At 34.1% G+C, this 72,089-nt stretch overlaps 4 protein-coding genes and 1 non-coding gene across 5 annotated transcripts in view; all 5 read left to right on the top strand.

The window, feature by feature from the left end:
* Positions 1–29,643: 29,643 nt before the first annotated feature.
* LOC139896157 (uncharacterized) lies at positions 29,644–37,678 on the top strand. Its single transcript, XM_071878744.1, has 10 exons — positions 29,644–30,014; positions 30,999–31,073; positions 31,187–31,240; positions 31,369–31,447; positions 31,523–31,650; positions 31,944–32,027; positions 32,123–32,206; positions 36,125–36,276; positions 36,386–36,536; positions 37,166–37,678. The coding sequence occupies exons 1-10, from the start codon at positions 29,664–29,666 to the stop codon at positions 37,481–37,483; spliced, it is 1,476 nt and encodes a 491-aa protein (XP_071734845.1). The 5' UTR covers positions 29,644–29,663; the 3' UTR covers positions 37,484–37,678.
* Positions 37,679–50,478: 12,800 nt separating this feature from the next.
* Positions 50,479–62,681, top strand: LOC139896156 (aldehyde dehydrogenase family 3 member F1-like). The gene is made up of 10 exons (XM_071878743.1): positions 50,479–50,694; positions 51,620–51,688; positions 51,786–51,882; positions 52,619–52,825; positions 53,391–53,515; positions 59,907–60,011; positions 60,104–60,276; positions 61,317–61,407; positions 61,519–61,668; positions 62,351–62,681. Exons 1-10 carry the CDS (start codon positions 50,491–50,493, stop codon positions 62,591–62,593), a joined length of 1,464 nt encoding a protein of 487 aa, XP_071734844.1. The 5' UTR covers positions 50,479–50,490; the 3' UTR covers positions 62,594–62,681.
* A 1,519-nt stretch (positions 62,682–64,200) lies between these two features.
* On the top strand, positions 64,201–70,301 carry LOC139896155 (origin of replication complex subunit 1B-like). The gene is made up of 16 exons (XM_071878742.1): positions 64,201–64,952; positions 65,060–65,195; positions 65,291–65,443; positions 65,540–65,680; positions 65,776–65,927; positions 66,019–66,118; positions 66,432–66,554; positions 66,632–66,793; positions 66,876–66,933; positions 67,011–67,189; positions 67,308–67,413; positions 68,040–68,110; positions 68,854–68,949; positions 69,229–69,305; positions 69,472–69,555; positions 70,073–70,301. The coding sequence occupies exons 1-16, from the start codon at positions 64,201–64,203 to the stop codon at positions 70,134–70,136; spliced, it is 2,454 nt and encodes an 817-aa protein (XP_071734843.1). The 3' UTR covers positions 70,137–70,301.
* Positions 65,351–65,428, top strand: LOC139903663 (small nucleolar RNA snoR28). Its single transcript, XR_011778471.1, has one exon. It is a non-coding gene; the product is annotated as a small nucleolar RNA snoR28 (small nucleolar RNA).
* Positions 70,302–71,184: 883 nt separating the features above from the next.
* LOC139900008 (1-acyl-sn-glycerol-3-phosphate acyltransferase PLS1-like) overlaps positions 71,185–72,089 on the top strand; it is a 6,060-nt gene continuing 5,155 nt past the window's right edge. The window contains exon 1 of the mRNA XM_071882822.1: positions 71,185–71,232. Within this exon, the coding sequence (XP_071738923.1) occupies positions 71,185–71,232 (48 nt within the window). The remainder of the gene's footprint in view (positions 71,233–72,089) is intronic.

Below are 72,089 nucleotides of genomic sequence, written 5' to 3'. Positions count from 1 at the left end.
ACTTAAACAAGCTTAACGCTATATTAGTTTTAAATTTATAAAAATACAAATATATATATAAGTGATATTATTATTATAAAAGGGGGTTTTTACAGTTTAATGACCGGTTTGTCGATTTTTAAAACTTTAGTCGCAGTTAAAACCTAATGTAAAATATTAAAAGTAAATATAACTTAATTTAAAGCGTAAAGTAAATAACGATAATGAAATCGCGATAAATAAAAGTGCGATAATTAAAGAGTACGATAATTAAAAGTGCAATTAAATACAATGACAATAAATAAAAGTGCGATAATTAAAAGTGCAATTAAATATGAAATAAAAGAATTATGCTTATTTAAACTTCCATAATCATGATGTTTGACGTGTTGATTTTTAGTTTATTCCCATGGGTTAATTGTTCTTTGTCCTGGATTATTTGATATGTCCATACGGATTTGTCCATAATAGTCCATCAGTCATAAATATAAAGTGCGAAAGTCTTCGTCAAATTATTCTTATTCCCGAAGTCAAATATTCCAACTAATTGGGGATTCGAATTGTAACAAGGTTTTAATACTTTGTTTAATGAATACACGAGGTTATCGACTGCTTGTAAACCAAGGTTTTACTACTTTGTTAACAATTACACCAATTACCCTTGAATGTAATCCACCCCTGTTTCAACAAGTCTACTAACTATTAATCCAGTTCCGTGTCCGATAAAATGAACAATTATTGGTATTTATAGATATCCCGCCCACCGTGCCCAGTCAAGCGTATGTGGTTATATATAAATACGTCAAATTATAAGTCTATATATTAAATTAACGAGGTATCATTTAGTTAATATAAAGACCATTAATAGCCCATAGTCTAATTTCCACAAGTGTCGTTCTTTTGTCCAAACCCCAATTATGGTACAAAACCCAATTACCCAATCTTAATATTTTTAGCCCAACATCATGATTACTTCGGCATTAAATAAGCATAATAATAACTTAGCTACGAGACATTAAATTAAAAATAACATTAACCATAACTTACAGTGATTAAAAATAGCGTAGCGTTACACGGACAGAATTTCAACTTACACCCTTACAACATTCGCTAACATACCCTTATTATTAGAATTTAAAATTAAAATTAAAATTATAATATAAATATAAATATATTTACGTATAGATAGAGAGATGGATATATGATCTTTAAACTGAGCCAAAACACGCGAATTTATAGGACCAGGCCTGGATTTCAGGGCCATGCGATTGCATGGCTTTTGTGCCTCCAGGCCATGCGATCGCATGGGGGTAGGTAGCAGCTCACATATTTTTATTTCTTTGCTTGTCGACGTTTTAATAAATAAATATAATATATAAATAATTATAAGAATTATTTAAATATTATATTATATTTATGTGCATAGTTGACTTGTAATTTTTAGTCCGTTGCGTCGAGCGTTGAGAGTTGACTTTGGTCCCGGTTCCAGATTTTCGAACGTCCTTGCGTATAATTTAATATCTTGTACTTTGCATTTCGCTTCTTGTACTCTTGTAATTTTGAGACGTTTCTTATCAATAATTGGAACCACTTTGATTGTACTTTGTACTTTTGAGCTTTTTGGTCGTTTGCATCTTCAATTCGTCGAATCTGTCTTTTGTCTTTACTTTTTATTATTTAAACGAATATCACTTGTAAATAGAACAATTGCAACTAAAAGCTTGTCTATCTTGAGGGATAATGCTATGAAATATATGTTCGTTTTTAGCATTATCAAATATTCCCACACTTGAGCGTTGCTTGTCCTCAAGCAATATAGTCTTGAAATAAAAATACGAGAATCACTTCTTTATTCTTCACACTTTGTACATCAGTGATTTCTATACGGCGGTATAAACAATGGTAGTAACGTTGTGGTTTACAATCCCACATGACTATGAAAATTTAGATCCATTAAGGAAATTGGATCTTTATGAAAACATTTGATCTTTTGAAAATTAAATCTAGCTTTTACCCTAGATAAGTTTTCCAGAATAACCCTTCACCGGTGTTTGCAAATTGTTTTTGTGGGTTTGGTGGGTTTCAGATTTGAAAATTTTAGCTCAAAACTCGTGGTTTTGTGTCACGCACTTGCTAACCTTGTATTAGGAAAGCAACACGTCCAGTATACTTGTTCCGTATATTACCTTTTGGTAAACTACCGTCCGGTTGTAAAGGAAAGCGTTGAACAAGCAACTGTTAAGGTAATGTCCCCTGACATGCTTTTAATTATGGTCTATAACGTGTCGGATGCAATTACTATCCTTGGTAGGAGCAATAGTAAAGCTCACCCTTATAATTTTTTGGTCTGGCACAAGGTCCTGTCTTTGACCATGCTATGCAACCACCGTTCTTACGGTTGACACCCGATTTGGTTCAGGTGACCTAATGAATTCCAGGTAAATTCCTAGAATTTTACGTTCAATGGTAATGAACGCATTAAAAATGAGTTTTCAGAAAACAAATCGGTTTGTAATTTGGATCAAACTATTTTCTCGTTCAAGCTCGAGTTTAGATATCATCGAATTCCATGAGTTTGTAATTATCAATCTTTAAGGTCAATCTCTAGGATTGAGTAATATCAGGCTTAAAAGCTGATTTTTGATCTTTAAGGAGATTATCCTTTCTGGAGATCTGGTTCATTAGTCTTATCCAGCTAATTTGCACGGCGTTCTCCCCATTTTACAAGACAGATCCTCTCATGGTTAGGATAAGTCTAACCACTTGGCGACCCTGTTTGATGCTGAGGTCCGTGGATTTCCTGCTGATTTTAGAGATGACTTTTCTAGATTTTTCGTCAATCTACAGCTGGTCTGGACGACAACTTCATGACCTAAATCAAGAAGCGCGTTTATTTTTCGGAAGACTTTACTTCCGTTTAATGATGGAATTGATTCATCGTGTAGATCCATCTTTTCTTTCAAATATATTACAGTAAATTGGGTAAAACTGTTTAGATTAGTCCAAAGCAAAATTATCTTCAGTTATTTGTACAAAAATATGTGATATATGTTTTAAATAACTTGGTAAATTTTCCCACACTTGGCTTTTATTTTCCTTTTTATTGTCCTCTATTCCATTTTAAATGAATTCTAACATTTTGGTTTGTTTCTCAATTTATGTCCTTTCCGAGGTAACAATAATTTCGGTGTTAACACCTAGTTTTATTGTTCATAAATATGTATAAACATGATTTTGAGTTCATTTAATTGAAAATTTTGAAAATTTTTACTAGAATTGGGTAGTCAGTATATAAGACTAGGGCTGTTCTTTATTATCAGAGAGCACTAGATTCTAATACAACTACTGCGTTACTAGTATTTTTAATGGTAACCAAGTGTTTAAATCAAAAATTTTTAAAATTCCGAAAGAATTTAACCCCTTCCCACACTTAAGATCTTGCAATGCCCTCATTTGCAAGAAATCAGTAACAATTTAAATTATTGAGGGTGATTAGCGTAGAAAAATGATTAAATTTTACCAAAGTTTTCAAACATATTGGCGTTTGTTTGTTGAATGATAAATGGTGTACATCATTTGTTCATTCCGTCTTGTTGTTACATCACATTTTTTTTTCGTTTTGTCGTCAAAAGTACTAGCTTTTGCTGAACTTAATGTCAGTCTTTGAAAATGCGTTATTTTACCTTGTTTTGTACAATTGACAATATACATACATACAAATATAAACATGCATGGTAATTTGAAATGGGACTTAAAATCCCACTTTCAAATTAAATATGAAATATTAATACAACATAATAAAAATATTAAACATTACAATAAAAGTATCATAATATAATGTGTTTAAACATAAATAAACAGAAATAATAAAAAAAATAACAATCATAAAAATTACCAACAGGAACTATATCAATCATGGATAGGGGTTCCAGTTCATGTCATCGTCCGGGTTCCATGGTTGGTGATAGGTGTACTGGTATGCCTGGTTAGGGTCGTAGAGAGTATAAGGCGGTCTCATCTCGGGCTAGTGTGGAGGATAGTAAGCTGGTCGGGTCGGGATGTAGGGCTCCTGAGGTGACATCTGGCTCATAATCTGGCTGATGATAGTCCCATCTATCATGCTGTTGTTACCTGAAATGCTCGTAATCATTCCGGGCTTGCCACTGCTCCATCCGACGAAATCTCTCCGCGTTTGTCATGTCTACCTCATCTACACGCTGGTAGACATCAGTTATAGCCTCCCGAATGACATCCCTAATGTCATCCGCTTCCTCCATCTCCTCATCTGAGCCTCTCTCTACCTGAGGTTGACTACCTACATAGGGTATTGCCTGGTTGCGTCTACTCTTTAATACCTTAGCACCCGCATAAACCTTCAATCCTAAAAGCTCTACCTGTTCCCTACATTCCATAAGTGGACCCCCTTGGTCCTTATCTACACCTAAATACTCTCCAATGAGAGTAACAAAAATACCTCCTCCAATTATCCCCCCTTCCTGTATTCCTTCAACCATCTTAGATAAATAAAAACCAACACAGTAGGGGATATTAACAAAGCCTCTTGGGTCTCGAATACACTTTAGGTAAAATAAATCATGTAAGGTCAATTTTTCCTTGTTGTGACCTCTCTGTGTAATCGATTTAGCCAAAAATCTATGAATTATACGAAGCTCAGCTTTGTTAATATGTAAGTAGGTATGTGTTCCTCCCCGCCCAAAAACATTATAGTCCGACATACGCCTCCAGACGGCGTTCGCGTCAAAATTCCTATCTACCCTTTCACCACGATAAATCAAATTCATACAATCGGGTAGTAGCAATTCAGTGGGCGTATATATCTGTAATGCCCTAGCCATGTCCAGCATGGACATCCTGTACATCCTACCGCCAAGTATAAACCTAAGAAAACTTCTATTATCTAATCTATTTACATCTACATTTAACGCTATAGTACTCATAAGTTCTACACACCATTCCTTATATACAGGTCTACGAATGGTGAATAATCGTTCCCAATCTGTAAAAGAAGAACTGCCATACCTTTGTATCAAATGCTCCCTAACACGGTCAGCAAGTTGGACCCTTTCCAAAGGATCCCAATCAATTACCCTAGGCACCTCCACATCTTTCGTTATTAATTTGAATTTATTACTTTGATATGCCGGGTAATCTCTCCATCGTCTATCGAATCTCAGATTAGGATGCAATGTGTGTTCAGGAATCGTTGGGTATTCTACAGGCGGATGCATCAGAAATACTATGAATTCAGTAACAAACTGTAGTGGATCATAATAAGGTACATGTTAATCAGGCTGTTGTTGTGGTTCCTGTTGTGGTTCTTGTTCGGGTTCATATTGCATCTCTGGTTTAGGTTCTGGAGCTGGTCGTCTAGATGATGACGATGATGAACCTCCAGTATCGGCTCTCTGCAAAACACATTAAACACAAAATTTGTGCATCCAAATATGCATTAGTGTTAGCAAAATAACAATTTAAAACAATCACAATAACATGTTAAATCAAACTTAAACTTATATGCATTTTCATAATTTTTACAATTCTATACTTTTTCAAATAAGCACATATGAAAATGTAGACAAAGTTCATAAGCATTTAACTCAAATAACATGTCAAAATAGTCATTACTAACAATTAAACAAGTCTCAAATGGCAATTATATCAAATTAATCAAGTTCATGAATTTTGCACCTAAAAAGTCCACTTTAATCTCCAAAAATCATGTTTAGAATCAATGTTTGGATCATTTAACTACCTAAACATGTTACACTACTCAATTTAGCAATAATTCATGATAAAAATCGGCCATAACCTGTTTATATCAAAAAGCCCCAAATTGCTCAAGAACACAAACCCTAGATTTCCAAAAATTTTGAAGTTTTTGGCTTCAAATCATGTTAAATAGCATCATTCTAGGTTATACATGCATAAAATACTAACAATTTAACTCTAATTACACTAGAAATTAACAAAATTGCATTAGGTAAAATATTGGTAATTATCACAAAAACTAGAGAATTTAAAAGTTTAGGGGTGTAATTTTTACCTTTCTTGATAAACTTCTGAACAATTTCATGATTAGAGTGAGAAATTTGACGAATTATGGTGAAAAATGGTGAATTTTAGAGAGGATTTGAGTGTGTTTTCGTGTATATGTGTGTGTTTTGTGTGAAGAACAGACTCGCTGAGCTTTTTCTATCTGGCCTGTTTTCCAGCTCCATGCGATCGCATGGAGTTGGAGTTCAAAACCCATGCGATCGCATGGGGGTCCGGGTACATTACCATTGGCTTTTTTTTTTTTTTTTTTGATATAAAACCTTATAACTTATAAAACATATAATTAATAAAAAATTTTAAAAATTTGTTTCTTTTTAGGATGAGGGCGTTTCGGATCGTTGTCCTAGTCCGTCCCTCGACAAAATTTTAAAATTTGTCAATTTAAAGCGCGGTTTTAAAAGCAAAGATTTTTGGGTTTTTTAATGTTTTTGGCATACTTTAGTTTAATAAGATTAAAAATAATGATAATAAAAGTTCTCGTCCCTCCCTCGGGTAAAGCAATTTCGGTTCAACGACCTAGTCTTCAACTTACGACGAATTTTAAAAATCATGTTTTTAACTTAACGAAATAAAGTAAATTTTTGTTTTTAAATTCACACCAAACTTAAATTTAAAATGCATAAAATTAAAAATTCATATTAAAAATTCACACCAAACTTAAATTTATATTTTTGTTTTTATACATACAAACTTATAAAAAATATTAATTTTTCAAATATTTACAATTTTAAATATATTAATAATTTTTTTTAAAATAACATTTACAATATTAATTTAATTTTTAAATATTAATTTTAAAATAATGGTAAAAATAAAATTAAAAATCTTTTTGGTCTTTTATCCCACTTTAATCAATCAAATATTATCAAAAATATACGCCACTCTTTTCGGTAAAGTAATTTCGGCTATATTACCTAGTTTTACTCCTGACGAATTTCTGAAATATTTTGGGTTGATTGATTAAAGATATTTATACCTTAAGAATAAACGGTAAATTTCGCAGTGATGTAATAAATTTTTGTATGATATCGATAATTTCGGTCACGCATACCTAATTTTATCGAATACCAATTTAATACTTTATAGCGAACAAATTAGCGTTTATAATCAAAAGGTTAAAAATAAAAATAAAAATAAAAACTGTACATACTTACCTGTGAGATAGTATTCTTAGTGATATGCTTTAGCCCACTCATAAGATAGTCGGACTAATTGATTTTCCATAGCTACATAGGCTTAACCTCGAGCATTCAACGTTTTTTCTTCTAAACATATGAACGGTCCATCTCTGCATAAAGTAACAAATTCAGTATTGGAATATGTCTGATTCATCGAACATTTTCCTTCGTGTGACCATTTTCCGCATTTGTGACATCTTTCAAGGTGTCGAGCTCTTCTTTTCACTGCGGATTTTGATTTTCCTTTACCAAATTGTAACTTATTATTTTTGTTCCTGGATTCTTTTCTTACTCCGTCCAATTTGCCTCTGATTAATGATACTATTTCACTTGGAAGGGTGTCATTATTACGTTTAGTGATCAAAGCGTGTAGCATTAGACCATGGTTTAGTTCACAGGAAGTCTTCATCTCGTAAAACCTAAAAAAATAAAAATTCAGAATGGGGGGAGAAGACTAGTTCTTTAGGGTCTGCTAGGGAAAGATCATTCAGATTCCATTTTCGAGAACTACACGAAAACAGAACATCTAACTCTAACAGAAATACATATTATCCTTTAAAGACTTGATTCTCCCCATACTTAGTTAGCTGTGGTGTTAAAATTGTGATTAACTTCGTTGTCAACTTCCATTGGACTATCTATGTAATGTTTAACTCTGTGACCATTAACCTTAAATTCAATCCCATTTGAATTTATTAATTCTACTGTTCCGTACGGGAAAACTCTTTTGACTATGAATGGTCCAGACCATCTTGATTTCAATTTTTCAGGAAATAGCTTGAATCGTGAATTGAAAAGAAGAACTCTGTCTCCTTCTTTAAATTCTTTTGAACTTCTGAATACACCAGGTTATCGACTGCATGTAAACCAAGGTTTTACTACTTTGTTAACAATTACACCAATTACCCTTGAATGTAATCCACCCCTGTTTCAACAAGTTTACTAACTATTAATCCAGTTCCGTGTCCGGTAAAATGAACAATTATTGGTATTTATAGATATCCCGCCCACCGTGCCCAGTCAAGCGTATGTGGTTATATATAAATACGTCAAATTATAAGTCTATATATTAAATTAACGAGGTATCATTTAGTTAATATAAAGCCCATTAATAGCCCATAGTCTAATTTCCACAAGTGTCGTTCTTTTGTCCAAACCCCAATTATGGTACAAAACCCAATTACCCAATCTTAATATTTTTAGCCCAACATCATGATTACTTCGGCATTAAATAAGCATAATAATAACTTAGCTACGAGACATTAAATTAAAAATAACATTAACCATAACTTACAGTGATTAAAAATAGCGTAGCATTACACGGACAGAATTTTGACTTACACCCTTACAACATTCGCTAACATACCCTTATTATTAGAATTTAAAATTAAAATTAAAATTATAATATAAATATAAATATATTTACGTATAGATAGAGAGATGGATATATGATCTTTAAACTGAGCCAAAACACGCGAATTTATAGGACCAGGCCTGGATTTCAGGGCCATGCGATCGCATGGCTTTTGTGCCTCCAGGCCATGCGATCGCATGGGGGTAGGTAGCAGCTCACATATTTTTGTTTCTTTGCTTGTCGACGTTTTAATAAATAAATATAATATATAAATAATTATAAGAATTATTTAAATATTATATTATATTTATGTGCATAGTTGACTTGTAATTTTTAATCCGTTGCGTCGAGCGTTGAGAGTTAACTTTGGTCCCGGTTCTGGATTTTCGAACGTCCTTGCGTATAATTTAATATCTTGTACTTTGCGTTTCGCTTCTTGTACTCTTGTAATTTTGAGACGTTTCTTATCAATAATTGGAACCACTTTGATTGTACTTTGTACTTTTGAGCTTTTTGGTCGTTTGCGTCTTCAATTCGTCGAATCTGTCTTTTATCTTTACCTTTTATTATTTAAACGAATATCACTTGTAAATAGAACAATTGCAACTAAAAACTTGTATTTCTTGAGGGATAATGCTATGAAATATATGTTCGTTTTTAGCATTATCAGCATAAAATAAGTTTAAGTGTCATCATCATCATCATTCATCATCGTAAAAGCTAAGTAAGTTTAACAAGTATAGAGGTCGAAACAATAGGCTGACTTTGATCAGCTGCTACGGCCTCTACGTAAATCGAAAAGACGCGAAATCAGTGGCTATGGATCCGTATGGGAGTCCTCTAGTTGATGACCAATTTCCAGAACCAAACTCGTCTTCGTTTGACCGTGGTGACGGTTTAAGTGCGAGTAGGTCAGAAATTTCAGCACAACGTTAATAGGGTGTAGTGACTTTCGGAAGGCCATAAATCCTAAACCGTAACTCGGATTAAGATGAGGTCTAAACGGAAAATCATCTAATCGAACCGAACTAACTGAAAATTAACTTTCCAGTAGCCCAGATGGTCTGATTAGATCCCGAAAACAGTAAGCAATGTGCTCCGGTGGGGTTCTTAGTGCTTGATGCTCATCACGGCTCTTATCCTTGATGCTTGTAGCTTCAAGTGTACAACTCGTTGATGGGTTAGCATCACCTTTGAAATGTCCCATTCTTATTGATTAAAAACGTTCCATATTAATTGATTTCGTTGCGAGGTTTTGACCTCTATATGAGACGTTTTTCAAAGACTGCATTCATTTTAAAACAAACCATAACCTTTATTTCATCAATAAAGGTTTAAAAAGCTTTACGTAGATTATCAAATAATGATAATCTAAAATATCCTATTTACACACGACCATTACATAATGGTTTACAATACAAATATGTTACAACAAAATAAGTTTCTTGAATGCAGTTTTTACACAATATCATACAAGCATGGACTCCAAATCTCATCCTTATTTAAGTATGCGACAGCGGAAGCTCTTAATAATCACCTGAGAATAAACATGCTTAAAACGTCAACAAAAATGTTGGTGAGTTATAGGTTTAACCTATATATATCAAATCATAATAATAGACCACAAGATTTCATATTTCAATACACATCCCATACATAGAGATAAAAATCATTCATATGGTGAACACCTGGTAACCGACATTAACAAGATGCATATATAAGAATATCCCCATCATTCCGGGACACCCTTCGGATATGATATAAATTTCGAAGTACTAAAGCATCCGGTACTTTGGATGGGGCTTGTTGGGCCCGATAGATCTATCTTTAGGATTCGCGTCAATTAGGGTGTATGTTCCCTAATTCTTAGATTACCAGACTTAATAAAAAGGGGCATATTCAATTTCGATAATTCAACCATAGAATGTAGTTTCACGTACTTGTGTCTATTTTGTAAATCATTTATAAAACCTGCATGCATTCTCATCCCAAAAATATTAGATTTTAAAAGTGGGACTATAACTCACTTTCACAGATTTTTACTTCGTCGGGAAGTAAGACTTGGCTACTGGTTGATTCACGAACCTATAACAATATATACATATATATCAAAGTATGTTCAAAATATATTTACAACACTTTTAATATATTTTGATGTTTTAAGTTTATTAAGTCAGCTGTCCTCGTTAGTAACCTACAACTAGTTGTCCACAGTTATATGTACAGAAATAAATCGATAAATATTATCTTGAATCAATCCACGACCCAGTGTATACGTATCTCAGTATTGATCACAACTCAAACTATATATATCTTGGAATCAACCTCAACCCTGTATAGCTAACTCCAACATTCACATATAGAGTGTCTATGGTTGTTCCGAAATATATATAGATGTGTCGACATGATAGGTCGAAACATTGTATACGTGTCTATGGTATCTTAAGATTACATAATATACAATACAAGTTGATTAAGTTATGGTTGGAATAGATTTGTTACCAATTTTCACGTAGCTAAAATGAGAAAAATTATCCAATCTTGTTTTACCCATAACTTCTTCATTTTAAATCCGTTTTGAGTGAATCAAATTGCTATGGTTTCATATTGAACTCTATTTTATGAATCTAAACAGAAAAAGTATAGGTTTATAGTCGGAAAAATAAGTTACAAGTCATTTTTGTAAAGGTAGTCATTTCAGTCGAAAGAACGACGTCTAGATGACCATTTTAGAAAACATACTTCCACTTTGAGTTTAACCATAATTTTTGGATATAGTTTCATGTTCATAATAAAAATCATTTTCTCAGAATAACAACTTTTAAATCAAAGTTTATCATAGTTTTTAATTAACTAACCCAAAACAGCTCGCGGTGTTACTACGACGGCGTAAATCCGGTTTTACGGTGTTTTTCGTGTTTTCAAGTTTTAAATCATTAAGTTAGCATATCATATAGATATAGAACATGTGTTTAGTTGATTTTAAAAGTCAAGTTAGAAGGATTAACTTTTGTTTGCGAACAAGTTTAGAATTAACTAAACTATGTTCTAGTGATTACAAGTTTAAACCTTCGAATAAGATAGCTTTATATGTATGAATTGAATGATGTTATGAACATCATTACTACCTTAAGTTCCTTGAATAAACCTACTGGAAAAGAGAAAAATGGATCTAGCTTCAACGGATCCTTGGATGGCTCGAAGTTCTTGAAGCAGAATCATGACACGAAAACAAGTTCAAGTAAGATCATCACTTGAAATAAGATTGTTATAGTTATAGAAATTGAACCAAAGTTTGAATATGATTATTACCTTGTATTAGAATGATAACCTACTGTAAGAAACAAAGATTTCTTGAGGTTGGATGATCACCTTACAAGATTGGAAGTGAGCTAGCAAACTTGAAAGTATTCTTGATTTTATGTAACTAGAACTTGTAGAATATATGAAGAACACTTAGAACTTGAAGATAGAACTTGAGAGAGATCAATTAGATGAATAAAATTGAAGAATGAAAGTGTTTGTAGGTGTTTTTGGTCGTTGGTCTATGGATTAGATATAAAGGATATGTAATTTTGTTTTCATGTAAATAAGTCATGAATGATTACTCATATTTTTGTAATTTTATGAGATATTTCATGCTAGTTGCCAAATGATGGTTCCTACATGTGTTAGGTGACTCACATGGGACGCTAAGAGCTGATCATTGGAGTGTATATACCAATAGTACATACATCTAAAAGCTGTGTACTGTACGAGTACGAATACGGGTGCATACGAGTAGAATTGTTGATGAAACTGAACGAGGATGTAATTGTAAGCATTTTTGTTAAGTAGAAGTATTTTGATAAGTGTATTGAAGTCTTTCAAAAGTGTATAAATACATATTAAAACACTACATGTATATACATTTTAACTGAGTCGTTAAGTCATCGTTAGTCGTTACATGTAAATGTTGTTTTGAACACTGTTGCAAAACACCCCGTCTCGAGCCGTCTCGACACCCGTCTCGACGGTTTGGTGACTAGTCCGTCCCGTCTCGTAGAAAACCGTCTAATATGACAGTCAACGATCAAAATTCGGGTTAAAGTGGAAAAAAAATCGAGTCAAAGTCGGTCAACATTCAGAAAAGGGAGAAAATCGATAAAATCGGTAAAATATATCGTATTTTAGTTTGAATTTTTTGTATTAAATTAACGATGATAGCAATTATCGGTATAAATTAATTAATTAAAGTTTTTAGCTTTAAAATATGTATACATATAAGCATTTTTATACTTATATATTTAAAAGTCAACTTTGGTCAACGTCCGTCTCGACCCCCGTCTCGACCCCGTCTCGAACGTCTCGACCTTTTTAGGACCCGACCGTCTCGACCCCGTCTCACGTATTTTGCAACCTTGATTTTGAAACCTTTAGGTTAACGATCTTGTTAAATGTTGTTAACCCAATGTTTATAATATCAAAAGAGATTTTAAATTATTATATTATCATGATATTATGATGTACGAATATCTCTTAATATGATATATATACATTAAATGTCGTTACAACGATAATCGTTACATATATGTCTCGTTTCAAAATCATTAAGTTAGTAGTCTTGTTTTTACATATGTAGTTCATTGTTAATATACTTAATGATATGTTTACTTATCATAATATCATGTTAACTATATATATAACCATATATATGTCATCATATAGTTTTTACAAGTTTTAACGTTCGTGAATCACCGGTCAACTTGGGTGGTCAATTGTCTATATGAAACCTATTTCAATTAATCAAGTCTTAACAAGTTTGATTGCTTAACATGTTGGAAACATTTAATCATGTAAATATCAATCTCAATTAACATATATAAACATGGAAAAGTTCGGGTCACTACAGTACCTACCCGTTAAATAAATTTCGTCCCGAAATTTTAAGCTGTTGAAGGTGTTGACGAATCTTCTGGAAATAGATGCGGGTATTTCTTCTTCATCTGATCTTCACGCTCCCAGGTGAACTCGGGTCCTCTACGAGCATTCCATCGAACCTTAACAATTGGTATCTTGTTTTGCTTAAGTCTTTTAACCTCACGATCCATTATTTCGACGGGTTCTTCGATGAATTGAAGTTTTTCGTTGATTTGGATTTCATCTAACGGAATAGTGAGATCTTCTTTAGCAAAACATTTCTTCAAATTCGAGACGTGGAAAGTGTTATGTACAGCCACGAGTTGTTGAGGTAACTCAAGTCGGTAAGCTACTGGTCCAACACGATCAATAATCTTGAATGGTCCAATATAGCTTGGATTTAATTTCCCTCGTTTACTAAATCGAACAATGCCTTTCCAAGGTGCAACTTTAAGCATGACCATCTCTCCAATTTCAAATTCTATATCTTTTCTTTTAATGTCAGCGTAGCTCTTTTGTCGACTTTGGGCGGTTTTCAACCGTTGTTGAATTTGGATGATCTTCTCGGTAGTTTCTTGTATAATCTCCGGACCCGTAATCTGTCTATCCCCCACTTCACTCCAACAAATCGGAGACCTGCACTTTCTACCATAAAGTGCTTCAAACGGCGCCATCTCAATGCTTGAATGGTAGCTGTTGTTGTAGGAAAATTCTGCTAACGATAGATGTCGATCCCAACTGTTTCCGAAATCAATAACACATGCTCGTAGCATGTCTTCAAGCGTTTATATCGTCCTTTCGCTCTACCCATCATTTTGTGGATGATAGGCAGTACTCATGTCTAGACGAGTTCCTAATGCTTGCTGTAATGTCTGCCAGAATCTTGAAATAAATCTGCCATCCCTATCAGAGATAATAGAGATTGGTATTCCATGTCTGGAGATGACTTCCTTCAAATACAGTCGTGCTAACTTCTCCATCTTGTCATCTTCTCTTATTGGCAGGAAGTGTGCTGATTTGGTGAGACGATCAACTATTACCCAAATAGTATCAAAACCACTTGCAGTCCTTGGCAATTTAGTGATGAAATCCATGGTAATGTTTTCCCATTTCCATTCCGGGATTTCGGGTTGTTGAAGTAGACCTGATGGTTTCTGATGCTCAGCTTTAACCTTAGAACACGTCAAACATTCTCCTACGTATTTAGCAACATCGGCTTTCATACCCGGCCACCAAAAATGTTTCTTGAGATCCTTGTACATCTTCCCCGTTCCAGGATGTATTGAGTATCTGGTTTTATGAGCTTCTCTAAGTACCATTTCTCTCATATCTCCAAATTTTGGTACCCAAATCCTTTCAGCCCTATACTGGGTTCCGTCTTCCCGAATATTAAGATGCTTCTCCGATCCTTTGGGTATTTCATCCTTTAAATTTCCCTCTTTTAAAACTCCTTGTTGCGCCTCCTTTATTTGAGTAGTAAGGTTATTATGAATCATTATATTCATAGATTTTACTCGAATGGGTTCTCTGTCCTTCCTGCTCAAGGCATCGGCTACCACATTTGCCTTCCCCGGGTGGTAACGAATCTCAAAGTCGTAATCATTCAATAATTCAATCCACCTACGCTGCCTCATATTCAGTTGTTTCTGATTAAATATGTGTTGAAGACTTTTGTGGTCGGTATATATAATACTTTTAACCCCATATAAGTAGTGCCTCCAAGTCTTTAATGCAAAAACAACCGCGCCTAATTCCAAATCATGCGTCGTATAATTTTGTTCGTGAATCTTCAATTGTCTAGACGCATAAGCAATCACCTTCGTTCGTTGCATTAATACACAACCGAGACCTTGCTTTGATGCGTCACAATAAATCACAAAATCATCATTCCCTTCAGGCAATGACAATATAGGTGCCGTAGTTAGCTTTTTCTTCAATAACTGAAACACTTTCTCTTGTTCATCATTCCATTCAAATTTCTTCCCTTTATGCGTTAATGCAGTCAAGGGTTTTGCTATTCTGGAAAAGTCTTGGATGAACCTTCTGTAGTAACCAGCTAGTCCTAAAAACTGGCGTATGTGTTTCGGAGTTTTCGGGGTTTCCCACTTTTCAACAGTTTCTATCTTTGCCGGATCCACCTTAATACCTTCTTTGTTCACTATGTGACCGAGGAATTGAACTTCTTCCAACCAAAATGCACACTTTGAAAACTTAGCGTACAATTCTTCCTTCCTCAATACTTCTAACACCTTTCTCAAATGTTCACCGTGTTCTTGGTCATTCTTTGAGTAAATAAGTATGTCATCAATGAAAACAATGACAAACTTGTCAAGGTATGGTCCACACACTCGGTTCATAAGGTCCATGAACACAGCTGGTGCATTAGTTAAACCAAACGGCATGACCATAAACTCGTAATGACCGTAACGTGTTCTAAAAGCAGTCTTTGGAATATCATCTTCTTTCACCCGCATTTGATGATACCCGAAACGTAAGTCAATCTTTGAATAAACAGACGAGCCTTGTAGTTGATCAAATAAGTCGTCGATTCTCGGCAGTGGGTAGCGATTCTTGATGGTAAGTTTGTTCAACTCTCGGTAGTCGATACACAACCTGAATGTACCATCTTTCTTCTTGACAAACAAAACCGGAGCTCCCCACGGTGATGTGATTGGTCGAATGTAACCACGCTCTAAAAGTTCTTGTAATTGGCTTTGCAGTTCTTTCATCTCGCTGGGTGCGAGTCTGTAAGGAGCACGAGCTATTGGTGCAGCTCCTGGTACAAGATCTATTTGAAATTCAACGGATCGATGTGGGGGTAATCCCGGTAATTCTTTCGGAAATACATCGGGAAATTCTTTTGCGACGGGAACATCATTGATGCTCTTTTCTTCAATTTGTACTTTCTCGACGTGTGCTAGAATAGCATAGCAACCTTTTCTTATTAGTTTTTGTGCCTTCAAATTACTAATAAGATGTAGCTTCGTGTTGCCCTTTTCTCCGTACACCATTAAGGGTTTTCCTTTTTCTCGTATAATGCGAATTGCATTTTTGTAACAAACGATCTCTGCTTTCACTTCTTTCAACCAGTCCATACCGATTATCACATCAAAACTCCCTAACTCTACTGGTATCAAATCAATCTTAAATGTTTCGCTAACCAGTTTAATTTCTCGATTCCGACATATATTATCTGCTGAAATTAATTTACCATTTACTAATTCGAGTAAAAATTTACTATCCAAAGGCGTCAATGGACAACTTAATTTAGCACAAAAACCTCTACTCATATAGCTTCTATCCGCACCCGAATCAAATAAAACGTAAGCAGATTTATTGTCAATAAGAAACGTACCCGTAACAAGCTCCGGGTCTTCCTGTGCCTCTGCCGCATTAATATTGAAAACTCTTCCGCGGCCTTGTCCATTCGTGTTCTTCTGGTTCGGGCAATTTCTAATAATGTGGCCCGGTTTTCCACATTTATAACAAACTACATTGGCATAACTTGCTCCGACACTACTTGCTCCGCCATTACTCGTTCCGACACCATTTGTTCCTTTCGTTCTATTAACCCCTGGTCCGTAGACCTCACACTTCGCCGCGCTATGATCATTTCTTTTACACTTGTTGCAAAATTTGGTGCAGAACCCCGAGTGATACTTTTCACACCTTTGGCATAGCTGCTTCTGATTGTTGTTGTTGTTGCGGTTATTATTGTTGTTGGGATAATTGTTGTAGTTGTTGTTGTTGTTGTTATTGTTGTTGTTGTTGTTGTTGGGCCGTTTATTGTAGTTGCGATTGGTGTTGCGATTGTTGGGATAATTGTTGCGATTATTGTTGTAATTGCTGTTGTTGTTGTATTGGTGATTCTTATCACCGTTTTCCTCCCACTTTCTTTTGACTTGCTTCACATTGGCCTCTTCAGCAGTCTGTTCTTTAATTCTTTCTTCAATCTGGTTCACTAGTTTGTGAGCCATTCTACATGCCTGTTGTATGGAGGCGGGCTCGTGTGAACTTATATCTTCTTGGATTCTTTCCGGTAATCCTTTCACAAACGCGTCGATCTTCTCTTCCTCATCTTCGAATGCTCCCGGACACAATAGGCACAATTCTGTGAATCGTCTTTTGTACGTGGTAATATCAAATCCTTGGGTTCGTAACCCTCTAAGTTCTGTCTTGAGCTTATTGACCTCGGTTCTAGGACGCTACTTCTCGTTCATCAAGTGCTTGAATGATGACCATAGTAGTGCGTACGCATCGTCTTGTCCCACTTGCTCTAGATAGGTATTCCACCATGTTAACGCAGAACCTGTAAAGGTATGCGTAGCGTACTTCACTTTGTCCTCTTCAGTACACTTACTTATGGCAAATACCGATTCGACCTTCTCGGTCCACCGTTTCAATCCGATCAGTCCTTCGGTTCCATCAAATTCCAAAGGTTTGCAGGCAGTGAATTCTTTGTAGGTGCATCCTACACGATTTCCTGTACTGCTAGATCCAAGGTTATTGTTGGTATGTAGCGCAGCCTGTACTGCGGCTATGTTTGAAGCTAGAAAAGTACGGAATTCCTCTTCATTCATATTCACGGTGTGTCGAGTAGTCGGTGCCATTTCCTTCAAAATAGTCAAATGGAACAAGTTAATCATACAGAATATTAAGAGTAGTTAATAGTATTTCGTAGCATAATATGAACTCATTTATAAAAGCTTTTTCTTCATATTAGCGTTTTATAAGTTTAAATTCGGGTAGTACCTACCCGTTAAGTTCATACTTAGTAGCTAATATACAATTCAACTACTACAATTCTATATGAAAAACTGATTATAATAATATTTCGCGTTCAAACTTTTACACAATATTTTACAAACTTACAATACCGCTTATTTTACATATAGCATGAAATATAGCACACAATAAATTTGATACAAGATGGTTGTGAAGATAATTCTAGCTAGTACACAAGTCGTTCAGCAAAGGCAATAAAGACACGTAATTCATACGTCCAGAAACAAGTCATGCATTCTGGTTTTACTAGGATTACTTCCCATCCTTGGTCTTGTGGAACATAACCGTTATAGCCGTTGATAAGACAGCGTGTTGTAACGTCGTCAAAGGGACGAGGGTTACGTAATGTCCAACAGTCCCGTAACAATCTAAAAACCTCATTTCTTACCCCAATTACCGACTCCGTCACTTGTGGAAACATTTTGTTTAATAGTTGTAGCCCGATGTTCTTATTCTCACTTTGGTGAGAAGCGAACATTACTAATCCGTAAGCATAACATGCTTCTTTATGTTGCATGTTAGCCGCTTTTTCTAAATCACGAAGTCCAATGTTCGGATATATTGAGTCAAAATAATTTCTTAACCCATTGCGTAAAATAGCATTTGGGTTCCCCGCAATATATGCGTCAAAGTAAACACATCGTAACTTATGGATTTCCCAATGTGATATCCCCCATCTTTCGAACGAAAGCCTTTTATAAACCAAGGCATTCTTGGAACGTTCTTCGAATGTCTTACAAACTGATCTCGCCTTAAATAGTTGTGCCGAAGAATTCTGACCGACTCTAGATAAGATTTCATCAATCATGTCTCCGGATAGGTCTCTTAAAATATTGGGTTGTCTATCCATTTTGTGTTTTTATACTGTAAAATAGACAAGAGTTAGATTAAAAAAAATACTTATTAATACAAGCAATTTTTACATATATCATAAAGCATAAGCACACTATATTACATATATTACACCACACGAATACAACTATCTTATTCCGACTCGCTTGTTTCTTCTTCTTCGGTTTTGGTTCGTTTTGCCAAGTTTCTAGGGATATATGATGTTCCCCTAATACGAGCCGTCGTTTTCCACATTGGTTTAGAAAAACCTGGTGGTTTAGAGGTTCCCGGGTCATTGTTACAACTTAAGGACTTCGCGGGTTGACGATACATATAAAGTTCATCGGGGTTGGAATTAGATTTCTCTATTTTTATGCCCTTTCCCTTATTATTTTCTTTTACCTTTTTAAATTCAGTTGGGGTAATTTCTATAACATCATCGGAATTCTCGTCGGAATCCGATTCATCGGAGAACTGGTAATCCTCCCAATATTTTGCTTCCTTGGCGGAAACACCATTGACCATAATTAACCTTGGTCGGTTGGTTGAGGATTTTCTTTTACTTAACCGTTTTATTATTTCCCCCACCGGTTCTATTTCTTCATCCGGTTCCGATTCTTCTTCCGGTTCCGATTCTTCTTCCGGTTCCGACTCTTCTTCCGGTTCCTCTTCGGGAACTTGTGAATCAGTCCACGAATCATTCCAATTTACATTTGACTCTTCATTATTATTAGGTGAGTCAATGGGACTTATTCTAGAGGTAGACATCTATCACATAATATCAAACGCGTTAAGATATTAACATATCACATAATATTCACATGTTAAAAAATATATAGTTTCCAACAAAATTTGTTAAGCAATCATTTTTCAAGTAAACACGGTCGAAGTCCAGACTCGCTAATGCATCCTAACAAACTCGATAAGACACACTAATGCAAAATTCTGGTTCTCTAAGACCAACGCTCGGATACCAACTGAAATGTCCCGTTCTTATTGATTAAAAACGTTCCATATTAATTGATTTCGTTGCGAGGTTTTGACCTCTATATGAGACGTTTTTCAAAGACTGCATTCATTTTAAAACAAACCATAACCTTTATTTCATCAATAAAGGTTTAAAAAGCTTTACGTAGATTATCAAATAATGATAATCTAAAATATCCTGTTTACACACGACCATTACATAATGGTTTACAATACAAATATGTTACAACAAAATAAGTTTCTTGAATGCAGTTTTTACACAATATCATACAAGCATGGACTCCAAATCTCGTCCTTATTTAAGTATGCGACAGCGGAAGCTCTTAATAATCACCTGAGAATAAACATGCTTAAAACGTCAACAAAAATGTTGGTGAGTTATAGGTTTAACCTATATATATCAAATCATAATAATAGACCACAAGATTTCATATTTCAATACACATCCCATACATAGAGATAAAAATCATTCATATGGTGAACACCTGGTAACCGACATTAACAAGATGCATATATAAGAATATCCCCATCATTCCGGGACACCCTTCGGATATGATATAAATTTCGAAGTACTAAAGCATCCGGTACTTTGGATGGGGCTTGTTGGGCCCGATAGATCTATCTTTAGGATTCGCGTCAATTAGGGTGTATGTTCCCTAATTCTTAGATAACCAGACTTAATAAAAAGGGGCATATTCGATTTCGATAATTCAACCATAGAATGTAGTTTCACGTACTTGTGTCTATTTTGTAAATCATTTATAAAACCTGCATGCATTCTCATCCTAAAAATATTATATTTTAAAAGTGGGACTATAACTCACTTTCACAGATTTGTACTTCGTCGGGAAGTAAGACTTGGTCACTGGTTGATTCACGAACCTATAACAATATATACATATATATCAAAGTATGTTCAAAATATATTTACAACACTTTTAATATATTTTGATGTTTTAAGTTTATTAAGTCAGCTGTCCTCGTTAGTAACCTACAACTAGTTGTCCACAGTTATATGTACAGAAATAAATCGATAAATATTATCTTGAATCAATCCACGACCCAGTGTATACGTATCTCAGTATTGATCACAACTCAAACTATATATATTTTGGAATCAACCTCAACCCTGTATAGCTAACTCCAACATTCACATATAGAGTGTCTATGGTTGTTTCGAAATATATATAGATGTGTCGACATGATAGGTCGAAACATTGTATACGTGTCTATGGTATCTCAAGATTACATAATATACAATACAAGTTGATTAAGTTATGGTTGGAATAGATTTGTTACCAATTTTCACGTAGCTAAAATGAGAAAAATTATCCAATCTTGTTTTACCCATAACTTCTTCATTTTAAATCCGTTTTGAGTGAATCAAATTGCTATGGTTTCATATTGAACTATATTTTATGAATCTAAACAGAAAAAGTATAGGTTTATAGTCGGAAAAATAAGTTACAAGTCATTTTTGTAAAGGTAGTCATTTCAGTCGAAAGAACGACGTCTAGATGACCATTTTAGAAAACATACTTCCACTTTGAGTTTAACCATAATTTTTGGATATAGTTTCATGTTCATAATAAAAATCATTTTCTCAGAATAACAACTTTTAAATCAAAGTTTATCATAGTTTTTAATTAACTAACCCAAAACAGCCCGCGGTGTTACTACGACGGCGTAAATCCAGTTTTACGGTGTTTTTCGTGTTTTCAGGTTTTAAATCATTAAGTTAGCATATCATATAGATATAGAACATGTGTTTAGTTGATTTTAAAAGTCAAGTTAGAAGGATTAACTTTTGTTTGCGAACAAGTTTAGAATTAACTAAACTATGTTCTAGTGATTACAAGTTTAAACCTTCGAATAAGATAGCTTTATATGTATGAATCGAATGATGTTATGAACATCATTACTACCTTAAGTTCCTTGGATAAACCTACTGGAAAAGAGAAAAATGGATATAGCTTCAACGGATCCTTGGATGGCTCGAAGTTCTTGAAGCAGAATCATGACACGAAATCAAGTTCAAGTAAGATCATCACTTGAAATAAGATTGTTATAGTTATAGAAATTGAACCAAAGTTTGAATATGATTATTACCTTGTATTAGAATGATAACCTACTGTAAGAAACAAAGATTTCTTGATGTTGGATGATCACCTTACAAGATTGGAAGTGAGCTAGCAAACTTGAAAGTATTCTTGATTTTATGTAACTAGAACTTGTAGAATATATGAAGAACACTTAGAACTTGAAGATAGAACTTGAGAGAGATCAATTAGATGAATAAAATTGAAGAATGAAAGTGTTTTTAGGTGTTTTTGGTCATTGGTGTATGGATTAGATATAAAGGATATGTAATTTTGTTTTCATGTAAATAAGTCATGAATGATTACTCATAATTTTGTAATTTTATGAGATATTTCATGCTAGTTGCCAAATGATGGTTCCTACATGTGTTAGGTGACTCACATGGGCTGCTAAGAGCTGATAATTGGAGTGTATATACCAATAGTACATACATCTAAAAGCTGTGTATTGTACGAGTACGAATACGGGTGCATACGAGTAGAATTGTTGATAAAACTGAACGAGGATGTAATTGTAAGCATTTTTGTTAAGTAGAAGTATTTTGATAAGTGTATTGAAGTCTTTCAAAAGTGTATAAATACATATTAAAACACTACATGTATATACATTTTAACTGAGTCGTTAAGTCATCGTTAGTCGTTACATGTAAATGTTGTTTTGAAACCTTTAGGTTAACGATCTTGTTAAATGTTGTTAACCCAATGTTTATAATATCAAAAGATATTTTAAATTATTATATTATCATGATATTATGATGTACGAATATCTCTTAATATGATATATATATACATTAAATGTCGTTACAACGATAATCGTTACATATATGTCTCGTTTCAAAATCATTAAGTTAGTAGTCTTGTTTTTACATATGTAGTTCATTGTTAATATACTTAATGATATGTTTACTTATCATAATATCATGTTAACTATATATATAACCATATATATGTCATCATATAGTTTTTACAAGTTTTAACGTTCGTGAATCACCGGTCAACTTGGGTGGTCAATTGTCTATATGAAACCTATTTCAATTAATCAAGTCTTAACAAGTTTGATTGCTTAACATGTTGGAAACATTTAATCATGTAAATATCAATCTCAATTAATATATATAAACATGGAAAAGTTCGGGTCACTACAACCTTGACCAAGATTATACCATCAACACACAATATGTTAAGACCAAGTAAGAACACAACTCATTTAAGAGTCTTAGATGGATGATGAACCAAGGTTACATCATATCCTTAGTCTTAACACAATTACAAGTTACATTTACAACTAAAGCTACAAACTTTACTTCAATCAAGCAAGTATGAACATAATCTAAGTCAAATAAAGTGATGGAACCCTAAGCTAGAGAGCTTGGATCCTTTTCACTCAAGTTATAAGGTCACAAAGCTAGAAAGCTTGAACCTTTAGTGTTCTTGAAGACCTTGAAGCATAAAGCTTAGATCTTTAAATTATATGAAGACCATAAACACAAGTTTTAATCTTTATAACAAAATAATGAGATCATAAGTTAGGAAACTTAGATCTAACAAAAGATATGAAGATTCAAGCTAGAAAGCTTGCATCTTGGTTGTTCTTAAAGATCTTGAAGCATAAAGCTTGGATCTTTAAGTTACATGAAGATTACAAACACAAGTTTGAATCTTTATAACAAAATAACAAGATTAAAGTTAAAAGATTTAGATCTACAAAGTAGGTGAAGATTTAAAGCTAGAAAGCTTGAATCTTCCATGTTCTTGAAGGATTCAAATCCATGTTTGAATCTACAAGATGTAATCAAGATCAAAGCTAAAAAGCTTGATCCTTTAAATGATGATGATGATTCGTGAATGATGAAGGGAAGAAGAAGAAGAAAATCAAAAAATTACAAGTTTTAGAGTGAGAAAGACTAGAGAGGAAATAAGAGAGTAAGTGTGTGTGAAATACAAATGAGAGCAAGGATAAAATAGATGGAATAAGGCTTGTATTTATAGGTGAATGATGTGATACATGGGGTATCAAAACCGTAGGAACATATGGGGGACAAGGGGGACAAACTTTTGATTTTTGGTTAATGGTTGTTTAAAGTTGGTGCTTATGTTAGGATCCTATGCAACATTAAGGATAATACTTGACAAAAATGCTAGCATGTTCCCTCTAATAAATGGGCATTTGTCTTACATATTAATGGGTCACTAGTTACTTATAATTGGGCTAATTAAATGGTCCACTAACTAGTGTAGGGTGGGCTAAAGTCCAACAAGGTAAAAAGTCCAACAAGACTAACTAGTAAGCATAAGTAAATTACTAAGCGTAATTAAGCATCCAAAACCCAAGTAATTGTTATTATAAAATAACAATTAATATTTTGTAGTCATAATATTTCGATTACGACAAAAGTTAAATGTGTACGCCGTTTGTTCGAAACGTCAAGTGACACTAACGGTCATAAAGGCATCTGGTAGTCAAGTTAAGTATCCTACGTACTTAAAGGCACGTTTTAACATATAAATGAAAGTAAACCACGTGTATTAAGATTTCAGAGTATAAGATAGCACAGTACGCATAAATACGCAGTTTCGCAAAAACACAAGGCACAAAAGCAAGTCAAAAAAGTCGGGTCGTTACACGTTGTTAAACAGTTTATGATGAATCACGAATTAAATACATATATTACTGATAAAAGGTATATGATATGAATGTTTTTGGAAAGCTGGTGAAAAATCAATAACTTTTCATTTAGATATCGAATAGTTTCGATGAACGAATTAAAAGATATGATCAACTGAATTATGATTGACGTCAATTGAAATTGCTTTTGAATCTGCAATTAAGATTTAAACAACTTGTTTACGAGATTGATAAAATGGATTTTTAAATATTACCAGCCGAGTAAATGAATTCGTATATAAAGCACGTCTCGTTTTGTTGAACTATTGTCAAAATTGACTTTTTGAAAAGACTTTGGATAACTTTTGTATGTCGATCTCGAGCATTAGGATTGTGATACACTATGACCAGACCTAGCTTGATAGACATTTATTGACCAACATATGTTCTCTAGGTTGAGATTTATGGTTAATTTTGCAATCCGAGTTTCAGTCACATTTTGGTGAACGACTTTATATGCTGCTAAGGTGAGTTTCATTTGCACCCTTTTTAATTGCTTTTGCAATCTATATTTTTGGGCTGAGAATACATGCACTTTATTTTAAACGCAATGGATACAAGTACATACTAAATTCTACATCGAGTTTAAACCGAAAATCCCTTAGCTTTGGTAACTAGTAACTGCCGGTTATAAGAACTGGTGGGCGCGAGTAGTTATATATGGATCCATAGGGCTTGACATCCTCGTCTGTTCCAGGTATAGAAACCCTAGCTTGAACTATAAAAGAGACGTATGCTATTTGAGTTTAGTACACGTTGGATTGCGTGTATTGTACATGTTGGTTGCATGTATGTTAAAACAAGGGTACTTATTATATATACGTTATGTTTAGTTACCAGGGTGCTCAATCTTGTAGAATATTTTGATAAACGTTTCTGGATGAAACAACTGAAATCTTGTGATCCACCTTTATGTACAGATTATGCAAAACATTAAAACTATGAACTCACCAACCTTTGTGTTGACACTTGTTAGCATGTTTATTCTCAGGTTCCCTAGAAGTCTTCCACTGTTTTCTTATATGTTAGACAAGCTATGTGCATGGAGTCTTACATGACATATTTTTCAAGGAAACGTTGCATTCACCAAATCATCACCATGTATCTTATTTTGACTGCATTGTCAACGGAACTACTATTGTAAACTATTATTTACGGTGATTGTCTATATGTAGAAATCATCAGATGTCGAAAACCTTTGATTTAAATATTCATTTATGGTGTGCCTTTTCAAAAGAATGCAATGTTTACAACACGTATCATATAGAGGTCAAATACCTCGCAATGAAATCGATGAATGACGTGTTCTTCCATATAGATTTGGAGCGATCGTCACAAGAAGGCCCTTTAAATAGACTAGGAATTTGCCAAAATACGGCTGGCAGGCCGTATGGCAGCCCGTTTGGTGGCCCGTATTTGGCAGACCGTTTTCATGGCAAGCCGTTTGGCAGCCCGTTTGGTGAGCCGTATTTGGCAGGCCGTTTACATACTGGCAGACCGTTTGGCAGGCCGTTTTTGGTGCCTGGTCAGTCTGATTCACTGGATCGTAACTTGATTTCTTGTCTTTCACCGTTTTCGCTCTAGAATCTTCGTTTTAGCTCTGTTTTGCTTGATTCTTTTTGCATCGCCTTTGTAATTACTTGATCTACAAAATCAACCGAAAAAGCGATAATTTTGCCGACAAAGTTTTAATCTTTATTGTTTTGGGGCTCAATTTAGGGGGTAAAAACGTGACTTTTTGCCCGATATCAATCTCTCAAATTCTAATTTCATACTTATAATACGTTCTTCGTGTAAAGATCTTAAATTTAGATCAAATTATGAACACTAAATCTCGAATATGATCTATATAACAACAATTCAAATTTTCGGATTGAAAAGTGATTGAATTCAATTCGATAGATGAACACTACAAATTTATAAACCCTAATTGCAAATAAATTAAACACTGGAAGACATTGTTAATTGGAAATTGAATCATTTAAAACTGAGTAGGTATACAATATATGCTAAATTAAAAATAAGCCTATCATGTGATCAACAGATGCCAATACTTAACGAATCCAATTAACATGAGTTAGAAATTAGACTAACGATGAGCATTCTGAAAACTACATAAACTACCGGTATAACTTTTAAAAGATACAGATGAGCAGGGAGCATTTTGGGTAAATGATAGGGATCAACGGTATATTAACTCTATAGTTTTTATTAGTATAAAAATGGTAAAAGATTTCAATGTTAGTCTAACTTAATTACATGGTTAAGATATGCCCAAAAGACACATAATCATAACTTAACACTACCACTTTGCCTTTAAGACAAAAAAGAAATTTGTTATATGAAACTGTATAAAAAAAACATTAAATGTCACTAAACAATATAAAAAATATTCTGCCATTTGAATTATGTGACTTTTAAAATGACCAATTGACTGCTGTAATGTGCTATACAAATGTATTAGCAAAGTGTTAAAAAACAAATTAAGGTGTGGTATGAATAAACTAGTAAATTGCAATCAAAGTACTTTTATACCTGGGAGATCAATCCATGACAATATATTAGTAGCTCAAGAGGTGTTAAAAGGTTACAACAGTTCAAGGGGCCCCAAAAGATGTGCTCTAAAAATTGATCTTCAGAAAGCATATGACACAATTGATTGGGTGTTTCTAGAAGATATTCTAAAAGTTTTAGTTTTCATGAGAAGATGGTTAAATGGATTATGACTTGTGTGACTACTACATCCTTTTATATCTGCATTAATGGTGAAACTCAAGGTTATTTTAAAGGTGGAAGAGGTCTTAGACAAGGTGATCCTATCTCTCCTTATCTCTTCACTTTAGTCATGGAAGTTTTTAAATTGATTATGCAGAAGAATATTAGTGATAACAGTGGGTTTAAGTACCATTACAAATGCAAGAGGATGCAATTGTCTCACATTTGCTTTGCTGATGATCTACTAGTGATGTGCCATGGCAGTGAGCATTCTATAATGCTCATTAAGAAGGCTTTGAATGATTTTGGCCTTGTCTCAGGGTTAATGCCTAATATTAGTAAAATTACAATATTTTTTGGAAGTGTTTCTGCAGATATTAAAAGAAAAATTGTACAGATTTTGCCTTTTGATGTTGGGCAGTTACCCATGAAATATTTGGGTTTACTTCTTCTTGTCAAAAGATTAGGGATTAAGGTATGTAAAAGCCTTGTTGACAAAGTAAAAGCAAAGGTTAATAATTAGAAAAAGGAGGAAGTTATCTTATGGTGGAAGACTTCAATTAGTTGCTCCTGTGTTAAGTTCCATGCAAGTATACTGGGCCTCTATTTACGGTCTGCCTGGTGGTGCTATTGAGGAGATTGAAAGGGCTCCAAAAGGTTTCTTATGGTGTCAAACTGAAAACTCAAAGGGTAAAGCCAAGATTGCTTGGAAATATGTCTGTGCTCCAAAAGATCAAGGTGGTTTGGGTTTGAAACCACTTAAACAATGGAATGAAACCTTGTTGGTTAAATAGATATGGAGAATTTTAACTCAAAAAGATTCTATATGGGGTAAATGGGTTAATGTGGTGAAGATGAATGGTATTAGTTTATGGAATGTCCAATTTAGCTACAATGATAGGGGATGGAAAAAACTTTCAGAGTTAAGAGATAAGATAAAATCTCATGTGCACATTAATAATAATAATATTCATTGAATTACAAATGAGGGCAAAAAGGTGGCTTTTTCAACCCATCAAGTCTGGAATGATCTCAGAATTAATAGAAGTAAAGTGGAATGACACCATGTAATTTGGTTTAGATATTTTGATCCTAAACAGGCATTCATTCTATAGTTGGCAGTTGAATACACAAGATAGAATGCAAATTTAGATGCCCCAAAAAGTGTTTATCTACCCTCAATGTGAAAAAGTTAAAGACTCGGTAAACCATTTGTTCTTCAATTGTGATTATAGCTTAAAAATATGGAAGGAAATGAAGCAAAAGTTAATCTTTAGAGGTTTGACTAATAGTTTGACCGATGTTATAAGGGGTATTTCACTGTACCCTTACACAAACAACAGATGAAATATTATCAATCGGATAATGGTTGCAACTTGTGTATATTTTATTTGAAAAGAAAGAAATAGAAGATTATTTGTACAGATGAAAAGACCAGAGGGTGAAATTTGTAAAAATATTCATTCGCATATCCAATTCAAATTGTTGACGTTTAAAGTCAAAGATTCTGCTGCAGTGATGAAGGCTGCAGATATATGGAAGTTGAAATGGAGAAATATGAGATTTAGTTTAGATTGAATTTGTACAAGTTTTGATGTATTTGACCAGTTTTTGGGCTGTTGATGACCTTGTATTGTTTGTGTTTTTGATTTTTGAGCCTGGGCAGATCCAACCCAATGTATGTTTTTGAAAAAGTAATATAATTTTTTGTAGCAAAAAAATTATTTGAGGTATATTAGGCCATAAAAAACAACTTAGTTTTATACCCTACATTTTGTTATATAATGAGCAATCGGTTTTATAACATCAACGACAAATACTTAACTTCCAAAATGATCAAAGATTATAGAAACATTGTTAGAATTCTGCAGACTACCCTTTTCATGATCATTCATGGCTTTTGTAAAATTATCTAAAATCCTCCAACATCCTTTTATACGGAGTTTATAAAAACTGCATATAAATCAAATTTAGGGCATAAACGATAATAATACCAAAACTATAAGGACTGAAAATAAAAATACTTCAAACACGAATTAAACGGTATCCCTGACGCCGTAATCCACCACGGAGAAAAAACTCAAGTCAGCTCAAGGATGCTCAGAACAACAATGGCTGCTCTGTTTCACCCTACCACAAAATTACACTCTTACTCCCTACACATACCCCTACAATTCATAATTCGACAAACTTACCCTAGAATTATCAAACCAATTTTATCAATCAAAACACCTCGTTCATTTTCATCAACAGCAACTCCCCTAACTTCAAACGAACCGGTTTTTCATCTGGACCGGAAATATCTATCATGCTCGATACCTAACAGCAATCGACCGCTCAAATTGGCGGTTCTGCTTAGCGGAGGCGTTGATAGCAGCGTCGCACTTCGTCTTCTTCATGCTGCTGGACACTCCTGCACTGCTTTTTATCTCAAAATCTGGTTCCAAGTACGTTTAATATATTCACATAGGTTATTTATTTTTGATTGCTTATTAGTTATTAGTCTGTGTATATACGGTTAAGTTTATATAGATATATTTAACAGTACCTAGTTTTGAATGTATGCCCTAGTTCTGTTGTTTAGGGTTAAAGTTATAGAGAGTAGACCGTGGTTAAAACATATGTAAGCAGTGGCGGTACCAGGATTTTTTTTCACCGGGGGCAAAAAAAATTTAAAACCGTAGCAATTTTTTTGGACAAAATATGGAGGTTTTGTGACAAAAATGAAGGTTTTTAGGCAAATTACGGAGTTTTTGGGGCAAAATTTGAAAGTTTATGGGCAAAATTTGAAGGTTTTGGGGTAAAATTTGGAGATTTTTGGGCAAAATTTGAAGGTTTTGGGACAAAATATGTAAGTTTTGGGGCAAAAAAAAAAATCCACTGGGGCCAAAGTTGAAAAATCCAAAATTTTTACACTGAAAATTGCAAATCCACTAGGGGCGGCTGCCCCCGCTTGTCCCTTCTAAAATACGCCCCTGTATGTAAGCAAATGAACAAAATTACTATGATCAAATCACAGAGGCGTCCCGTCGATTTCAATTTTTAATATGGGCCCTGTTCAATTATTAAAAAATAGGCCTTTAGTATACAAAAGCAGTCATAACAATATTGTTCATAAGTACTGAATAGGCCTAGTAGATAGTGTATAATGACCCATTACCCAAAACTCTAACAAATAATGCTAAGTACAAAAATCAGTCATGACAATATTGTTCATAAGTACTATAAATTGTTTGATTATAGGCCCCTTCGGATTATGGGCCCTGTGCAAGCGCACATGTTAAACACCCTCAAATCCGCCCCTGTCAAATCAAAATCTGCCTCTATTGACATTTTTCTTTACTATTTTAATTTATTTTGTTACTTCATTTTAGCACCTCGATATTTATAGTTGAATAACTTGGATTGTTCTGATACTAGTTTATTCGTAGGAAGATTTTGAAAACTTCTGGTCTGAGTGCCCGTGGGAAGAGGATTTGAAGTATGCAAAAGCTGTTTGCAATCAGGTTGACTAATCGATCCGTTACACAAATATGTTATTATCGTTTTCTTTATTTCCCCCAAGTTTGATTACTAGTATAGATATATAAATCAACAGTCTGTTACGTATGTGGTTCAGGTTGATGTACCACTTGAAGTTGTACATTTGACTAATGAATACTGGGATAAAGTAGTAAGTAAAAATATTTTCTTGGATAATATTTTGGTTATCATTACTAAGTAAATATACTTTTTCCAAAAGATACATAAACTTTTTGCTGTAATGAAACACTCAAAGGAACTTATCGCATCATGTTGCAGGTATCTTACATCATTGATGAGTATAAATGTGGTCGTACGCCTAACCCTGATGTTCTATGCAATACAAGAATCAAATTTGGTTTGTGATTTCGGTAGTCATGCTACTTGATTTCCTTCTTGTTGGAATTTGTACTTAATTTGACTTTATTTGTAGGTGCATTCATGGAAGCCATTAGTAACAAGGATTTTGACTTTGTTGCTTCTGGACATTATGCAAAGGTTGTTCATCCCGTTACAGATGAAGCCAATGAGCTTTCATTTCTCGAACTCTCACATGATATGGTATAGACATGCTTCTTATTTGCCTTTTGGTTTGCCTTACTTCACATTTCACTTGTTGTCTATTCACATACACTAAAAATGGCAAAATGAGCAGGTCATATGCAGTAACTTTAGTGCGAGCCAAAATGCAGTAACTTATTTCTTACCAAAATAGTCTAGTTTTTTAGTATAGCCATGTAGAGATAATGTAGAATCTGCAACCTCAAGGAACTAGGCTCGAAGTATGTGGTTTTTGTTTCTTTTGTGTGTAGGTTTTGATTTACTCATCCACAACATAACCTATGATATTTCAGGTCAAGGATCAGACCTACTTTCTTTCATATCTCTCGCAGGCTCAGCTTAAAAGACTTGTGCTTCCCCTTGGATGTATTCCAAAGGTAATTGATATGCGAGTGTACACGACATGAATGTGTATAGGTTATGTTGTGATGATTTTATTATCCTAATAATCTATCTCTTATGAACTCATCAGGATGAAGTCCGCCTGCTTGCCAGAAAGTTTGATTTGCCTAACCAGGATAGAAGGGATTCACAAGGGATATGTTTCCTTGGAAAGGTATTTCTGGCTAACAAAGAACCTGATATTTTATCAAGATTTATACTGTTACTGATTTTCTTTTAGATATAATAACTTGTTTTAACCCGTGAATACACGCGGTTTACAAAGATCAATTTATAAAAATATTGTGTACAGTGTACATTGGTGAATTCACGGAATTAAAAGCTAATTGATAATTATAAATCGTACGAGTTTTAATATGGTGGTCCGGTGGTGGTCCGATGGTCGGGTGGTGGTTCGGTTGTCTGGTGGTCCGGCAGTGCTCCGGTCATACGGTGGCTGTCCGATGGTAGTTCGGTGGTCCGGTAGTGTTCTGGTTGTCCGGTAGTGGTCCGGTGGCCCGGTGGCGGGTGTGGGTGGTGGTGGTGGTGGTGGTAGGTGGTGGCGATGAGTGGTGGTGATAGGTGGTGGTTGTGAAGTAATTGAGTTTGTTAAAAGTTAATGGTTGAGATTCAAATAAACAAATCAATGGTTGATATGAGGAGAGAGACACATCATCACCAAATCAATGGTTTAAATTTGTAGTTTTTTTTTTGGGGGGGCGAAAAGCGAATACTATAGAACGAGTTGTTTTCTCGGAAAGAAAAACGAACTATACAAAGATAAAAGCAATAAGTGATTTGGCTCAAACGATCGCAACTAAACCTAAACAAACCAACCGAATGAGCAAAAGTGCAAAACTAACTAGAAATGACCTGAGATGCTAACTACCAAAACACAACAAAAAAGTTCGTAACATTAAGAAACACAACCAACAAACACGAGCCCTACTAGACAACCAACCGAACCGTCAACCGGATCCGAATTACTCGGCCACGGATTTACCATTTCGAGATTTGGAACCCGACTTGGAAGACGAACCGTCTGCCTTCTTCGATTTGACCGCATTAGCTGTTCGTATTACCACATAGTCCACTAGAAGAATTAGAACTTGAGCAGATTTTAAATGATGTCCTTTTTTTGGCTATACGTACATTTTCACATTCCTCAAGGTTGACCTAGAGTTCCGCCACCAAACTTTTGTACTGAATATTGGATTCCCAGACCAATCAAAAATTCATTTTTTTAATCCTTTTTTGTTCTTTCTTTTCTATAACCTACCTTAGGTCTTCCTTGTAGAGTTCATCTTCGAAGTCTTTTTTCCTTCCAATACTAAGAACCTTGTTATATACAAGACGTGACCCGCACGTGTACAGCTAGTCACAGGACACGTGAGGTGCACGAGTAGCAGTTAGTTTGTTAGCAGCTCATTTGAGAATTAGTTACAGTTGTTGTATCGATTGTAGATAGATAAAAGGAGGAAACATAGTTAGAATAGTCAAGCAGTTCAGATCTGTAATTCTTTACTCTTTTTCTGTAACAAACTTGTAATAAAAAACTCCATTGTTGCGCTGCTCGAGCTTGTTTCTTTGCTATAGCTTCAGTACGTAACACGTGATTCCTCTATTCAAGTTATCAATTCAGGAAACACATATCAAACCTTTCGTCTGAGAAACCTCAACACTTCTCCCCTGTCATGTATCTCTCCATCTTTTTCGAAATTGGATGCAGTTACTAATTCATGATTTGGCATGTACAAAATGAAAACTTCATTCTCGATTCTACGAGAATTTGTATGAAAGCCTTTTATTTGCTTGTTTTCAATGAAAGTTTGATTTTCCCAGAAATAGGAATCGGTGTTATTAAAGGATTTCCTACGATTATTTCTAGTACTAGTATGGAACCTTCTTCAAAAAGGTCTAATGGGTAAGCTACATAAGCAGTTTAATTTATTATTATTTTATTATTATTATTATCATTTTATCATTTTATTTATCATTATATTATATTTAAGGGTTGAGCTTTGAATAGGAAAGAGAGTTTCGCCGATCCGTCACCAATGAGAATGCCCTTAGAAGGAGGGATCTGCCTCGCTAAATCTTCAAAAAAGCCAAGCTTACCCTCTCCGCCTGTTTGTTCGACAACCGGTTCGTCACGAAAAAAGTTTTGCATCGCATCACCATAATCTACATCATCTTCGTTATCCCGCATTCTAATAGAAACACCTTGACCCTTCTTGACCTTTTCATTGAGCAATCGACGATCCGTCACCAATTAGAATGCCCTTAGAAGGAGGAGGGATCAAACCCTGCCTCGCTAAATCTTCAAAAAAGCCAAGCTTACCCTTTCCGCCTATTTGTTCGAAAACCGGTTTGTTACGGAAAAAGTTTTGCTTCGCATCACCATAATCTACATCATCTTCGTTATCCCGCAATCTAAGAGAAACGCCTTGACCCTCTATTTGGCGAAGAAGACTTAACCATGGGGACCCGATGCTTCTTGTTGTGAATGACCCATTCCCTACAAAAACCCTTACAAGCATCGTTCGAACAAGCACAACAAATGTGGGCTGAACTCTTACCAACGAAAACCTTAGGCATTGAAGTATTGTCACGGGAAACATTTAATTTCACAACTAAAGAGTTAGATGAGACTGGACCCAAAACCATAGCCTCGATCTCGTTCAACTTTCTCTTTTTATTACCGAAGCCTTGAGCTGCTAGAGCTGCATCTATTTCCATGAAATGGGCACTATATGCAACTGACTTTGAACGAACAGATCCACCAGCAGCAGCATCTATAGCCTGAACGGTCTCAACCGAATGTGACACATTTATAACCCGATCAATAACACCAGCAACATCATTTGACTATGAATCAGCCTTTTGCCCATAACAAGTGACACTCTCCAACACCACGTCTTCGACCATAACATATCTGAATTAGCCACAACCACTTCTTCAAGAGCAGCATCTTCAACCCCATTCGATAGCCCCCTTAAACTTGCATCCGGTTGTGTTAACAGCTCCCGATTGTGATAAAAGATCCAATCCGATGAAAACACGTCATATAATGATGACATAATTACCACTTTCTTTTTTTATATGACGAGACGAGATAACGAGACTAAGCTTTGGTTGTCTCAACAACAACAACAATACTCAATCACGCGCCTGCGAGGTATGGGGGAGGTAAGATATAGACAATCCTTCCTCTACCCTAGAATAGAAGAGAAGCCGTTTCTTTAATCACAAGTTGAGAAAAGGAATTCTCCACCCACAGGAAAGGAAATTCATCCCCCCTCTACTCCAGGGTAGAGAGATTGCCAAAAAAACAAAGAAAATTAATAATAAAATATAAAAATAAAAGAGAGGCGCCATGAAAAATGGTAGAATCAAATTTTCATGGGTTTTAAAGTCGGTCTGAAAATCAAATTTTCAGCTTTGGTTGTCTCGCGTCTCAATATTACAAGATGATGATACGTGGTCCAAGCATGAGTTAAATTTATTAGGTGACCAGAACATGTGCTATCACGTGAATGACCCAAACAAATTTATTATTATTATTATTATTTTTAATAATACCATTTACATTTTTAATCCATTCTTTGCTGGTTCTTGATGGTACTAATCTCAGGACAAAAGATGTTTTTCTATTCTGTATTATGTATGCTGATCTTACTTTCTATGTCAAAAACTGCCATTTTTAACAGATTCTTCCATAGTTTGTCCATCATAATATCATTTACGAGGGAAATATGGTCAAATAAGCTCCTTTTCTTGCTAGTAAATGGGATCTGGGGTAAATTATAATGGTTGGAGTATAACATACAGTGGCAAGATACAGAACATTTATAATATAATGGCTTAAACTTATTAACAAATTTTTATTCGGTACAAAAGGAGCTAAACAAATAATTTCGCAACTAAGGCGCCTTTTTCAATACTCAATAGCAACACTACTTGACCTCATTATTTCATTATTCTCTTTAACTAGGAAAGGCGTTATGCCGGAAACACTGCTATCCATCCATGTATATGTTGTATTAAGTGGTGATTTATATAGACTTTTCATTAAAGTGATTTATTTATGCAGATTAAATTCAGTGACTTTGTGGGAAGACATATTGGTGAAAAAGAGGGTATAATATTGGAAGCTGAAACAGGGGATTTTTTAGGATCCCATAGAGGTTTTTGGTTTTACACTATTGGTCAACGTCAAGGTTTGAAACTTGCTGGAGGCCCATGGTAAATGTCTAAACTATCATTGTCCGTACGCATAAATATATATAAATCCGGGTCGTAAATATTCATATCTTGAACGCTGATATTTTGTCTTTGTATCATATATGTGCAGGTATGTTGTTGAGAAAGATGTAAAAAATAATGTAGTCTTTGTATCAAGAAATTACTTTTCAGTCGACAAAAGAAGGCGCTCATTCCGTGTTGGATCCTTTAGATGGATCAGTGGATCTCCTCTTGATGACTTCAACCAATTGAAATGCAAGGTAACTCTAAAATGTCGTTAATTAATTTCGAATTCGTTCAAAATTTTTATTTTTTGGAAGTTTTAGATTTGACTTCAAGAGTACAATATGTTTATCATCCCTTGGAATCTACGATTACACACATACACACACTCACAGAGAATCACGTGTTGTTTGTTCTTAAGATAATTTTGTCTTAAAAGTCTATATATGCCAAATAGTGAAGACGGTTTGTTTTTATGTCTACTTAATCATGTATGTAGCACTTGGAAGCATATTTCTATGTTTGCGAGTTTAAAGACAGAGGTAGAAAAAGTAGAAGGTTTTCCCTGTTCGGGTTACCCGGGAGGGCGAATAATCCGACCACATACTCTGATGTACGCAGCTCAGTAGGATTATTCTCTGGCTGTTTTCAACCCATCTCTGGCCACCACTAAATATTCGCCCTATACGGGATTCGAACCTGAGACCTCTTGCAAGGAACTCAGGGCCTCAACCACTTGGCTATCTAGTGATGGTTTACAGACAGAATAAGACATTATCTTATGTCTCCAGAATAAACAGTCTGCAGTAAAAACGTCTGTGGACGCGCAGACAGATCTGCAGACTGAAAAAAAACAACACCTTACTAACATTTATAAGTTTGATAGGTTCGACATGGACCTGATTTCTACAATTGCACTTTGCATATGGAACTTGCTGAAAATGGAACCGAACACATCGGCACTGTTCAGTTACCTGAAGATGACCAGGGTCTAGCCGCCGGTCAATTTGCAGCATTTTATAAAGAAAAAGTTTGTGTTGGGTCAGGTGTGATCTTGGAATCCTGGGACGATTCTGGGTTTCCTGTTTGTGACAGGGCTCGTGAAAATGCTAAATTGGAAGATAAATCTAAGCTTGGTAAACCTGTCAAGATCAAGGCAAAACCCGATGATTGTTTGAAGAATCCAATTGTAAAGACGATGTGAGGTTAGTTGAGATCTAATTTATATGCAATAAGTTACAACCTATTTATGAAAAGGCGATACTCGTAGTTTTGGTGTATATTTGTAAGCTGCAAGTGTTTGTAAATGGATAAACAGATTTTGTAGTTCTTAAGTTTAGGCTGTAGTTCATATACCAGATGCTGTCACTCGATACAGTCTCTCAAGTTCGATAGTTTCTTATAACCAATTTATTGTAGTTTATAAAGTCTCAAGTTTTAGGTTTCCCCATATTATTACTTATCATGTGTTATCCCTTTTTTCCATGACAATTCATTAACAAATTTCATGAAGAATCATATGATACTTTTACCAAAGGCGTACAGACCCACTACGCCCGAGCCAGGTCGGGTTTTACTACAATTACTTGAAATGCGCTTGGATAATATCCTTTTTTGGTCGATTGTACCACAGTTTGATAGTAATTATGTTGTAGGTACTTTTGCCTAAGCGGGTAGTCGCCCTGTAAATCGCCAGTTTGAGAAAAAAAGGTTGAATGCACGTGTTAATAAAAATAAAAATAAAAAACAAGTTCTTAAATTTGTTGAAGGGGTCTGCTGATGTTAGGTATTTATGCCTAAAAACAAATTTCATGTTTAATCCTTTAGACCCATCTTGTAAAAATGGTTTAGTGTCTGGGGCATAGAATCTTCCATAATTTACATTTTCACAGTGATTGTAGGGTCAATTTGTTGAAGTAACAATCTAGAAGGTGGCATGGCAAAGTCAATTTGATCACAACTATCATATTGTTGTCAAGTTGATTACAACTTTCATATAGTTGTCAATTTGATTACAACTACCATATAGTTGTCAAGTTGTTTACAATTAGCAGTTGTCAATTTACATACTACTTCTTCCATTTGTAAGTAGTATAAATAGAGCATCACACATACATGTATAACGCCCCGTCCTAATCCATCTGGACGAATACATTACATTTGCTTACATCGCGAGGTACTTGACCTCTATATGATACATCTTACAAACATTTCATTCGTTTTTTAAAAAGACAAACTTTCATTACATCGAAAGTTGATGACATGCATACCATTTCATAATATATCCAACTATAATTAACTTAATAATAATCTTAATGAACTCAATGACTTGAATGCAACGTCTTTCGAAATATGTCATGAATGACTCCAATTAAGATCTCTAAAATGAGCTAATGCACAGCGGAAGATCTCTTTAATACTTGAGAATAAACATGCTTTAAAGTGTCAACCAAAAGGTTGGTGAGTTCATTAGTTTATTATAAACGATCATTTTCATCATTTTAATAGACCACAAGATTTTCATTTCTCATAAATACACATCTATTATCAGGCATTTCGCAAACTGCATAGAGATAAAAATCATTCATATGGATTGAACACCTAGTAACCGACCTTAACAAGATGCATATAGAATATCCCCATCATTCCGGGACACCCATCGGACATGATAAAATCGAAGTACTAAAGCATTCCAAATTCCAGAATGGGGCTTGTTGGGCCCAATAGATCTATCTTTAGGATTCGCATCAATTAGGGGTGCACTAATTCTCAAAATTAGTGATGTTCCCTAATTCTTAGATTACCAGGCTAAAAGGGGCATATTCGGTTTAATAATCCAGCCATAGAATGTAGTTTCGATTACTTGTGTCTATTTCGTAAAACATTTATAAAAGCAGCGCATGTATTCTCAGTCCCAAAAATAGATATTGCAAAAGCATTTAAAAGGGAGTAATGAAACTCACTGTATTGTATTTTGTAGTAAAAATACATATGACGTCATTGAACAAGTGCAAAGTTGGCCTTGGATTCACGAACCTATATCATTTGTGTATTTATTAATATACATAGTTGTAATTGAACAATATATATAATTATTAGTTATATACTTTTTATATTAATAATATATATGTTTCATATACTTATTTTGTTATATAAAATATTACTTTTCGTTATGTTATATGTATTAAATATATTTTTATATATGTATATATCATTTGTTTGTTAAAAAAATGGTAATTTTAGTAATATTACGATAAAAATAGTAATAATCATAATACTTAATATTACTAAATAAGGTATTATTGTTAATAATTATATTAATGATAATAATAATAATAGTTTTAATAGTAAAGATAATCTTATTATAAATAATAATTTTAATGCAAATGTTAATTTTAATACTTTAATAATAAGAATGATAATAATAATAATAGTAATAATAATAACTATGATATCTATAAAAAAATACTTTTACTAATAATGATATTAATAATGATAATAATAATAATAATAATAATAATAATAATAATAATAATAATAATAATAATAATAATAATAATAATAATAATAATAATAATAATAATAATAATAATAATAATAATAATAATAATGATGATGATGATACTTGAGTTATATACATATATTTATATTTTTATCTTTGTCACTTATAACTTAATTATAATTTTTAGTCATTTTTAATATAATATTCGTTTTCATAAAATTATCTTTTACTATACTTATTTTTATTTCATATAATAGATTTGGTTATACTTTTATTAAATTTACCTTCATATAGCCACAAAGATATATCCCTAATACTTCAATATTTAATTCATAAACATAATCATAGTCAAAATAATAATGTTTAAGGATAATACTAGTAATTCTAAAAATAATAGCAATAATCATAATAATAACAGCAACAACAACAATAATAGTAGTAGTAGTAGTAGTAGTAATAATAATAATAATAATAATAATAATAATAATAATAATAATAATAATAATAATAATAATAATTATTATTATTATTATTATTATTATTATTATTATTATTATTATTATTATCTTTATACCTCATATGTATACGAATGGCGGCTCCCCAAAAACAGATCGAGGTAATAAACAAAAAAAAAATGCAGAGGGAAAAAGTATCATCCCTAATCATTGATCAGCAATCATCATCATCATCATCCACAGATTAATCAAACGGCAAATCATCGATGCATAGCGGTCAATCGATTGTCATCATCCCCATTCAACTTCATCATCGGCCTTCTTCCTCATCGTTAATCGTCCTCCTTCTTTAGTCGATTAAGTAATCGATTCACCAATTGATCAGGTAAGAAATCAATTCATTGAAATTCCCTCAATTTCCTTAATCCCTCTAATTTTCTGTATTCTTATTTGATAGATCAAGAGTAGTAATTGAAGATATTTTTGGTGGGTTTGATGATGGGAATAAAAAAATTGATGAGAGTGGGTAGTGTTCGAATGGTTTTAATTGATCTCAGCTAGCAACAATTCAGGTAACAGTTACAAGTCTATCATGTTTGTGTTGATAGTGGTTTATATAATATTGCAACTGAGTTTCGGTTTTTAAGACACGAAGCAACGATAGCATCTGCTCATGATGAGTTGGTATTGTTAATCTTCAAATAGCAGCAACAACAACGAGTGATCGAGTATTGTGGAGTTTAGGGTGGCTATTTGGGTGGTTTACGATGGTGGTTTCAATCAGAAAAAAATGAAGGCGGTTTGTAGATTTTGAAAAATTTCAATCGAATAAGAATAGTTTGCAGTGGTAGCTTTGGTTGTCCGATGGTGGTGATTTGGTGGTGATCATGGCGATGGTTGTCCAACAAAACAGAGTTGAAGGTGGTTTGTTGTATCGGCTGTAAACAGAAAACAGAAACTGTAGGCTGCAGCAGTAAAAAGAAACGAAGACAGACTTGTGATGGTTTTAAGATACTCACCTTTTGATCTGTTTTATTTTCTTACTTTGACAGGTTGCTCGTCTTTGTTAAAGTAGATACAACACAAGTCGATTAAGAAGGAAATTGTTCTTCAATGGTGATGATTGTGATTTTAAAGTGGTGATGATATGGTGGTGAAAACAGCCATACAGGACTGTTGTAGCAGCAGTAGTAAGTAGTGTTGGTGATGGGTGCAGTGGTGGTGATTATAGAGTTGAAGAAAGAGATTGAAGGGAATTGAGGTGGTTGTGTTTGATTAGAAAAGAATCAGAAAGAGAACTGCAGCTGTAGCAGTTTATGGTGGCGGTTTTGGTTCGGATTTAATTGAAGTAGAACACACACGCATCAGCAGAAAAAAATATATCATGTATGATGGTGATTGTGGGTGTTGTTTGGCTTGACTGAACAAAAAAACAATGAGCTTAGCAGCGGCCTTTAATGGAGTAAGTGGTGGTTTACTGAAGAAGATAAGGTGGGTTGTGTTTGATATTTGCTGAGCTTGAGGTATATATATTTATATACATCATTCAAATTTTATTCTGATAATTTAGTTTACAATTTATTTGATAGTAGTTGTTACTTTGATGAAGGTTTGTGTGGCTTTTGGTTTTGTTATGGTTCGAAAATAGGGACAAAAGGAACGGCAGGTAACAGCGAAGCAGGATTACAGAAAAGTATAGTTGCAGGTGTTCTTTTTTTTTTTATGACGATTATTGATGGGTGATGATTGAAGTAAAACAGGAGATAAATAGGACGAGGATGATGGCTTGGGTGATGATCGTGGGTAATTGCAAACTGAAACAGAAATATAGAAATAGATGCAATAAAGATACAGGTGATTTGTGGCTTTGGTGAGTGTCAAGGTTGTTGAAAGTCTTTGGTTTCTATCTTCATTTATGTGTTTATATGAATATCTATCTATGTATGTATATAGAGCAGCTAAAGTAAGCACAAACACAGTAAAGTATTCTCTAATAATATATGATGATGCGTTTACATATATGTGTCAAAGTAATCTCTAATAATTTAGACATGTTTGTATGCTTGTGTTTGGAAAGCACAATAGAATAGGAGATGGTGATGAGGTAGCACAAGTGGTTCATAATAGATACAGTTTACTTGTATATATAAGATTCGATGGTGAGTGAGAACAAAAGCAACAATTAGTAATCTAATTCATATATCACTTGTGTAGTAAGCATTCACTAATCAAATGAAAACAAGTGGGTTTATTTATTATGTTTAAATTTTTGATGTAGAATCAATCGAGTACAGTAAGCATTCACTAATCTCAATACAACTTCGGATGAAAAGAAATAAAGTAAGATTCAGTTGTATATTATTTTCAAACATAGTATTTGAAACAATAATTACAATATAATAATAATTAATAAATTAAACGTGTGATAATATTAGCCATCGTTACTATTTCATTCACGGACTGAAATTTGTGCTCCGTTGATCATTAGTGACAGATAAAGATTTTCCTAAAAATCCTATAAATAAATATTTATTCTAACCATTATTTTAAACAGTTATTAATTGTTTAAAATTATTAAATAGAAATTAAATCAACTATCCGCGCTCGATCTCAGGTAAAAATATAAAAAGTGTTAAAATTTAACAATTAGCTTCTAGATATATTTTTAATAAGCCTAAAATTTATATAACTCATTTTCAGATCACCGTTTATTTTAGAATATTATAAGTTTGAATTTAACTTGTTTAATATCAATTGAAACATCAAACGGGTATTACAATCATTTAATATTTATTTTTAATATACTTTATTTATATATAGAGATATATTTTAAATAATAATTGTTATAATATCCTATTTTATTTTACTTTACATTAATAAATTTTTAGTAACAACAACATACAATATTTAAAATTATATTTTCAATTATTATATATATATATATATATATATATATATATATATATATATATATATATATATATACATCTATCAAGTTACAATTAATTGTTCGTGAATCGTCGGAACTAGTCGAAGGTCAAATGATTTCATAAAATAGTTCAAAAATTTTGAATTTCAATTTAATAGACTTTGCTTATCATGTCGAAACCATATAAAGATTAAGTTTAAATTTGGTCAAAAAATTTCGGGTCGTCACAACATGCTCATTTATATTTCCCAAAATCACAAGTGTTCTTGTATACTAAAAGAGTTAATAGAGAGTTTGTGAGTGTTAATCTCCTAATTACAAGAGATATAAAGATTGGTGTTTATCCTTGTAACTAGAGAGAATTGTAATTCCTATTATTCTTATTAGTGAAACGTTTCTTTCCTTGCCCGTGGTTTTTACCTTATTGGGGTTTTTCACGTTAATTCTTTGTGTCCATTTATTGTCATTATTTCAATTGTTACTAGCGGTTTGCTATGATTCGGTGTCACTTTTCTTAACACAATTTTGCTGCCCCCCAAAAGGCAATATGATGTGTGTTCCAGTCAATTTATTAGACGCATATGTTTTATTTAAGTAAACTTATACACCATATATGGATATTCATAATAATACATTTTTGTTCACCACTTGACTCGAATCTACAACCTGAAAGAGTCACTTTCATACGCACTAGACCAAAAGCCTTTTGTTATTAGAGGCACATATTAGACATGCATTTAGATGCATGTATTGAATTCTACAATATATAGTATTGAAATTGAAATGGACGTCAGACATATATTGCAAAAAAGCATCTACTCTAGCTATTCAGTTTATTTCTTTTCTCCCTGTATTATTTAATGATCAATGTGACATGTGTTCCAATCAATTTAAGACACACATTCACATGCATTTTACCCGATGTTTAAACTTTGAAGTAAAACACTTTAAAAAGTGGCTAATAAAAGATGAGGCTGTACCATTAAATCAAACAATTGAGTTTCAAAGTAACAACACAACGTTATTAAACATATGTATCAACATTTTTAATGGAAAGGTGACATAGTCACATGCTATGGTTAACTTCCCCCAACGTGATGTTCTTTAAGAATAGTGCGTCTCATCAATCTTCCAAATCAATACATGGCGTTCGGTTGTCACATACAAATTATGAAAGGCATGGGTCATACATGGCTAGTAATGTATTTGAATATAAGATTGTAGTTTGGGTTGGTTTTGTATTCATGTAGCTAACAACGCTCGTGTTAGTGAGCGTTTGCTCTTTGTTTAACGTTAGTGATTGTGTAATGCTTTCGAGCCTTGTGCAGTGTATTATTGTTTGTCTTTCAATAATTCGGCACACCCAAAGTAATAGTTTGCATTAGATTCTTTTTTGAAACAAAAGTCGCCTTTATTGACTTTCAATATTGAATTCCAGATTCCGTGACTATTTATTTATTTAGTTATTTATTTATGTAGTTAAAAGGAAGGTTTCATTGTTCAAGTTAGTAGAAAGGGTATTTTTTTTTCATTATGTTATTGTTGTATGTGTCTTAAATGAGTTGCGAAGTATTTTACATGATCCTGCCTTTTTCTGATCACTTAAAAATAAGACTTTATGTGTGGATGTGAGGACGTCAATCACAAAATTATTTATCTAATTGCTTTTGTTCAAAAATAGTTCATATTTGTTATACGCCTCCATCTTATTTCTGAATTTTTCATTTGTTGTATTTCAGGATGGAGAATATCTTATGGATTAAAGCTTACTGATCTGGAGTTTATACAACTAATCGGAAAGAGTTATTTTATGACATCCGTAAAAGATTAAATATAGGGTGTAGGATGTTTTTGTGAGATTTTGTTTGTTTTTGCTGGTGAGATCCTGTTTGTATTCTGTTTTGTTTGTAGGTTTTCAACGAGTTTGGAACTTCTTGACATTATTGTTGGAAAATTACGGTCTCACTAATTTCCACCACCCAGCTCAACAATAATAGTAAAGAAATAAAAACAATACACAACACAAGATTTAACGTGGAAACTCCAAAACAGGAGAAAAACCACCGGCCCCCCAAAGAGAGAAATACACTATATCACAAATTGTTACAATGATATAGACGACTCTCTTAAGCCAACTACACTCTCCAAAATATTTAACTAATACAACTCTCAAACAAGGGTAAGAAAGAAAGAAATAATCAAATACTTAAAGTGTATTGATTGGTGCGATTTGGAATGAAGACTTAGCCCCTCTTATATAACCAAGTCACTCACCCCTCACATCTTCCTCCCACCAATGTGGGATAAACATATCTTCTACTAGCCAAAATAAACCAACAAATCTCCACCTTTTGGATAGAAGAAGATAACCATGCTTCCACATTGCAAGGATAACCGATGTAGACGCTTCCTCGACGACAACTTCAAGATCCTCATCTTCATGCCGTTGACATTATCTCCCAAGAGACAAAACTTGCATCTTCATCGAACATTGTCTAAACCGACAATCATTGTCATCACAGACAATCATAACTCTTAACAAGAATTATCATACTCCACCATTAAGAGTATAGCACTTAGAATATCACATTCCAAGCATTTCACCTCGGCACATGTTGTTGAACAACCAGCTGAAACTTTATGGTGCAACTTCCTGTTTGGCTTTCCCTGGAAGTTTCATCAGCTACAACATCAGTTTCCACCACACAACCTGCATCAACGCCAAACCAATGCCCATGTGTAATTGTGGAACCGCTAACGAACATCCCTTTCCACGGTGGCGCGGACACACCATGAGGATGACGTGACTTCAGAGGAATTCGTCACTCTCCGTAACAACGGAGACAATGTTAGCGTCTTTGGAGCCATTTGCCGGATTAGCTCCACCGGGACAATTAACCCTTACATGTCCGGTCTTCCCGCACTTCCAGCATGTCAGATTCTTTCTAGAGTTTCTCTTCTGCCTATCCGAACACAACACTATCGTATCTCCTGATGACGAGACCCCGTTACCTTCCAGTCTTTTCTCCTCGGATAGGAGCTTGCTAGTAACGTCTTCAAACTTCAGAGTTTTCTTCCCATACATCAAAATAGGTTTCATGTGTTCATAAGACGATGATAAAGATAATATCAACCTCAAAGCTTTATCTTCATCATCTGTTTTAACTCCAATAGCCTCCAGTTCTGAAACAATACCGTTAAGAATACTTAGATGATCTGAAATCTTTGAACCCCCATCCATACGCAGAGTATGAAATTGTTCTTTAAGACACAATCGATTTGAGATGCCCTTGCCCTGGTACAACTGCTCTAGTTTAACCCAAAGCTCCTTTGCCGTTGATAACCCGTGCACATTTGCAAGCACGTTCTTTGCAAGACACAAACGAATCGCACTTGTTGCCCTCAAATCCATATCATCCCATTCTTCTTCATCGAACTCACTGCTAGAATCACTGCCAGGAACAAGGATGGGTTTACCCTTCAAAGCCTTGTGTAAACCGGACTGAATCAACACATCCTTGACTTGAACCTGCCATAAGCCAAAATTGATCATCCCATCAAATTTCTCTACATCAAACCTCATTGGACTGAACTTCGACATCGTATCCGTATCCTATAGACATCACTTTCTCTGATTTTGCTCACGTTTCGAATAGCCAAAAGATGTAGCAGGTAGCCAGGACCCTTTAAATCGGAAATCCACAACTAGGCCACTAACAAATCCAACTATTACTACGAATCAGAAAAAATATTGTCTAACCAGATACCCTATACGATCAATAGAACTCGTTTCTGATGTGGACGATCCACTCCCGTGGCAACCACAGAGCATACTCCGACTCCTATAACCGAGACCCCCGTCAAACCTGACGCTCTGATACCAGTTGTTGGGAAATTACGGTCTCACTAATTCCCACCACCCAGCCCAACAATAATAGTAAAGAAATAAAAACAATACACAACACAAGATTTAACGTGGAAACTCCAAAACAGGAGAAAAACCACCGACCCCCCAAAGAGAGAAATACACTATATCACAAATTGTTACAATGATATAGACGACTCTCTTAAGCCAACTACACTCTCCAAATATTTAACTAATACAACTCTCAAACAAGGGTAAGAAAGAAAGAAATAATCAAATACTTAAAGTGTATTGATTGGTGCGATTTGGAATGAATACTTAGCCCCTCTTATATAACCAAGTCACTCACCCTTCACATCTTCCTCCCACCAATGTGGGATAAACATATCTTCTACTAGCCAAAATAAACCAACAATTATGGGGTTGTCTACTTGATTACCGTAACTATGAGATTCGTTGCATTTTTTTTCTTTGTTGTTTTCACTGTGCTTTTGTTGTACAAAATTCTATACATTTTATCCTATATTTAATCATTATGGTCAGATGGTGATTACAAGTGAAAAGCTACCATAAATGTATCTTTTTTTTTTTTTTTTTTTTCCATTGCTTACATTCCACTTTTAGAAGAATAGCTTTGCATTTAGTTTTATTATAGTTTTTTACCTGCAGATTTTCAAGGCTAATCCTAATAAGCCTAAAAAAAAAGTTATATTAGCGAAGAACCATGAGAAATTGGTGAAATTATTCAACAAGCTTGCTAAAAAATGTACATCAGCTAATTATAGGTAACGGGTTTAAATCTGTATGTCATGTACATTAGCTAATTGTTGGTAACGGGTTTAAATGTGTATGTGTATGTCGTGTACTGTCAAAATGGGTGGAATCAACTTAGGTTGACCCAAAATATGTTTTTTTGGATAATTAGTAAGCCTCATATTGAGCATTCACCATCTCTTTAAGTGTGTAACAAACCAAACCACATTCTAAATAAAGTAAAGACACAAACACGAATAAAACAATTACATTGAAACAAGATACACTTGTGCAACCGATATAACGACAACCAACCATTGTTTCAGTAATAACCAAGTATCTTCTAGTTTTTTCGAATTATATATATATATATATATATGGAGTAGGATCAAGAGGGAAGTAACCATTCGGGGGAAGCGGGGGGAAGCAAAATTTTTTTTCCTTTTTTTTTTTTAAAAAACTTTGTTCACGAACATTATAGATGAGATGAAAATATGAACATTTAGTAGAGACACTTTGTGATAAATGTTTTTATTTTGGCGGGAAAACGCTCGAAGAAGTAATATATAACAATTATCGTGTTTTTCGAGCATATGTTGAGGTTTTAGCTATTGGGGTTTAGATATTAGGGTTTAGATATTAGGGTTTATAGGGTTTAGATATTAGGGTTTAGAAATTTAGGGTATAGGGTTTAGATGTAGGGTTTAAATTTAGGATTTAGATTGAGTTTTTAACACGAACGGTTTAGAGTTTAGGGTTTAGGGTTTGGTGTTTTGGGTTTATTCCATAAACCCAAAACACCAAACCCTAAACCCTAAACTCTAAATCGGGCTAAATTTTACTTCACAAAACATGAAAAAAAGACGTTCATATTCTTCACGAACAATATTATCTTGAATGTTATTTTTGTCTATCGTTTTCCCGCCTAAATAATGACATTCATCACGAAGTGTCTCTTCTAAATGTTCATATTTTCGTGTGATCTTTGATGCCGGAAAAAAAAATTCAAAAAAAACGAATTTTTTTTTTTTTGCTTCCCCCCGATTGGTTACTTCCCCATTGATCCTGCTCATATATATATATATATATATATATATATATATATATATATATATATATATATATATATAGTGGTAGGATCAAGAGGGAAGTAACCAATCGGGGGGAAGCCAATTTTTTTTTTTTTTTCGTTTTTTGAAAAAACTTTGTTCACTAACATTATAGATTGGATGAAAATATGAACATTTAATAAAGACACTTTGTGATAAATGTTTTTATTTTTGCGGAAAAACGTTAGAAGAAGTAATATATAACAATTATCGTGTTTTTCGAGCGTATGTTGAGGTTTTAGATATTAGGGTTTATAGGGTTTAGATATTAGGGTTTAGAAATTTAGGGTTTAGGGTTTAGATTTAGGATTTAGATTGAGTTTTTAACACGAACGGTTTAGAGTTTAGGGTTTAGGGTTTGGTGTTTTGGTGTTTTGGGTTTGGTGTTTTGGGTTTTATATTCTTCACGAACAATATTATCTTGAATGTTATTTTTGTCGATCGTTTTTCCGCCAAAATAATAACATTCATCGCGAAGTGTCTTTTCTAAATGTTCATATTTTCATCCAATCTATAATGTTCGTGAACAAAGTTTTTTCAAAAAACGTTGCTTCCCCCCGATTGGTTACTTCCCATTGATCCTGCCATATATATATATATATATATATATATATATATATATATATATATATATATATATATATATATATATAGTTGCAAAATAATATATTTAGTTCAATAATATATACTGTATAAACTACGTGTTATATTTGCTATTGTGACTAATTGTTTTACTTTTTGTGATACATTTATATTCAGATATTTGTTGTCATTTATCCAAATTTATCATTACTTGTTTGCTTTGTGTTATATTGCAATTGTTATTTTTTGTGATACATAGGAGTATCAACTTTATTTTATTTGTTTATAACTTGCTTACTTTATTAGAGCACCGAGAGTGATGACCCATGTCACTTGACATGTCAGGCGTGACTTGCTGAGTCAGAAAAAGTGGAGAGTGGGGAGTGGTGACCTAGGTCACTTGGAGTGTGTCATTTATTAAAATAATATTATTTCTCAACTGCACTCCTCATTTCCTTTAAAAAACAAAAAAAAAACAGTATTACATGTGACACCTAGGCGACTGACGGAGGTGCGACGGGCTTGTTTCGTCGCTAAAAAAATCCCGTGAATTCGCGGGTGTTAAGCTAATTACAATAAAATAAAGGTAAAAATGATACATTTATATCTTGAATGAATTAATTTAAAATAAAGGTATAATAATCAAATCGATTAAAAACTTTTTAATATGTAAAATGATATTTCATACGACATTTCTATATTATGTAGTACATTCTAAAAGTATACATTAATTTTGAAACGGAATAAAAACATTACTACTAAATGTCTACATGCAATATGTTTCTTTTTCTTTTTTACCATCTGCGGTGCATCAAAGCTTTACTTGAATATGGTGGGTGAGTGTATTTATGAAACGTATTTATGGACTATTATAAACATACATAGTAGGGTACTATTCCTATTCCTACATTATTATCATAGCTAGGTCACCACAACAAAATATCTGTAGGGCTAAAAACATTATGAATACCAGTTTTCATTTTGAAATTTTGGAATAATTAAACATACACACAATCATGGAACCAAGTAGTGTGGGTGATTATGAAGAAGAATTGAAGGGGTTGAGAGAGGTTTTCAATAGTGGGAAAACAAGGGAATTATCATGGAGGAAGGCGCAATTAAAAGGGATACTGTTGCTCCTTAAGGAGAGAGAACATGATATCTTCAAGGCTCTCAATCAAGATCTGGGAAAACATCATGTTGAAGCCTATAGAGATGAGGTAATCAAGCATTTGATATATACTCAGTTTTTTCTTTTTTTTTTTTTTAGACTACTCATAAAATAAGAATATGTTAACTATGCAGTCTAATGAGTTATCCTATAAACATTTTCGAGTAACAATACCAAGCATCTACATGTAAGATACAACTAAAGTTTCACGAGTCAGATATAAGAAACGAGTTCGGTATGTGCATTTTCCATACATAAGAGGGTAATTCCTCACAAAAGAAATTAAGTTGATTTTAAGCTAGAAAACTTATTTACTCCGTACTAATTATGTTGCCTTGATAAGATTTTAACTGGCTTGTGTCTATATAATCATAAAACTGTAAGTATTCTATTCCTCCTCGAATCGACATCACATAAAGTGAATTTATTTTATTCCAACTCGTTAACAAAAAACTTCTAATAAGATTTCTTCATCTTTTCTCTTTTCTCTTTAGAACCTTATTTTATTTCTCTTCTTCATATCTAATTTATTTCAAGATAGTTTACTTGTGGGAGTTGTGAAATCTTTATTCACAAGAGGTCACAAACTCAAACCGTACACTTTTAACATATTTTGAGGACATCAGATAAATAGTCGGAAACGTTCACAAATTTACTCGTAAATCTAAATTAAAATGCTCTTTATTCCCAAATAACACAAACAGAGAAAACTTTATTCATCTTCTCTTCTTTCATCTTCCTGATACGCTTCAAAACTAGTCCTTAATTGGTGCCTTATTAAAAGAACTTTTTTTTTTTTTTTTTTTTTTTAATTTAAAGGTGGTAACAATAAAATTAATCCTTTGATCTATTAATGGTCTTTCTTGGTCATTAATTAATAACATGACAACATGTATTAACTTTTTTATTGCTTAAACCTAATATTATTTGTTTGTGTTATATTAAAAAGTGTTTTGAGTTTGAAATAATTGCAGATTGGAACTGTGGCCAAGTCTGCAACTCATGCACTCGGAAACTTAAAGAAATGGACATCTAGCAAAAGGGTAAATTATTTTCACCAATACTTTCATTTTTCCAAAAGCTCTCTTTAAGTTGTAAAATTATGTTCTGAGGGTAAAATAGTAAATTTAATGGTGACAGGCTAAGTTGCCGCTAGCCACATTCCCAAGCTCAGCGAAATTGGTTCATGAACCGCTTGGTGTTGTACTCATCGTATCATCTTGGAACTTTCCATTTGGTACCTCTAACTTTTTTATATTTTACATAATTAACCCCTGCTCGACATACCTACCTACCTTTGTATTGTAAGGACCAAATTTTGAGATACTTGGAATTTAATACGTACCCTTATTGTTTATCAACTTAATTTAATTAATACGCTTCCCCACACGACATAAATTCTCCTTTCGACTAAACTTTATGTAAGGATCGCATAGCCCAAACACAATATCCTGCAATATAAGCCCAAGAGTCCATCCTTATTCTAAAACCAATTGGTGATAGAATGACTTTTCCTTAAACTTATATACATACATTTATTTTGTCCCATGACCGATGTGGGACTTTGGTTTGCAACCTAACACTTTATTGTCTCGTAAAGCTTGGACTATGTTGTTTTATTTTGTTTTTCAAGTTCAGAAATCAATTATTTGTAGGGTACATATATTATATCTACTATATGTTTCGACAAATATAAAAACAATATGGTTATCGTTTTAATTATATAAACTCTAATCACTATATATAATTGCCAGTGTAAGCATACATACATAAAAATAATATTGAAACCATCAAATTCATGGATGCGTGTTACTCTAATTAAAATAAGTAAAATATAAAAATATATGAATATATATCTCATGACTCGTACTATACTACACGTGCTTTAAATTTCTATTTCAAGATCCATAGTTTTGATGCTTAATTTGTTTTCATGTTAATCTCATCCATCTATTCAAAATTGAATACCATAGGGTTATCGTTTGAACCAATTATTGGGGCAATAGCAGCAGGAAACGTACTAATCCTTAAACCTTCCGAGCTAGCTCCAACATGTTCCTTGGTTCTTGCTAATACTATCCGTGATTACCTTGATAACTCCGCTATTAAGGTCATTGAAGGCGGGCCCTACGTCGGCGAAAAGCTTCTTCAACATAAGTTCGACAAGATTTTCTACACAGGTTCATACTTTGATTACTCACGCAACGAGTCAACGGCCTTTTATATATGAAAAACGCATAATTAACTTCTACATTCACTCAACATAAAATATGAAATCACACCATTTCAATTTCATTGTAAGCACACATTTTGGAGTGACCAAGAAAAAGTTGAAGATAGTCACGAAATATGATTATTGTAGTAGGTGTATCAATAAAAAAAAGATTTTATTTGATAATGAATAACTAACTTTATTAGTTTTTATAGTGAAAACCATATCTTAACAACATTTATAAAACATAACATATACGGAGTGTATTATAATCTGTATATATTATATATTATATATTACTATACTATACACATGTAATGTATATGTGTCAATTCAACACATATACGTATTTATTGTTCATATGATGAAAGTCGTACGTATCTTATGTTACGTCGTTTTCACAACAACCCAAAACCATGTATTTATGTATTTAATTTTTTTATTCAAGGATATAAATAAATATAATTCGTATGTATGTGCGTATGAGAACCTACTTAGATTGACACGCATTATTTTGGATGAATCATTGATAGGTGGGCCAAAAGTGGGCCAGATGGTTATGACAGCAGCTGCTAAAAACCTAACTCCTGTCACTTTGGAGTTGGGTGGCAAATGTCCTGCTGTTGTTGATTTCATCTCCAGTTCTTGGGATAAAAAGGTAAGAGTAATTCATTTTATAATACAGTATTATTTTAAGATATGCTCCTCAAATATATGTTAGTCCTTCTCATTCTTCTGTTATTGTTATGTTATTATTACCGTTAGTGTTAGTGTTATTATTAATTATTATTATATTATGATTATTAATTAGTATTAGTATTATGATCATGTACATAGTTTGATATACACATTAACGATCGCTTAAGACTTATGAAGGCTAGGTTATAATCATATATCAATCGATAATATAATATGAGAAAATTACTGACATCGATCAGACACGATTTTCATTTCTAGACGGCCTCACTGCCGGACATGGATAAAAAGTCAACGGTTACCGCTGGAATTCGAAATGGACCGACACTACAAACAGGGTGTTTAAATTTTCGAAAAACAAGCATATGTTTTAATCAGCTTCAAACATTATACCCACTTCAATTTATAAAACCTTAGCTTGTGCATCTGGTTTGTCATTTACATATGTGTTGTGGCGACGAATTCAGGATCAAAATTCATTAGCGTTTTACAAAACCAATTATATTGTACTTTAGGGGTGGTATACCTTCAAAAACTATAAATTCTAAAAAGAATATGTTAAATTAGTGGCGTCTTATCAAATTTGAGATATACATTGTAAATTCCAAACTAAAGGTGTTTCGGGACCTGCCTGTGACTACATAGATACACCCCTCTGACTGTGCATGAACACTACATAAATAAAATTCGGAAGAAAGAATGTATGGACAATGAACAAGTTGGCTTGTTGTCCATAATCCACAAGGATGACACAAAGTTTTACCTTGTCTTCAAAAACACACCAAATATCAAGGAATAGTTTGATTAGGCAAATCCATAATGTTAAGTTCCTGTGATTCTGTGAACATTACATCTTCTAGACAAATTAACACAATCATTCAATAAAATCAAATCGATTTACAACCGTTTAGTTTGAATGGCAAAGGAAAACTAAAAGGATGATGTTAATCAGTTAGATAGAAGTTGACACATTTTCCAAAATTCTAGAGTTTACCGATGATCCGTTCTGAATTTCAGTGATAACCACCGACTTTTTGTAAGGATATTAGGACCCAAAACAAAGCAAGTGATTCAACAAGATCACTCACCGATAGTAATTCTACAAGATTACTAACTCACTTAATGAACGAAAGATTATAAATGCAAGAAATGTAAATCGACACAAGAGATAACGTGGTTATATGCAATCGTTGTGATTGCTTTAGTCCACGGACCAACTAGAGAATGTATTTACTGAATATTTGTGGTGTGTTTACAATGAGTTACAAGAGGGTCTATTTATAGAATGATTTAAGGAGTAAGCTAAAAAACAATTCCTTGAAGCTTCATGTGAGTTTCCTGACAGCTTCATGGAAGCTACATGTGAGTTTCCTGACAGCTTCGTGGAAGCTACATGTGAATTTCCCCACAACTTCGTAGAAGCTACATGTGAGTTTTCTAACAACTTCGTGGAAGCTTCGTGTGAGTTTCCTGGAATCTTCCCTCTAATTGTTTAAAGTTCTCCATATCTCCACCAATCTCCCACTTGGAGACTTTGAACAAACCCAACCTTCGTCAACCCAAAATATCAACGATCTAACCAAGAACGTTAAACCACCATTATACCGCCAAACTCCATTTGGGACACGCACACTCAACACATACTTCGGATGAGCAGACTTTCGATACAAGGTCTTCAACATTACTTGTTAGAATATTAACTCTCTAATTCTCTAGTTGGGGTCTTCTCTCATCAATTCATTAGAAGACCAATTGAGGTAATGCAAAACCTCAATTTCTCTGTCGTAACAACCTTAGTAAACATATCAGCAGGATTCTTCGTACCAAGGATTTTCTCCAATAATAAAGTACCATCATTTATATGTTGTCGAATAAAATGATACCTTATCTTGATGTGTTTCGTACGACTATGAAACACCGGATTCTTTCCAAGATGAACCGCACTTTGATTATCACAATTCAAGACGCAATAGTCTTGTCTTTTACCCAACTCACCTAAGAAGTTTTTCAACCAAACAAGCTCTTTAGAAGCTTCTGCAATAGCCATATATTCGGCTTCGGAGGTTGATAAAGCAACACTCTTTTGTAGTCGAGACATCCAACTAACTGCCATCTTCCCTATTGTGAAAACATAACCCGTAGTGCTTTTTCCCGAATCGTCACATCCACCCAAATTAGCATCCGCATAACCTCTAAGTATGACATTGCTTTTAGAGAAGCACAATCCCATATTAGAAGTACCTTTCAAATAACGAAGTAACCATTTAACCGCTTCCCAATGCTCTTTCCCCGGATTAGACATATAACGACTTACAACTCCCACTGCGTGAGCAATATCGGGTCTTGTACAAACCATGGCATACATAACACTACCCACGGCCGATGCATATGGAACCTTTTCCATCTCCATTTTGTCTTCTTCCGTTTTAGGTGATTGACTTTTCGATAGCTTTATCGTGCTATCCAAAGGCATAGAACGAGCCTTTGAATTTTCCATGTTAAACCTCTCTACAACTTTCTCAATATATTTGGATTGAGACAAGTATAGAGTACCCTTCACACGATCACGCACAATACTCATGCCAAGTATTTGCCTAGCACCACCAAGATCTTTCATCTCGAACTCATGGGAAAGTAATACTTTCAACTTGTTGATTTCGGGCATGTTGGAACCTGCAAATAACATGTCATCAACATACAACAATAAGATTATGTAAGAAGACTTGAATTTCTTCAAGTAGCAACAGTGATCCGCTTCACATCTTAAGAAACCAATCTTCTTCATAAACTCGTCAAACTTCAAGTACCATTGCCGAGGTGCTTGCTTCAATCCATACAAACTTTTCTTTAGCTTACAAACCCACTTCTCTTTACCCTTTACCTCAAAGCCCTCGGGTTGCCTCATATAGATCTCTTCATCAAGGTTACCATGTAAGAATGCGGTATTCACATCTAGTTGCTCTAGATGTAAGTCCTCAGATGCAACCATAGAAAGTACCAAACGAATAGTAGTCATCTTCACCACCGGTGAAAATATCTCTTGGTAGTCAACTCCTTTCTTTTGTTGAAAGCCTTTAACCACCAAACGAGCCTTGTACCTTTTCTTGCCATCCAACTCATTCTTGATTCGATACACCCATTTACTTTGCAACGCCCTTTTATCATGAGGTAACTTCACTAGTGACCAAGTTTTATTCTTCTCAAGTGACCCATCTCTTCTTTCATGGCAAGCTCCCATTGTATGGATTCTTTTGTCTTCCTTGCCTCAAAGTAACTTTCGGGTTCACCATTCTCGGTATAGAGCAAGTAGTTTGCTGATGGAGAATACCTAGGATTAGGTTTGGGCACTCTAGTCGAGCGTCTTAGTGTAGGAGCAACCGAAATGGTTGGACCGGTTTCATTTGTGTCCTCCTCATCACTAGAACTCGCACTATGTTCGGAATCATCACCGCTTTCCGAATCATTTCCATCATTAGCATTTTCTGACGCCTCACCGTTAATTGGCAATTCATTGTTACCCGTACTCCCACTAGAACCTGCAAGATCATCAATAGAAACATCGTCAAAAGTAACATGACCCGGTTTAGGACTCCCCATTTCCGGTTTGCCATAAACCGAATCTTTATCAAAGGTAACATCACGAGAACGAATCACTTTTCTAGCCTCGTTATCCCAACAACGATAACCCATTTCATCCGACCCGTAACCTATGAAAGTACACTTCTTTGACTTAGCTTCAAGCTTTTCTCTATCCGCATCTTTGGTCTTCACATAAGCATTACACCCAAAGATCCTAAGGTGATTATAACTCACCTTCTTACCTTGCCATTCTTCCTCGGGAATTCGGAAACCCAACGGTGTTGAGGGTCCCCTGTTAATCAAATAAGCCTCCGTATTAACCGCATCTGCCCAAAACATCTTAGGCAAACCGGCATGTAGTCTCATACTCTTAGCCCTTTCATTTAACGTACGATTCATACGTTCGGCGACCCCATTGTGTTGCGGTGTCTTCGGTATCGTTTTCAACATTCTAATATCGAGCTTTGCACAATGGTCTTTAAACTCAAGACTACCATATTCCCCTCCATTATCCGACTTCAAGCACTTGACTTTCAAATTAGTCTCATTTTCTACCATAGCTTTCCACTTCACAAATGTATTAAATACATCAGATTTAGCTTTAAGAAAATAAACCCATACCTTTCGAGTGGAGTGGTCAATGAAGGTGACATAATAGCGAGGACCTCCATGTGATTCTACATTGGTTGGACCAAACACATCCGTATGAACAAGCTCCAATTTCTCCAACTTAGGAGCATTTCCTGATTTCCCAAAAGTCACCTTCTTTTGCTTCCCATATACACATGGTTCGCAAAATCCAAGTTCTACCTTTTTCAAATCTGGAATTCTCCCACTCGAAACAAGCATCTTCATACCCTTCTCACTCATATGCCCGAGTCTTCGATGCCATAGAGTTGATTCGGACTCAACATTAACCGTAGCAACCACCGTGTCTTCATCAAACACTTCAACCATATAAAGAGTTCCCCTTTTATGTCCACGAGCCACGACACAACTACCCTTAACCACCTTCCATTGGCGGTTTTCAAAAGTAACCGCATTACCTTCATCATCTAATTGGCCAACCGAAATAAGTTTCCTTTTTAATTTAGGAATGTACCTTACATTTTTCAAGGTCCAATTAGAGCCAAGAGTAGTCTTCAATACAACATATCCAATGCCCTCTATATTGAGTTGTTTGTCGTCCGCCAATCTCACCTTGCCTTGATATGGACGAAAATTCTTCATCATGCTTTTGACATGAGTAGCATGAAACGAAGCTCCCGAATCCAAAATCCAAGACTCCATAGAATTTTCAACACTACATAAAAGTGCATCATAACTTTCTTCCTCGGTCAAGTTCACACCTTTCGCCAGACCATTTTTACAATTCCTTTGAAAGTGTCCTTTTTGATTGCAACCCCAACAAACAACTTCACTTCTATCTTTCGATGGATACCTTTTCTTAGACTTCTTTCTACTCTTCTTCTCACCGCGATTAAATTTTCTACCACGGTTGTCGGTACTTAACAAAGAACCGGATGTCGATTCCCCCGAGTTTCTCCTACGAGTATCTTCACCAAGAATCAAATCCCTTATTCCTTCAAACGCTAGCTTAGTAGTTCCCGTAGAGCTACTAACTGCGGTAACTATACCCGACCAACTTTCCGGTAATGATGAAAGCAAGATTAGTGCCTTTAACTCATCATCAAACACAATATCTACCGATGCTAACCTCGATATGATGTTGTTGAACTCATTGATATGATCCGTTGCACTCGTACCTTCCTTCATCTTCGTATTGAAAAATTGTCGCATGAGAAAAACCTTATTAGAAGCGGTAGGTTTCTCATACATGTTAGAGAGTGCTTTCAAGCAAGCAAACGTCGTCTTCTCATTCACAACGTTGTATGCAACGTTCTTAGCAAGTGAAAGACGAATCGCACCCAAAGCTTGACGATCCAAAAGTGTCCAATCGGCATCGCTCATGCTTTCGGGCTTGGTCTCTAACAGAGGTTGATGTAGCTTCTTTTGATACAAGTAATCTTCAATTTGCATCTTCCAGAAGCCAAAGTCTCTCCCATTGAATCGGTCGATTCTAAACTTTCCGTCTTCCGCCATCGTACCCAAAGTCGAAACCTTGAGCTCTGATACTAGTTTTAAGAATATTAGGACCCAAAACAACGCAAGTGATTCAACAAGATCACTCACCGATAGTAATTCAACAAGATTACTAACCCACTTAATGAACGAAAGATTATAAATGCAAGAAATGTAAATCGACATAAGAGATAGCGTGGTTATATGCAATCGTTGTGATTGCTTTAGTCCACGGACCAACTAGAGAATGTATTTACTGAATATTTGTGGTGTGTTTACAATGAGTTACAAGATGGTCTATTTATAGAATGATTTAAGGAGTAAGCTAAAAAAACATTTCCTTAAAGCTTCATGTGAGTTTCCTGACAGCTTCATGGAAGCTACATGTGAGTTTCCTGACAGCTTCGTGGAAGCTACATGTGAATTTCCTCACAACTTCGTAGAAGCTACATGTGAGTTTCCTAACAACTTCGTGGAAGCTTCGTGTGAGTTTCCTGGAATCTTCCCTCTAATTGTTTAAAGTTCTCCATATCTCCAACACTTTTTGTTCACGCCCGAAAGTAAGGCCGTCTTGAACTGAAATACCTGTCTGACATAGTCTATATCTGTAATTTTCTCATATAATATGTATATAAAATAACTGAATATATGTTAGTATATATGTGTAGAATTATTTTTATTTTTTGTAATAGATTCCAATGAAACGAATAATTTGGGGTAAATTTGGAGCGTGTGGCGGACAAGCCTGTATTGCAATTGATTATATTCTCACACAGAAGAAATTTGCATCGACCTTGGTAAGAATACATTATTTGATTGTTACATTTAAATTTAAATACCTTATGTTAAACAAAATATAATTAACACTTTAAATATATTAATCAACAAGGTGGAGCTTTTGAAAAAATATATCAAGAAATCATTTGGAGACAATCCAATGGAGTCAAATAGCATTGCTAAAATAGTACACAAGAAACACTTTTCTAGACTGAAACAGCTTCTAGACGAACCTCGTATTAAATCTTCAATCGTTCATGGTGGTTCATTGGACGAAGATAATTTGTAAGTTAACTACCTTTTGTTTGATTTTTTATTCTGAAACCATAAAATGATCAAAATTCATCAAAAGGTGGTCGTTGACAGGGGCAGAGCTTTATAGGGGTAGGAGGGGGCCCTTGCCCCTCCAAAAGTTTTAGTAAATAATAGTATTTTGTAGCCCTTTGAGTTACGGACATTTGGGCTTTTGAATCAACTAAATCGGAGTCCGTATGAAGAAGATATGACGAAAATGGTGAAGGCGCGTAGATTTTGTTTTTTAAACAATTTACTTCATTCTTTCATATCTATTGGGCATTTTTATCTTGAAATCAAGTTTAAAACTAAAGTTTGATAAGTTAACTTAGATAATGTATAATTATGATCGATATTGTCACATAAGATGTGTATAAAATATGAAACTTTATACACCAAAATTAGCGTTTTTTCTTGCTAAAAAACATATTATACATTTGAAAACAATTGGCCCCTCCAACCGCAACGTTCAAGCTCCGCCACTGGTCGTTGACCTAGTAGCAGTGTTGTAAAAGACGGCCGAAACGGGCACCGCAACGGACGCCGCAACGGATTTGCCTTAGTATCGTTGCAATGGGCCTTGAAACGGCAAAAAAGACAGTCAAAGCTTAAAAAAGGTCAACAACGCTAAAAACGGGAAAAAAACGGTCAAAGACGGAAAAGACGGAAAAAAGGTCAAAAAGGGTAAAAAAGGTCAACTTTATATTTATATGTATATAAATATATATATTTTTATATATTTATTTATAAGTCAACGTTAGTCAACATCCGTTTCGACCCCGTTTCGACCCCTTTTTTCCGTTGCGGCATTTTGAGGTCGCTAACGTTTCGGCCCCGTCCCACGTCTTTTTCAACCTTGCCTAGTAGTATCGTGACCTTTTAACCATGAGGTTGAAGCCGGGTTAAATTTTGAGATGATGAAACAATTGTATATCTTAGTGGATTAATTCGTGACAATGAGTGTGTGAGTTGACTTTCTAAATAAGAAGTCAGCGACCAATCTAAAGGTCGGGAAATGATGCATTTTGTAGATTTATCGAACCAACAATATTGCTTGATCCCCCACTTGACTCCACGATCATGACAGAAGAAATCTTTGGTCCATTGCTTCCAATAATCACAGTAAGAATACGCATCATTATCATCCTAATGTACTATATACAATACTTATTGAGTTATTGGTAATTTGGTAGTCAATGGTCAACCTTTTGACAATTTGACTTATTGATGCAGTTGGATAATATTGAAGATAGTATTGAGTTTATAAGGAGAAGGCCAAAACCACTCGCTGTTTATGGCTTCACGAATAATGCAAAATTCCAAGAAAAGATTATTTGTGAAACTTCATCAGGAAGCATTACATTCAATGATGCTATAACTCAAGTAACTATTCTCTTATACTCATTATGTAGATGTATAATTACCATCCTATACCCAGGAACAATAACTTTCATGTTTTGTTCTTAGGGTATTTTGGTAATTATACATTTTAATTTTTTATTATTATTTATTTTTACAATTACAATTTTTCACTTTTAAACATTTTTTCCCTTTTCGTTTATGACTTCTTAATTTGTACTCCATCCGTCCCGGATTAATTGTCCAGTATTCTTTTTTGGGACATCTCAGATTAATTGTCCACTTCCAAATATGGAAAGTAAATTTGATAAAGTTTACAATATTGTCCCTAATGAATTAATTAAATTACAAAGGTGAGAGGGATTTCTAATTAATTTATTGAGGGTAAAACAGTAAAGTAAGAAAAAAGTACAAAAAAGTACAGTGTGATAATGACATTTCTTAAACTGTGTGTTTTTTGTCTGGGGACAATTAATCTGGGACGGAGGGAGTAGTTTCTTTAAACCTTTATTTACGTTTGATTTCCCGCATTCTAATAAAACACTCTGCAGTAAAGTGCAGACTTTCATCCCTCATTATTACTAATTATGTTAACTAACCACTTTATTAGTTTTAACCGGCAATTACTATGTATAATAATCATTGTTCTTTGAACTACATACACAAACAAAAACTAAGGGACTTTTTTGAAAAATGATCATTATAGTATGTAGCGGATACATTACCATTTGGAGGAGTTGGCGGAAGTGGATTTGGGAGGTATCACGGAAAATACTCGTTCGAAACGTTTAGCCATGAGAAGGCAGTGATGGTGAGGGGATATCTTATTGATTTCGGGTTCAAATATCCTCCGTGGACTAACAAGAAATTACAACTTATTAAATCTGGTTTAAGATATGATTACATTACGCTTGTCTTTGTTAAGTTAGGTTTGAAAAGTAAAGCTTGAATCATATTTATGTATTAATATATGCTCAAAATATGCTTGATTTTTTCTTTCTTATATATGGTAACTTGTAAGCGACGATATTGGGATAAAGAGTGTAACATAAATATGATTGTTTTTAATTCTTTGTTAAATTTCTTTATATATATATATATATATATATATATATATATATATATATATATATATATATATATATATATATATATATATATATATAGGGGCAGGATTAATGGGGAAGTAACCAATCGGGGGGAAGCAAAATTTTTTTTTGTTTTTCGTTTTTTTTGAATTTTTTTTTTCCGGCATCAAGATCACACGAAAATATGAACATTTAGAATAGACACTTCGTGATGAATGTTATTATTTAGGTGGGAAAACGATCGACAAAAATAACATTCAAAATAATATTGTTCGTGAAGAATATGAACGTTTTTTTTCTCATGTTTTGTGAAGTAAAATTTAGCCCGATTTAGAGTTTAGGGTTTAGGGTTTAGGGTTTTGGGTTTTGGGTTTGGTGTTTTGGGTTTATTCCATAAACCCAAAACACCAAACCCTAAACCCTAAACCGTTCGTGTTAAAAACTCAATCTAAACCCTAAATCTAAACCCTAAACCCTAAATTTCTAAACCCTAATATCTAAACCCTATAAACCCTAATATCTAAACACCAATAGCTAAAACCTCAAAATATGCTCGAAAAACACGATAATTGTTATATATTACTTCTTCGAGCGTTTTCCCGCCAAAATAAAAACATTTATCACAAAGTGTCTCTACTAAATGTTCATATTTTCATCTCATCTATAATGTTCGTGAACAAAGTTTTTTCAAAAAACTAAAAAAAAAAAAAGTTTTTGCTTCCCCCCGCTTCCCCCCGAATAGTTACTTCCCTCTTGATCCTACCACTATATATATATATATATATATATATATATATATATATATATATATATATATATATATATATATATATATATATATATATATATATTTTATGCTTTGATATGATTTTTGATATGTAGTTTTCAAAATGAACAATATAAAGCGTATTAATTTTGTTATACTCCGTATGTATGAGTATTTTTTAAGTTCTACGGAGTACATGGATAACTAGTACTACGTGATAAAATAGTTGAATTTGAATAAATGTAAATATAATTTTTCTAAACATAGCTAATAGAGAACTATACTCAAGAATTTATAACATGCATATAATTCCTTTTTACATAATAAAAAAATTATCTCAAATAACTACATACTTATAATTTACAATCAGCTTGATAGTTTTAGCCCAAAGGGTTAACAACAGAATAATTCATGTACTAGTATAGAAATATGAACGTGACGGTTAACGAAAGATCAGGGGAAAAATCGTAAATATAAAACCCCGCCATTAAGCTTTAATAACGTCAACTATTTCTGCTAATCAGTCAACGATGCTCTTCCCCATTTGAAACAATGGCGGAAATCACATCCCATTTCCCGCCATTTTCTCTCTCTAAAATTCCCTCCCTTTCACACACTTTCTCCCCTCTTTCTTTCTCTCTCTCTCTCATACACACATTTGTTGCAGCCGTTCCCTAGCACTGCAACACCATCACCATTTCCATGGCGGAAACACCAAAGAAGCTCAAACAAACCCCCAAAAAACCATCATCGATTAAATCTTCACCAAAAACACCAATTCCTCAAACACCACAAACCCTAACTTCACCTCGCCGTTCATCTCGTTTCATTTCTTCACCTACAAATTCAACACCTAAAACCTCAATTACTAATCATACGTTGAAAAAGAGATTAATCGCAACCGATTCAATCAACCGAAAGGATGATAACGAGGATACATTCTCACCTGTTTCTCCGAATATTACAGAAAGTAAGAAAAGAAAGGGGAAAATTGATAACGATATCGATAGAGTAAAAATTAGGGTTTATAGAAATGAGAAACCGGTTACTGAATCGGTTACCAAATTAAAACCGAAACCGAAACGGAGAGTTTATTATAAAAAAGTGAATTACGATGGAGGTGAATTTGCAGTTGGAGATGACGTGTACGTGAAGAGGAGAGAAGATGCCAGCTCGGATAATGATGATCCTGAAATCGAGGAATGTAGGATTTGTTATAAATCTGGTAGAGCTGTTATGATTGAATGTGATGATTGTTTAGGCGGATTCCATTTGAAATGTTTGAAACCGCCTTTGCGAACTGTTCCGGAAGGCAATTGGATTTGTACCTATTGCGATGCGAAGAAATCGGGGAAGAAGGTAGTGGTACCGCAGTTACCCGATCGGATTAAAAGGCGTAGAACTGCGAAAGAAAGACTACTTTCTAGTGATTTATGGGCGGTTCGGATCGAAAGGTATAAATGCACAATTAATTACTAGTTGCTAATTTGTTTTATTATTAGATTAATTATCATAATTGGTGTTGCAATTGTAATTGTAATGTAATGTATGTGTTATTTAGTTTGTGGAAAGAGGTTGATGGTAGCTTTTGGTTTCGGGGTCGTTGGTATATAATTCCAGAAGAAACGGCTGCGGGTAGGCAGCCGCATAATTTAAAAAGGGAGCTATATAGAACTAATGATTTTGCTGATAACGAGGTAATTCGTTTTGAAACTTTAGTGACATTGTTGTGTATTTGTGGTATGATAACTTTGTGTGTGTGATTGCTTAATTTGTAATCGTTTAATTGTAGATGGAAACTGTTCTTCGACATTGTTATGTTATGACTCCAAATGAATATGCGAAGGCTGGGAATGAAGGTGACGACGTATTTCTATGCGAATATGAGTATGATGTAAAATGGCATAGTTTTAAGAGAATTGCTGAGATTGATAACAATGAAGAGGTTAGTAGTTTAAATGATTGATTAATTTTTGGGAAGTTTGTGATAAATGATGGATTTGAGGAAATTGTTAGACTTGATGACTTTATGATTTGTTAGGGTGATGATGAAGCTGAGCATGATGAAGATTGGAGTTGTGATGAGGAATCAGATGATGACTCAGATGATGACATGGAATATGAAAAGGAGGATAAGTTTAAGTTATCAACCGGATCAACCCCGGCTCATGAAGTTGCTGCAGTAAGGATGCTTATTTGATTTCCCTATTGACAAGAATTATTAATTTATTTAATTTTTTTATTAATATTGGACTTAAATTACTTTACATTTTGCAGAATTCAAGAAAAGGCTTTACATTTGGACTCCAGAAGATAGGTACAAAGAGAATCCCAGAGCATGTGCGATCCCATAAGCAGACCGAGCTTGAGAAGGCAAAAGCAACACTTCTGCTGGCTACTTTGCCCAAATCTTTGCCCTGTAGGAATAAGTATGTGATATCTGGCTACTATTTTTATTGTTGTTTTTCTTCCTTTTTTTTTTGTTTTTTTGTTTTTGACTTTTCATTTTCTTATGTGTAGAGAGATGGATGAAATAAGTGCATTTATCAAAGGTGCTATATGTGATGATCAGTGTCTAGGACGATGCCTTTACATCCATGGTGTTCCAGGAACTGGCAAGGTAGATTTCTGCAGTTGGCTAAGTATGATGTATTCTGGTTTGGTGTGGATAACTGTTATCTTACTCTTTATAATCCTTATTTAACATTTTACACAACTTATAAACATTTTCTTTCAATTATTACATGATTGAAGCCGTGTATTTGTAATGAACATATATGTGCTTGTAAGTAAACTAAATTGTGTTACAGGCTACACTTGGAAAACATAAACATGTGTTGTTTTTTTGATCTGCTTAATGAAGCTCTTCTACATAACCTATCAGCATTATTGGCTTTAGGGCACCCTGGATTCTAATATGGGTTTATCTACAGACTATGAGTGTGCTTGCGGTGATGCGAAGTCTTCGATCTGAAGTAGATGCTGGAGTTATTAAACCGTACTCTTTTGTGGAGATAAACGGGCTGAAATTGGCTGCACCAGAGAATATTTACAGAGTACTGTTTTATTTTGGTATATCAGGCTGTTTGAATTATAAAATTATTGTCTAAACTAGATTCTTATATGTTTTCAGGTTATTTATGAAACTTTAACAGGACATAGGGTGAGCTGGAAAAAAGCTCTCAACTTACTGAATGACAGGTTTTCTAATGGGATTAAAAATAGCAAAGATGACGACCGTCCTTGTATTCTTCTCATTGACGAACTCGATCTTCTAGTAACTAGAAATCAATCGGTAAATAAAAATTTCACCACCATACATCTTGTACCCAAACTTGACTGCATTCTGATACATTTGTAATAATTGTATGTTATAGGTCTTGTACAACATTCTTGATTGGCCTACTAAGCCACATTCCAAACTTATCGTCATAGGTGAGCATCTATTTTAAAAAAAATTCTTGTCTTAAAGTAAGTTTAGCCACTTATGTTCTATTTTTTACTAATAACAGGAATAGCAAATACTATGGATCTTCCAGAAAAGTTGCTTCCAAGAATTTCAAGCCGAATGGGTATTCAAAGGCTTTGTTTTGCTCCCTATAATTACTTGCAGCTTCAAGAAATCATTGGGTGTCGTCTTAAAGGAATTGATGCATTTGAGAAACAAGCTATAGAGTTTGCTTCAAGAAAGGTTAATAATTGTGCTAACGCCATTCATTGAGTTTATAAACTTGTATAAATTAAATTTGAGCTGGTTTTCGTACATGCAATCTTTGTTTATTCTTATGCATTGGTTAATGCCTATTTAGGTTGCAGCAGTTTCAGGAGATGCACGCCGTGCCCTTGAGATATGTCGTCGTGCAGCTGAACTTGCAGACTACCGAGTTAAGAGATCAACCTCACTTCGCACAACAGGTAAAGATTTTATTTCGTAAACATTCAAACTTGGGTAGTCTTGTTGGTATTTGAACCTACGACCTTTTGACTGGTGGACCACCTTTTGTTGATGTAAATTAGGATTCTATAGTTAATTACACATACTATTAAACTATTCACTTGACTGTAGTTCAGTAGTACATCTTTTAATATTTGTTTGCCCCAACGTCTTATATCAAACAAAATGTCAAAATCAGAGTCTGCATTGATACCATTCTCCTACGGTAACTTATCAATAATATTAATGTTACATCTATTGCATGTTGCATAATTATCCTAAGATAACATAGTGGTTGGTGTCCTCATATCCTCACACGAGGTCTTTGGTCCAAACCTCACTGCAACATACATCTGGGCGGCTAGGAAACGGGTCGGAAATAGTTATTGGATAATCCGGTTAGAACACGTACATCAAAGTAAAAATACACGCTCTCTTTGGGTCGCTTGAATAGGAGAAACTTTATCCGCTTACCCGTTTGGTGCTTGTTGCATACTTTTTTCTAACAACAAATGTTTATATGGCTTCATTATGTGTTGCACTATGTTTCATAATATACGAAGAGTGATTTTTTCATTTATTATTTATCTATGATGGATGTTTTTAGGAAAAGCACTTGTGGGTATGGCTGATGTTGAAGCAGCCATACAGGAAATGTTTCAGGCTCCTCATATCCAGGTAAACAATAAATACACTCTGATAGTATATATATGGAACTTTTCAACTTATCTTTTTCTTTCTCTCCTATATTTTTGTTCTAATAAGCGCATGAGTTCATTTGCAAGCCTGATACTATTGATCAGCTTTTGAATGTTATTATTCTTTGTGTTTGCTTACCTCTTAATGGAATGGTTCAGCGCTGAATGTTGAACTATTCAGCATTCAGTCCGTTTGTATTTGATATCTGAATGACAGATTATGCTGAATGGTTCAGATATTCAGTGTTGAACCATTCAGAGCTGAAATACTCTCTTAACCATTAAGCACATAAATTTTATGTAGTATCCTCTTCAAATTATATCAAGAACACTTATTAAACAACTTTATTCTAGTTTTTATTCATACAAAGGTTAATAAGGACATTTGGCATCATTAACATTGCTCATTCAAAGTGATTATCAAACAGCTTATTGTCATTCAAAGCCAAACTCATTTAGAACCTTTGAATCATGAACCATTCAGCGCTTAACCATTCCAATTTATCAAACGCACCCTTAGTCTTGGATGTTACTTCAGAGCCCATATGCAAGGAATGTTTGAGTGTTTGCTTTTATTGTTGAAACAAAACTTCGCAAGCTTTTCAGTAATTAGCACATACTATATGCTGCTTCTGCCAAAATCATAATTTGGCAAAACGTCTAGTTTTACGAACATATTATAAAATTGTGACATTTGTTGAAGTGTATATTTGTCCCCTTTAGGTAATGAGGAGTTGTTCAAAATTGAGTAAGGTCTTTTTAGCAGCAATGGTGCATGAACTCTATAAAACAGGAATGAGCGAGACCACCTTTGAAAAGGTCAGCCTTTCTTAAACCTTTACTCTTCTATGGTGCATAAGCTTTGTAACTACATTATATAACTTTTTGACTCACAGTAAATAATTCTTCCATCAATGCTTAGATATTGATAATTGTACAAAAAACTGCATCAAAATACTTGATTCGTATTTAAAAGCACCACAAAAAATGAATCATGACTACATTAGTCTGCTACATTGCATATTGTCTATATTCATGTTGTATGACTAATTCTAGTTCTATGGTAAGATGAGTTTTCTGATTAATTTGTGTTTGCAGCTGGCACAAACCGTTTCATGTCTTTGTACAAGCAATGGAATTACATTTCCAGGTTGGGACATACTATTGAGAATTGGGTAAGTCATTTTTTCTTGTACAAATGTATATCTGCAGTGAAACTGAGTTATTAAATAGTATTATCTTTTTTGAAATGTTATAACTTACTCAAACAACATAAATTACATAACCGCTCTTCATAATCATCCAATCATTATGTGACCCTTTTCTTTTTAATCTTTCCAGGTGTAAGCTTGGTGAATCCAGAATCATTCTCTGTGAACCAGGAGCAAGTCACAGGTTACAGAAGCTGCAGCTCAATTTTCCTAGGTTGGTTTCTACTAATCCTCTTTTAACTCTTAAGTTAAACATGTTAATTTTTCTTTGTTATGTTTACTAGTCACATCAGTGTATCACTTAGGCTGTTTCCAACCCAGCGTCACTTTATCCCCGTCATCCCACATGGCAAGCTGTTTGACGCCCTTGACGCCCCTAACGCGGCGTCAAAATTTGACGCCCGGGGCGTCAGTCGGAAATTTCACGGGTGTGTCACTTTTTTTTCAGCCAATCAGATTTTTTCAAGGTTTTTTTTTTTATATTATTAATTAATATATTTTATACCCAACTACCAATAATATTTTACCACATCACCCATTCACAAATTTAACCCTCAAATTTGACACTCCCCTTTATTTAACTTCATCTCTTGACCTTGCCACATCATCAAAAAGTACATCACTTGCCTTTGACGTCACCGCCACGGTTAGAAACAGTTTTAATTTACAAAACAAACACCATTAAATACTTTTTTGTTACCATTCTGAAATATTTATGGTTTTGATGGCAGTGATGATGTGAGTTTTGCACTGAAAGACAGCAATGAGCTACCTTGGTTGACCAAATACATGTGACATGGAAGGCAATTAAGATGTGTTGTATTGGCGAATGTATTGATGAGTTAAGATTATACTTTCATATTATCACCACACTTACAATTATTGAGCACATTCTTTTCAATTTTTACTGTTGAAGTCTTGTCCTTAAACTTTTGGAATCTAAGGATTAAGCTACCGAGTTACCTTTGATGTTATGTGTACCTTATTCATTTGGACACTCAATCATTTCAAATGGATTATTTTTGGACTATTAATTGGGTTGCACTTGGTTTCAATTTTTACCTTTGAAGTCTTGTCCTTAAACTTTTGGATTCTAAGAATAATAAAGCTACTGATTCACCTTTGATGTTATTTGTACCGTACTGTTTGACCGGTTTCCTTTTAAGCCAAATTTTCTTTATTTGATCAGATGCTCAAAACTGACACATTCACAAGTAGAACAGTCAAAAGTTTCCAACAAATAACCTGTCTTGGACTTTATATCACAGTTTCATTCATTCTTTTTAAAATCTTACCCTTCTATAATGTTCATCATATGAGCAGGTGGTCCTTATAAGGCCATGTCTTCTACTCTATGGGGTGGTTAAATTTTTCGAATGGTGTTCGTTCTCTTTGGGAACAATGGCATTTTGTTCAATACTGTTGTTTCTTTTTGTGATCTTGATGGGAATTCTCATTCTGTTTTCTCAATCGGAACATTCGAACCCTGCCAAATCATCAAGAGTTAATAATGAATACATGCCGAATCAAAAACTTATCACGTGATGAAATCGTTTTTGATAAGAAGTTTTGACACACAATTCTCACCCCTTTTTTTTGAATTTTTGTACAGGAACCATAAACAGTGTTTTAGTAAGTTGCAGCTTGTAAATGTTCTTTTGTTTATTCAGTTACTTCTAGATACAATTACTAGTAAGTGGGGCAAAATTGAATCCTAGAAAAAGGGCAGTGGACTAGTTATAGCCAAACTATTAAAATTAAAATGGTGTAAAAGCAACTAGGATTATTTTTCACTGGGGGCGAATTTTTTTTTTTAAAATCATAGAAACGTTTTTGGGAAAAAATGAAGGTTTTTAGGCAAAATTTGAAGGCTTTTGGGCAGAATTTGAAGGTTTTGAGGCAAAATTTGTAGATTTTGGAGCAAAATATGAAGGTTTTGGGGCAAAATATATAGATTTTGGGGCAAAAAAAAAAATCCGCCTGGGGCAAAGTCGAAAAATAAAAAAATTTTCCACTAAAACTTCAAAATCGACTGGGGGCGGGCGCCCCCCCCTGTCCCCACTTAGAAACGCCCAGGTAAAAGTATAACTTATAAAACTGCAGGGTCAAACAGGAACATCATATCTTTTCTTACTGTTGGTTGTTTAGTAGGAGTAACAATAAGATTAGTTGGAATAATTGGCTATAAACCTTTGTAATTTGTTATATGCTGTGGTTGTTTTCTTTATAGTTTTTTGCTAGATGTTGAATAAAAAAATTGCTTTAAAAATAGAACTGCAGGGTGTAAAATGCAAGTTTAAACAGTTTTGGGCTATGTGTTGGATCATACATTCATACCCTTCATTCCTTCAATGGCTAGACGCCTAGATTAGATTAGATACTAATCACTTTATTATTATTATTATTATTATTATTAATTATTATGTACTCCGTAATTAAATTAAAGGGGGATGATTCTCACACACACTTTTTTGATCCTCACACACCTATTTTAACCTTTTACTCTTCTAATAATACTCAATTGGTGTGTGAGGATCAAAAAAATGTGTGTGAGAATCATCCCCCTTAAATTAAACTGTTTGCCTAAAAAAAACTCCCATGCTTTAATGTGGGTGTGCGCCTGTGCCGAACGCTAGTCATTCACTTTTTTTCTTTTATAATATTCTTTTCCTTTCAATTTTCTTCTATATACTTGTAGATAGAATAGATAGATGGATGGATTAAGGTTAACAGTTAATTTAATTTATA

This window comes from Rutidosis leptorrhynchoides, chromosome 3, assembly GCF_046630445.1.
Source record: "Rutidosis leptorrhynchoides isolate AG116_Rl617_1_P2 chromosome 3, CSIRO_AGI_Rlap_v1, whole genome shotgun sequence".
NCBI classification, from domain to species: Eukaryota; Viridiplantae; Streptophyta; class Magnoliopsida; order Asterales; family Asteraceae; genus Rutidosis; species Rutidosis leptorrhynchoides.
This window is presented reverse-complemented; position numbering and strand designations above follow the sequence as displayed.

What these genes read in the sequence shown, in the direction of transcription:
- LOC139896155 (XM_071878742.1), top strand. Translation starts at nt 64,201, where the DNA reads ATGGCGGAAACACCAAAGAAGCTCAAACAAACCCCCAAAAAACCATCA. An exon ending in AGATTGATAACAATGAAGAG is followed by an intron (nt 65,444 to 65,539) that starts GTTAGTAGTTTA and finishes ATGATTTGTTAG; the next exon opens with GGTGATGATGAAGCTGAGCA. An exon ending in TCTTTGCCCTGTAGGAATAA is followed by an intron (nt 65,928 to 66,018) that starts GTATGTGATATC and finishes TCTTATGTGTAG; the next exon opens with AGAGATGGATGAAATAAGTG.
- LOC139896156 (XM_071878743.1), top strand. Translation starts at nt 50,491, where the DNA reads ATGGAACCAAGTAGTGTGGGTGATTATGAAGAAGAATTGAAGGGGTTG. An exon ending in CCAGTTCTTGGGATAAAAAG is followed by an intron (nt 53,516 to 59,906) that starts GTAAGAGTAATT and finishes TTTTTGTAATAG; the next exon opens with ATTCCAATGAAACGAATAAT. An exon ending in AGAAATTTGCATCGACCTTG is followed by an intron (nt 60,012 to 60,103) that starts GTAAGAATACAT and finishes TTAATCAACAAG; the next exon opens with GTGGAGCTTTTGAAAAAATA.
- LOC139896157 (XM_071878744.1), top strand. Translation starts at nt 29,664, where the DNA reads ATGCTCAGAACAACAATGGCTGCTCTGTTTCACCCTACCACAAAATTA. An exon ending in ATCTCAAAATCTGGTTCCAA is followed by an intron (nt 30,015 to 30,998) that starts GTACGTTTAATA and finishes GTTTATTCGTAG; the next exon opens with GAAGATTTTGAAAACTTCTG. An exon ending in TCAACCAATTGAAATGCAAG is followed by an intron (nt 36,537 to 37,165) that starts GTAACTCTAAAA and finishes TAAGTTTGATAG; the next exon opens with GTTCGACATGGACCTGATTT.